Raw genomic sequence first — 71,656 nt, forward strand, 5'->3', positions numbered from 1 at the left:
GTGCAATCCGCCAGCCCTGTTCTGCTCTGGCTTTCGGATGGGACCAGAGCCTCACAGGCTGTTTCTCCTCTTGGAAGAAACAGCCTCCCTCCCTCCCTCTAAACACATACTCCAGGTTCATGAGCTCCCTCCCTCCTCCCTTAATGTAACTGGGCATGTAATTAATCGTTGAAAGACTATGGTTTCTCTTGGGGAACAGTCCTGTGTGGGAATGTGGCATTACCATCTTAATTAGAATAAAGCTTTAGATTAGTCAATGTAATGTAGAACTACTACTGTAATTCACTTCTTGGCACACTGGAGAACATCATCAGGACTTTACTTGTAAAAAGGAAATTATAATTTTAACTCCTGATAACTTAGGACATTGCCAGATAGCTACTAGTGCAAGTTCTTGGATGTTCAGAATTGGCATGATTTGGTCCATTTGGACATTCAGCCACTATCTTAATTGCCGGTTGCACTGAAGGCAGAATTGGTGGACCGAGTCAATGATTGCTTTCATTTGCCTCTCCTTATGTGGCAGGCCAAGTATCATCCAAATTCCTCATGTGTAAGTTTATCCAAAGCGGCATTTCATGTTTTAATTCAACTGTTTTTATAAGTGTTGCAGTATATATTTGGTGTTGCCCTACACCTTTGATTCTGAAAGTTTCTGATTAGCCATCAGTTTTCTTCAGTGCACACATGGTCTAATGCTGGATCATGACATTCTGGCATGCAAAAAATTTTTAAAAAGAAAGAAACAGTGCCCAACCCACCCAAAATGATGAGGTGGGTGGAGCACTGTGGAACAGCACAGGTATTTCAGAGTCTGCCCAAAACCTGAAATCAAACCATTTCAGGGAAAAAAAATTGAGGAAAACGGCTGTCAGAAAAATCTGGAGTGAGTGAAATGCTAAGAAATTGGAACAGCAAGGGATTCCTAACAAAGTCGTGTGGTGGCAGGGTGGGGTGGGGAGAACAATAACAAAGGGGAATGCAACTGGAACATTAAGACTGTCTGGAAAACAACTGTGAGCTTCATAGTCTCTCGTGCTGTTTTCATATCTGTCGATGCTTTATGTGTAAATTAAGTATACACATATACAACTGAATAAGTATTTGCAAAATCATGTTTTTACTGAAGGATTGGGGCTGTGACTGCCTCTGTGGGCTTCTTGCTGTACTCCACGGACCTGCAGGGCCAAGATAAAACAGATTCACAACCCTCTTAAATGTCAGTGGCCTTGGACCTGTGACAAAGCAAAACTAGTGCCCGTAAGCATGTGTCCTTTTTTGTTCTTTTAATCTGACAACTCTAGAAATAAAGTCTGAGAAAGCTGTAGTTGCAGGAAATTCCAAAATGCTAACGCTGTGAATTGCCAAAAGGTCACATAGTAAATCTATGCCAAGGGCCAGTTTGAACCCAGACCACAAAAGATCCTCCTATCTGCTGGACAGAACCAGGTCCTCTTTGCTATCAGTCACTAGCAGAGACCTGCCAAAACAATCAGCTTCTATGAAGTGTCTTCAGAGGCATTTCTGACTCCTGATGGGGACTGATCTGCTTTTTTCAAGAACAAAAAAAATGCCATTGGGGTGGATCACAGTGGCAATCCTGCTGCCGTGTATAGCTTCACTGTTTGATCTGATTCTGTTCAGTAATCTCCTGTTTGCATTTTGCAGCACTGGCTGATAAATATTGATATCTGTTCTGGTTGACAGCTCTCTGCCTGGACTATAACAGAGCCTTCTGTGCTGCTGATTCTATCAGTAATACCAGAGAGTCCCCAAGCCTAAATGTCTTTCTCCAATGGTTAACACAGTGGCAACTTTTTGCTGCTCATCCAGATGTCTTCGCTATCATGTTATTTGCCTTCCCTGTGGTTTGAATGGCAATTGATATAAGCTGTACTTGAGACCTGAAACAGAAAGATGGACAAGCAACTTGCTCACGTCACACAAGATATCTATGACAACATGCCCAGTCAAAATCAGGACTGTGACCTATCAAGCCAGTCCTTGATGCCATGATTAGAGATATCAAATGCCACTCTTGTTCTGAAGGGCTTAAGTTCTGGATCCTCTTGCCCATATTTTCTGCCCCTTTCTGTAACAAGTGACTCATAATATGGTGAATAACATTTGGTGGGAGATCTAAATCCCATTTACATAACCTTCTGGAGCTTTCATAACACTTCATATTCTTTATTTCAATACTCCTCACAACATCCCTGTAAAGTGGGACAGTGTTTTTATTCCTGCACTGCTGATGGGAGAGTAGCTGAGGCTGAAAAATTGTGCCTTTCCTAAGGCCACCGGATGACTTCATGCTAAAGATCATACTGCATGAGAGTCTTCCTGGTTTAGTACTCAACCATCTTGGGACTAACTAAGGAGAACCTCCACATTTAGGGAGAGTAAATTTACGAATACCAGAGCTCAGAGCCAGCAGCACCAAGGGAAAAACTGTTCTATGTTCTGTTTGCTAGCCTGCAGTGGCACTTGGTTTGCATAACAACACACCGGGCTAGATGGAACAATGGTCTGACCCAACAGTACTCTTCTTATGCTCTCCTTGCCTTTCCTTCAATGAATTCAGGACAGGTTACACGATTTGCCTCTTCTCTATTTCATTCACACAAAAATCCTGGGAGGTAAATTAGCCTGAAAAAGAATGATTGTAGGCTACAGCTACAGCCCACAGATGCACTTGTTCAGGTCCTGTTACTAAAACTGAATCAATAACACTGTCTAAATCCTTTTGGGACATGATACTCAAAGAGATACAAAAGATATTGAAAATAACAAGGGTAAAAAAGCCTGAAGTTTTTCTATGGGATTACTGGGAGATGACTTCCCAAATCAACACTGCTTTTCATCTATCCGTCGACTGCTGAATGGACACTGTATGCGCAGAAATGAAGAGATGAAAAAATTCCAACAAAGGAAGACTGGACACAGAAAGTCACAGAATATTCAGAAACAGCAAAATTAACAACTTTATTAAAGGATAGTAATACAAAGTTTGCAGAAAACTGGAAGCCTTTTACAGATTATCTATTGAAAAAATATGGTAGAAGAGAAATAATTGCAGGATTTGAGAATTACGTAAAATAAAACAGCAGATAGAATTAGAATATTAGTAATGACACAGTGTGTAATTGATACATTGTTTCATTTTAAATAGATGCATGAACATAGAAGATTTGATTTCAACAATAAGATAGCTGGAAGTCATTAGATGGTGTTTTGGTGTATAGCTTTGTTGGTTATGATAGGTTGAGTCTAGTTATAGAGTTATGTTTTAAGTGTGTGTTTTCTTTTTATTTCATGGTTTAATTTTGTATTAATGTAATAGTAGTGTGAAAGTATATGTGCTTCTTTTGTATGATGAGAGCATTTTAAAAATCTATTAAAAATAACACTATCTTAACTGAGTGATTTTCAAACTTACTACCCCTGTTTCTACATCATCTTGTCTGTGAAGGGCCTCCTGTGTACCTCTCAGAGAGCCACAATCAAATCTACCTTAAGTCTCAGTAAGAGAAGTGGATTATAAATGAAATACATTTTATAACATTCTGAACAAGGTTTGCTGCAAACATACAATTCACTTGGGGGTTCTAGGGAAATCTGTTCGGGTTTCACTGTTGCATCATCTTGACTCACTTCTTAGAGGAGACATTGGAGATCAGTGATTGGAACTTCTTGTGTATTTTTAAAACTTCTAAGTAACTTGACCTGGGGAGGTATGGGGCATAAACAGATTTCTTGCTAGGCAAATAACAGCTGGGAAAAGGGAATGATTAGAATCAGACTGTTGCCAAGTAAGGGGTTGAATGTGTGCATCCCCACACATGCCCACCACTTTCTAGATCCATTTCCCTGCTTGGCTATTTCGGTCTTAAAAAAAAAAAAAGACATGGAAGATCCTAATCACAAATCTCTTGTACTGCATATCCCCTGCAACATTGCATGGTAAGATTAGTAGTTGTGGTTAAACTGTCTTTTATGAGAGTTTGTCTTTAATTGCAATCTTTATTGTGGATGTTTTTTAAACACCATTCTGCCAACTTAGGGCTCCCACAGCAGTGAACAATCAAAATATTAAAACAGGGTTTAAACTACAGATGAATACATATGAAATATTTAAAACAATTACATAAAACATATGAACGCTAAGGAAGCCCAATGCTTCCCCGAATTAACGAGAACATGTTTATAGCCACCTTGTTCCTCAGAATTAAGGCAGTTCACTTAACTTGCTAACTAGAGACAATTTGAAAACTAAAACACAGGTCATTTCACACAAGGTGAAATTTCCTAAGGATATCATGTCCATGTAACAGCTGCTTGACCCACCCCCCCACCCCCCCCAAAAAACCCCATGCACACAACACATGCAGCTTGTTGTTTATTTCAGCACAAATACAATTTCTGTGTAGGAAATTCAGCCTGCATGATGCATCTAGCAGAAAACTGGATGGTGTCTTCCCAGTAAATACCAGTGTGGGTAGGAGTGTCAGACTAGGATCTGGGAGACTCAGGTTCAAATTCCCCACTCTGCCATGGAAGCTTGCTGGGTGACCTTGAGCCAGTTACCAACTCTCAGGTGAGGTGCAAACTACCTCAAGAAGTTGTGAGGATAACATGGAGGAGAGGAGAGTGATCTCAGCTATTTTGGATCTAAGCCAATTTAGGGGAATTGTGGGGTATTTCCCTCTAATGTAGGATATAAAACATACATATATAAATGTGAGGAATAAATAAATAAATTTTGAAAAGAAGTAGACAGATCATTGCTGAGTGGCCTGCCTCTTACTAAAGGCTGCTCAGCATCACCTTTCAAGTGCAATTCAAGATGGTTATGTTGATGCAGGAAGCAGGAAGTGGGAGAGATCTTCATACTTTAGACTACCGTCTCTGTTATATTTTCCTGTGGTCCTGAGAGCCAAAAGGAGTTTTATATTCTGGACATTCCCAATAAACTCAGTAATTCCCCACAGGCCTTAGGCTCATCCTCTGAACTGCACACACAGATATATGTCTGGGCATGTTTCAGGAATACTGGAGTATGAAGAGCTAGGCAGGTGCTAACAATCCCATCCTGTCTTTAAAGAGTTTTAAGATGTGTCATAATTCTGTCTGACACTTGAGGTGTTCAAGGGGATGCAGAAGGATAGAAACTGACTTCTGTTCTTGCATCAGCAACAAGATTATTTTAATCAGATCTAGAAAAAGAGTGTCTTTCACCTCTAAATTGCTCATTTAAGTTTGCAGTGAACAAGCCATACAACAAGTTAGAAGAATAACTGGATCATGTACTGGTGTTAAAATTACAGAAATCCCATGACATAGTAACATTATACACATTGTGTACATTCCTTCTGAATCTCTTTTGGTTTCTATGCTTTCATTGTTACTACAACACCAACAACTCAGTGTTTTTATTTCAACCTCAGTAAGAAAGCTGAGAATTTAGGATTATAGAGTTATTTTATTTATTTATTTTTATGTTATTGGATTTAATATCCTGCTCTTTCCTAACCTAATGGCCAGGCTCAGAAGGGCTAACAAAATTTAAGAAATACATCAGCATCAACATACAACAAGTTTAAAATGGCAGCATTAAATTCCTATTTCAGATGGCATTTAAACAATTGTTTAAAACATTTTAATTTTAAAGTACCAATAAGGGAATCCCATTCACAACCAGATTAATGCCCTCTTGTCCCACTCTGTTTTACATTTATATCAAATAGGGAGGGGGAGGGGCAGATGGGGGGCCATAAAAGTTTGATCATCTCTGTCTTGCAGGCTCTGCAGACTTGATCTAAGTCCCACAGGGCTTTGGTCTCAACTGACAGAGTCCCACCAAGCTGGGGCCAGAGCCAAAAAGCCCCTGGCCCTGGTTGAAGCCAGCCAGATATTCTTGGAGCCAGGAACCACTAGGAGGTTACTTCTGGCAGAACGTAATGCTCTCCAGGGGCAATACAGGGAGAGGTGGTCCTGTAGATAATACAGTCCCAAATTGTTCAAGGTCTTAAAGGTTAACACCAAAACCTTGAACATGACCCAAAAATCAACCAGTAACCAGTGCACAGGGTACCCAGTGCACTGGATAAGCACAGGTCCAATATGTGCTCTTACTGGGGTCCCTGAAAGGATTCTCGCTGCTGCGTCCTCAAACAGTTGTAGCTTCCAGAGCAGTTCCAAGGGCAGGCCAGCATAGAGTGAGTTACAGAAGTTCAACCTGCAAGTGATTGTTACATAGATCACTGTAGCCAAGTCTGAGCATGAAGTGTCTAGCCTGGTGAAGATGGAAAAAGCCACCTTGGTTGTATGTGTGACCAGGGCCTCCATAGACAGGGAGGGCTCCAAGATCAAACCCAGGCTGGAGCAGGTGTTCATGTTGTTCCGTCTAATTTTGGCAGTTGGATACTTCACCTTAATAATTCTTACATCAGTCCTGAGTGTAAGACAGCCGAAGGGACTAGATAGTTGTACCACTTAACTCAGTGGACAAACTGAATGTTCATGAGAAAGAAAGATAGATATAACTGAATGTTCATGAGAAAGAAAGATAGATATAAGAAGGAGGAGACTCTATCTGGAGTGGAATTTGTTCAGATGTGCCTTCAGCAGTAGTTCCCAACCTAGGGTATGCTTACCTCCAGGGATCCATGCTAGAGCATTTGAGGGTATGCAAAAAAAGAATTACAAAATGGGTTTGCTAATATGGGGATACAATTTTAGGGAAATGGGTTGCCAAGGGGTATGCAAGTGAAAAAAGGTTGGGAACCACTGGCCTATGGTGTAAGGAGCCCCTGTTGAAGAGGAACATCACTGATTCAGCAAAGAGAAGATACCACCTAAGTCCCCCCGGCATCACACAGAAGAAAGGCACTGGGCTGAGAAATATATGACAAACAGAAAGGAGAAAAAACAGTGCTGGTTAAAGGAAACAGAAAATTGCTGTATGTAAAAAAATATGGGGGGGGGGAAGGGAAATTGCTGAATGGTGGGCATGTTCTCATTTAGGCATGTAATCCTTTGGACACAGAAGTGCAGAAAAACTGTCAGGATCACAGTGTAAAGATTTAGTTATCAATTTGCTCTCAGTTTCGGTCACTTTTTACTGAGCGGTGCAAGTGTGTCTGATGTAGGAAAAGATGCCTGAGAGAGATTGTCCAAGGGAAGGAAATAGAGCAGAGACAGGAAAGGAAGGCAGGAAAGGAAGAAATTAGAGCTAGGCCCACCTTACAGTAAGCAAAATATTTATAGCTTGTCTCACTGTAACAATGAAGGGATGTGAGCATCAGAGCAGTGCTGGTTGAATGGGGAGCTATTCAAGCTATTCAAGAAGGAAGTAAGGAAGAGTACACACATTATACTGTCTCTCTCTAATCAGAGTTTAGGGTTGGCACAAGAAAGCATTTCAGTCCAAGCACAGTATGCCTCAAAACACATTATCCTTTGTGGGATTCTCCTCAAGAAGAACTGGATTGGGAGGGGAATTGCAGATTTGAATTCAGAGATCAAAAAGATCAAAACAGATATACCATCAAGGGTCTTCTTGCCCAGACTTGTGGCTTGATTGGGCGCCTTTTGGAAGTGGAGTAAACAATTTTAACAATGTTCTTTCTTCATGTCAGATCACTCTCGTGTTATTTTCAGGGGTACAGAAATGCTTCAGCAGCCTCCTTGTTAGCAATGACAATATGACTTTAGGATTGTCAGTTCTGAATTTGAAAATCTGTAGGAAATTGGGGAGTCTGGGGAGGGCAGGAATGGAAGAAGGAGGAAATCAGCAGGGTATAATGCCTTAGAGCCCACCCTCTCAGGCAGCCATTTTCTCCTTGGATTGCAATCCCTTACAAATGTAAGGAAGGCTGATGGGACACAGCTTGTCATAATAATTTTTTAAAAAATACAGCCTCATCTACTTACTGGAAGTTGATACACAGGATAGCTCTAGGAAGCACCAAAAACTCTATGGTAAGACCAACTCAATTTTAGAACCACTCTTTTGGCTAAATAGTATAATGGGAGAGTGTCTGATGTTTGGGTTGTGCAACAGACTCACCCACACAGACTCATCCACAGAGCTGAAGAGTCATTTGCTGTTGTGGGGGAAGGTCAAATTGATTTCCCATTATTTCTCACAGCTCTTATCTAATTCATATTTCATAATTCATATTTGTTTATTTTACAAATTTTATACTCTCCTAAGGGCCACTAAACACACATGACAAAATCACATCTTTAAAAAAAGACTGAAACAATCAACATATAATTCCAGAGTTTTGGTACCATGACCAAGAAACCCTTCTCCTAGGTTACCACCCATCTAATCTCAGAAGGTGGAGGCACCAAAAGCAGGCCCTCAGAAGACCATATAGCGTTTTAAAAGTTACCCCCATCACCTTGAATTGCACCCAGAAACAGATTGGGAGACAGTGTAGAAAAGCCAAAGCTGAAGTGGTGGGTGGTCCCTGTGATGCACTCCAGCATTCTGCACCAATTAAAGTTTCCAAACATTTTTCAAGGGCAGCCCAGAGAGCTGGACTGGAAGCTCTGCTGTGTAAGCTAGATGTTACTATTTCAGCATACCTTTTAAAAATAAAATGGGATAGCTGTCCTAGTGTCATAAGTGGCCAAATAGTAGTACAGATGTAACAAGACGCATAGATACTGGGGTCTGTAGCCATAGGAGTTTGACAGTCAGAAGCTTGGCTACAGTACAGAGGGAGGCCTACATTCTCAGCTTCTTTTCCAGCATGGCGCCCAGCAGCAACAGCAAAACCCTCTCATGAGCAATTACAAGATGTGTAGATTTCCAAACCATAAGTGCCATTTTGCAGCTCAAAAGGAGGATTTTTGATTGAACCAGCTTTAATTTTTTTTTCTAGAGCAAGGCCATTCCATAATTCTTACATGGGGTAGAGCAGGGGTGTTGAACTTATTTGTTATGAGGAGGGCTGAGTGTGTAATTAATGTGACTTGTTTGAGCTGGACCCTGGGGGGGAGGGGAGGCTGCCTGATGATGAGCCCTCAACAGACTCGCTAGCCCAGATCAGTACTGGGGCGGGGACAGTGGCTCTCTCAGCTAGTGAGCGCGCAGCGGACTCGTCAGCCTACGATGGCAATAGTGGGGGGGGGGGGGCTTTTCAGGTCAGATTGGGAGTGGGGGAAGGGTGGCTGCCTGGGCTGGCAAGCCTGCAGTGGGCTTGTCATCCCAGAGAGCCAGCACTGGGAAAGGTGGCCTCACTGGAGTGGATGACTGCAACAGTTCAATATGGGTAGAGTTGGTTATTTAAGCTGGCGAGCCCACTGCAGGCTCAATTGCCAGGGTCCAAGGGTGGTGGCTTGCCAGGCCAGATTGGGAGTGAAGGGGGTGGCCGCCTAGACTGGCAAGCTTGCAGAGGGCTCACCATCCCAGAACGACACTGGGGGATGTGGGCAGGACTGGAGGAGGTGGCTGCTGCAGCTGGTGAGCCCACAGGGGGTTTGTCAGGCCCAGTTGGGAGCAGGGGCTTGGTGCATGGACTGGCCAGCCTACAGCAGGCTCACCAGGCCAGATCGGGAGCAAGGGAGTGGGGTTTCCTTAGCTAGATCATGGGCCTGACAAGCCCTCTCAAGGGGCCTGATCCAGCCCCCAGGCAGCATGTTTGACATTCCTGGTGTAGAGGTCTGGGGCTGGAATAATGTTTAATTGTGACCCTGGAACCTATTCAAAAAATTATTTTTAAAAAGAACTTTAGTTTTGCCTCATAGTACTCGTGCGGCTTTAGCACAGGCTGAACTTGGAATACCCACAATTGGAGCCCATGCTCATATCACTCCATTCAGGGTAAAACATTGTACTGCTGTGCTCAGTTGTTACTTGTACAGACAGCTTCAACAATATTATTTACTGTTATTCCTTAGTGGATGATTGTTGGGGTATGTCCTTGCCTGGCCTCAATATACAAGGGTGGATCTTTAAGAACAGTGCAACATTAGACTGAAATACAGCTGCTCACTGTAGATTTTCTGCCTGTTTAAAAAGGACCATGGCAGAGCTCTTAACATGTATGTAATTTCAAACTATGTCTTCTACCATTTTAGAAGGTCACTATACAAAAACACTGACTGCTTGGTACTTTGCAAAGCCTTGTGGTCCCAGAATGTCTTTCACATTGTTTTGTTTTGCCTTTTGTGTACAGAACCCCCAAACAAATTTCTTGCTAAATTTCTTGCTAACAAGGATATAAAATTTCTTGCTAACAAGGATATAAATTTTTCTTCTGTGGAGGAGAAACTAATTTTCCTTCTTTCCGATCTGGATCCATATGTTTCTTATAGAGTGACACAATTTGCCTTGACAGCCAAGAAACTAAGAGTGCAGCTATGTCTAAAGGCTAAACTACTTTCATTGTATAGTATGAAGATGTCTGTGTGTTTTTAATTTTTAAAGAGTTTTTGTCATTATATCCTCGCTTTTGCTGTAGTTGTGTGTGCTCCTCTGGTGTCCTAACTGTAATGGCCTTTGTCCTTATACAGTAAATGCTTCCCTTGTTTGCTATATTTTTCATGTTTGAAATGTGACAAAGTGATGGCAATTGGTGAGAGGATTAAAGATTCTGTTTATGTCACTGATTGAGGCTACCATATTACACAAATCAAGGCTTTATACTCCCTCCCCTTTTTTGGTCTCTGTTTACATCCTTAAGTAGAACTGCCGAAAAACTTACTACAAACAAATTTGAGCTAGAGTCCCTTGAGATGATGCCTCCCACCCGTAAGTTTCCATTTTAATAACAAGATGTCAATTTTGAAGGAACCCAACATACTTTCTTTAAACCTTTGATTCCGCAGGGCCCAAGGAATACAAAACTGGCACTTTAATACTCATAACCAGTTTCTTTGGGTTTCACCATAAAGATTAATTGTGGGCAAGGGCAGCGAAGCCTTTTTGAATCCAGAGAGGGTCATCTGCCAGATCACATAATCTGCACAAGGAGGAGTAACTAACAAAGCTTGCTTTGCCGCTAGCTTTACTAAGTGCTACAGTGTCCTCTTGTGGCTACAAGGCTTACCTTAAGGCACATTCTGACAGAGTGGCACGTTTAAGGGGCTAACGAAACATTGCAGCACAGCTTTTGACAAATGCGATCATGGGGGCATTTAAGGCTGCTACACAGTGGAAATATCTCTCTCTACTACGTCTGTGTATTTGAGAATGAATAAATCCTTTGCCCAACCCAGGGAATAGATAATTAAACTGAACACCTACAACTCAACAGGCCCAAGTTTAATGCTGTTTCAGTTCATTTGTTTGAATGATTTTGAGTCACAGCAGAACTCAGTGCCACTGGCAGACTAAGAGAAAGCTGCAGCCCCCTTGCTTCCATGGGCAGTAGAACGTGTCATCACAGCCAATTTATGGTGACAAGGCAAGGGAAATTCAGAGGTGATTTGCCACTGCCTGCCTCTGAATAGAGACCCTGGACTACCTTTGTGGTCTCCCATCCAAGGACTAACCAGGACTGACCCTGCTTACCTTTTGAGATCTGACAAGATCAGGCTAGCTTGAGCCATACAGATCAGCCTGTTTTTATTAACTTATGTTAATAACTGGGTTTACATTCTGTCCCTATTAACCCTCTGCCTTCTGCTCCGGTTGCCTGAGGCAGAAGGGCTATGAGAAGTGCTCAAGCATGGTTTGTGTGTGTACAACTGCACTCTTAAGAACAAAACAGGAGTTAGATATTGGCTGGTTGTGGTCATGAACAAATAAATAAAGAGTAACTGACAGGCACATCAATGAAATATTCTGCTTTGCCTCTTCAGACCCAAGATGCACAGGAAACACTGATTTTTTTTAAAAAAAACCAAGATATAAAGTAGAGCAGATTTGTGGGGGCAGGGGAAACAGTCTGTGAGCAATCTGTGCACAAATAGAGGATGTCATGTGGAAACATTAAAAAAAATTCCCATATCAGCTGAGTAGTTAAAACGTGAGAAAACTTTGGTGTAGAAGCAGCCATGGTTGAAATCAAGCAAGAAGCCCCAGCTACAATTATACTCCAGAACAGGGATCCAGCAGACAGGAAAAAGGTCAAGTGGCTAGTCCACTCCTGGCCCACAAAAGCTGCGTGAAGTGTGTGCATCGGTGACTGGGAATGTGGTGCCACAGGATGAAATAAACAGAAAAGTTGGGAGATGCTATAGACCAGTGATGGCGAACCTTTTCGAGACCGAGCGCCCAAACTGCAACCCAAAACTCATTTATTTATCGCAAAGTGCCAACACGGCAGTTTAACCTGAATACTGAGGATTTAATTTAGAAAAAAATGGTTGGCTCCAAGGTGCGTGTTACTCAGGAGTAAGCTTGGTGGTAGTCGGTGGCTTTGCTTTGAAATAAACTATGCACGCTTTGGAGGGAATGTGGTGAATCATAACCCTAGGAGGGTTTATTTGTAGAAGCAAAACCCAGAGCACAGCAAACTGCTTACTCCCGGGTAAAGGATCACACTCAAGTTCTTCCCATGAAAATCAGTGGGGTTTAACATCACATAACAGGGTTACCTACACTGCTTCCCCAAAACCAGGTCTTTAGGTTGCACGCTACACCTCCCTTGGAAATAATTACACTATTATCACTACACTGGGGCCCAAGCAGGGGGAAGGAGGAGGGGTGTGGGGGGAGAAGGCAGTAAAACTTTTGCTTTCCCAAAACCCACAAACCCTTCAACACAAAATAGAAGCAAAAAGGCAACATGGAAGGCAATCCTAAGCAAGAATGTTGCATGCGAAGGGTGGGATAACTTCAGAAAAGCCATATTTCCAGGAGCAGCCATCTGATTCAAGGTTTTTCCTTCAACTGGCATCAAAGCACTTGACTTCCCACAAAAATGTAACAGGAAATAGAAAAATAAAAGCATGGATAATATTTTGAAATGGACCTCTCTGTCCCACATTTGCTCTCATGCCAGAATGTGGCCTTAATTCTGACACGCGGGGTGGCTGGATGCCCAGGGTGGTAAGGGATGCTCCTCTCCCTTTCCTGTCAGTTGATCAGGGCCTGGTTTAGCTCAATGCTTTATCGGTGTGAAGTGCCTTTTGTCTTTTGTACTTTGCTTTGATCCTGTGGGAACGGGATTGGTGTCACGAGCCTAGGGACCTTGCAAGATCTCTTCTCCCCGCCCTGGGCTCCCAGGCACAAAACCCCCGTCACTCTTTCTCCCAGGGAAGGGGGACCCTTAACAAACAGTTCACTCCAATCAGGGTGGACTGTGCCTGCCCTGCTCTTGGCAGACACACTCCTCCCAATGGAAGCCCCTCACCCGGACTGCTGTTTTTTAATCCTACCCCCAAAGTTTTAGTTTGGTCCCAAAAGTTACACACCAAGAAAAGCGTGCCAGTCTCCAGTCTCCCAAGCTTTGTGGGGAAGGGTGGGTATTTGTGAGGCGGTAGATGGTACTTACAGCAAATCAGGTCAACTCAAGAGGACCTCCCTGAAGCTCAGCCCCAGCCGGCAGAGCACCTTGTGCACGGCCAGCCTATGCAGCGTGACTCCCAATGTGTTTGCTGGCAGCCACCTCTGGCTGGGCGAGGGGAGAGGAGGAGATGATGGCACGTGTGCCCACAGAGAGGGCTCTGAGTGCCGCCTCTGGCACCCGTGCCATAGGCTCGCCATCACGGCTATAGACCAAAACTGTTCCAGTACAGATGCATATCTGTTCTTATCAGAACAAATACAAGCTGCCAACCTCAAGTACAGTAAACATCTTATGTGAAGTGGTATTAGGAAGTATCTCAGATGCTTCTGGACTATTATTAAATTTAGCAGCTATACGGAACCAATATTTAAATTAGATGGGAAAGAGTCTTGAAAAATCTCTAGAGTTTAATGGAGAGGGATATGGGAAAATTAATTTCCGATAATATTTTTTAAAATCCTTTACAAAAATATTATTTAGTTTGTTTTATGAGGTACCAGATATCAAGTACACATAAAATCCCAATACGTATCCAGTTCAGTAGCAATGTCATTCTTCAGTAGCTGACCTGTTTCATTAATTTGGTAAGGTCTGGAGGTTTAAAAATGTTGGACTTTGATACCAAAGGTGATCTAGGAAACTAGTGAATACATAATCCCACAAGCCACAAGGATAATATTGGTATGATACTTACCCATGAATCACATTTGAAACACAGATTTAGAAGTCATACTCAATCTATACACATTGCAGCCTATTGGAATGAGCAGGACCTGCTACTACCTCAGAATAGCTATATAACATTGCTTTCTTAGCTAAATTAACATATTTTAAATGACATTTGTTTGGGATTAAGTGATGGACATTCTCATGTTTTGAAGCAATAAACTCCAGGATGCCCCTGTGTTGCGTGCTATTCTATCATTGGCATGCCCGATATAACATCTAGTTAGCACTGCTGTCCCCTCCGGGCCTTGGGATCAGGCACCACACTTTTTGCAATATTGTTGTACTTTATTGTACTATATTAATGCTGCTATGTTTTTATAGAGTCTGTAAATTGTTTTTATTGTGTATCAATTTCATTCATTTATTGTGTATCAATTTCATTCATTAATTAAAATATTATGATGAGACAGCCAGTTTGATGCAGGGGCTAGCAGGACCTGGGAAACCTGGACTGAAATCTCCACTCAGCCATGAAGCTTGCTGGGTGACCTTGTACCAGTGTCACTCTTCCTGCTTAACCCCCCCCCCCCCTTCCCCTCTCTCCCAAACCTACCATATCATCAAGATTGCTATGAGGAGTACATTAGATGAAAGAACTATATATGCCACTTTGAGCTCCATGGAGGAAAAGCAAAACAAAGTTTTCCTCAATAGGTAAGGCATACATACACTACACAGACATACACCACACACACACACGAACTGAGGCAGCTTTATGTATTTTGTCTCTGCAAGATTAGCCTAGATTTCTCTGGCCTGCAGAATGCTACCAACACATTTACCTGAACTCCACTGCTGATTCTACCGCTACTCTTCTCCCTGCTTCCTATGTTTCAGGCAGCCTGTTTGTGGTTTAAAATCATCTGTCAAAGTTTTACTTTGTAAAATAAAGTATTTGTTTACCACGTTTTATTTTGGGGGAAAAATAATGGAAGCAAGTTTTAAACCACCACAAAAGTGCTCAGTGGAGGGAGTATTCATGATATCACAAAGCAGCAACCAGTCAGCAAGTTTCTGCTGCCAACTAGCAGCACTGGTTTTCCCTAATCTTGGCCCCACTGGGCTACATAAAAATGCCAAGAGCATGGTGAATATACTAATAGGAAGCAACAATGCCTCTTTTCATAGACGTTTGTGTGTATTAATAGAATACCTGTGATGGAATACCCTCTTCCTAGAATTTTCTGCCCATTCATTCCTATTGAAAGGAAGCGAATACAACTAGGTCTATGTGTTCTAGGATATACTTGCATTCAAAAATTCTAAGAGTGTTGCTTTACACAAGTAGAGGAAAATAGGAGTAAATTTTAAAAAAACATACAGAATCATTCTGCCTGGGAAAAAGCACTATACATTTCTTCACTGATCTGCATTTCATTTTAACTCATCTTCAAAATCTGTTGCCAAGTAACAAGGCATATAGCTCCGGATGTAGGTCAGAGGATCTCTCTCTGTGTCTCTCTTACACTTACACACACACACACACACAAAGAACCATAGCGCCTCTGTTGCCATAAAACCTTTATTTGTTTCAAGTGGTCAAAGACAAAAACAATCCATTCCTCTTTTGTCTGAAATGCATTATATGGCAGCAGAGAGAACAGAAGCCTCACTGCATTGTCTTCCCTCCCCATTGTGGGGTAAAAGGAAAGAAGTCAGCGCCAAAGCTACTAGACCGATTACAAAAAATAAGAATTTATATAAGAAGGAAAAAAGGAGGAGGAAACAAGACAAGACAGTGACAGAGAGAATCTAGCCGCCATATGCATGAGTGAGTGAATGTGATACAAAGTGCATAAATGTGCCTCATCCACCCTCTTCCCCCCCACCCACCCCCACCCCCAGCTCCTCATAGATGTTAGATGGGAAACAAGACTCCAACACCACCATGCCACCTTTCACCCATGACAATCTCATTAGAACGGCTGCTGTCAAGGCTCCAGCGGATGGAAAACAACATCTATAACGAAAAGAACATGACATGAATTACAAAGGTTGCCAGAGCTGTAGGATACACTGCAGGGAAATCTACCTGCAGAACTGAGCATCACTGCTGGGCTCTGGGTGAAGGACTTGAGCGTTAAGTCTCCCCCACCACCCACCCCCCGCTTTGCAGCAACACATTTGAATTCAGATATGCCTCAGGCCGTTTCACTTTGAAGTCTGATGCCCTGGCAATAAACCCCTTTTCTTTCTTAACCCAAACCATCCAACTAGATAGACTGTATAGCTAGCATGAAATCCTGGCTCTGGAAAAGGCCAAGCACATTCAACGCATTCCCCTGTACTTATCTCAAGGAAATGGCTTGTCATACACAGTCACAGCCCCTAGGTGGCATCATTTTTCAAATAATTACAACAACCTAGCCAACTGCAGACTAACAGGAGATATTTCTCACCATACTTTCCCAGTTCTCCACTACAATTCCTGTATAACCTAGTAGCGTACTTGCTGGAACCAGCTCTGTGCCAGGCACCTATGTTCGGCCTGGCCCCTTGCTGATAAGACAAGTTCCCTTGCCGGACCCCATTCACATGGGAATGGCCCAGTAACTCTAGTGCAGCGGTTCTCAACCTGTGGGTCGCGACCTCTTTGAGGTCACAGGGGTCGCCTAAGACCATCGGAAAACACATATTTCCTATGGTCTTAGGAACCAAGACACAAATAATTTTATAGTTGGGGGTCACCACAACATGAGGAACTGTATTAAAGGATTGCGGAATTAGGAAGGTTGAGAACGACTGCTCTAGTGCCACAGTATATGGTGACCTAGGGCCCACAGAAAAAGAACCGGTCTCCTTCATTACGCCTTCTAGCCAGTGTAGCTGCCTGTGGAGATTCAGTCTACCAAGAAAAAGCACTCTGAATCTGAAGAATAACCTACATCTGAAAGTCACCAAAGCTTAGTTTTTCAGCAGAGAAACCAAAAGGTGCTTCTTCTTGCACTTTTCATTATAACTTTATCCAGAGCTACAATTAATCCCCCCCCTCCAGCTGCCATAAGTTTATACTGTTGCAGAACAAAGAACATACATAAATACTTGCCTAATCCCTAATTTCAGCAGAACCTAAGAGGAAGTGGTGGGATTCAGCAGGTTCAAACCACTTTGCCAGAACCAGTTAAAATGCTGCTTGTAAACAACCAGTTGTAAAATTATTTGAATCTCACCACTGGAACCAGTTGTTAAGTTATTTGAATCCCACCACTGCTAAGAGGGGAGCAGGGACGCCTTAACAGCTAAATTTCTCTATTAATTTAGTAATGTCTGGAGTTCAACATTTTTGAACCTTTAGAACAAAGCATATATGCACTAGAAAGCATCTCATCTGTGCAAGTATTATTTCAGCGCAAACAAAGAATAGTATCTGGGAGACTCAAGTTCAAATCCCCATTCAGCCATGAAAGCTTGTTGGTTGATCTTCAGCCAGTCACTCACAAACCCCTAAGACAGCCTGTCCTGGGGCACATGATGGATAGGATTTGGGACAGAGGAATACTAACAGTTAAGAGACAAAGTAACTGGTCTTATATCTTCTTTCAGCCTCAGTGAGCTATTAAGTACCAGGAGGCCAAAGATCCTCCACTCTTCAAGAGCAGTTTGAGAACATTCTTTCTTGATAGCCACAGGTACTTTTCTATGAGAATTCTGGACCAAGTACCAAAATCCACAACCCCATCTAGCAGCTGCAGATGCCAAACACCAAATGTACTGCATGTAACACACTACAGTGATCCCACAAAACAAACAGGGATGGGAAGAGACCCGCATTCAAGCCCTCTAAAGAGACACTTGCCTCAATGCTTCCATTTCAAGATTTCTTTTTTCTCAGCTTCAGAACCTGCAGCCAATTGGGTGACGATGCTTCTGACCTAGGGAGGGTTAGGAAAAAGTTAAAATAGTAAGTTCAAACCCCCATTCAGCCATGAACACTTGTGGGGTGACCCTGAGCCAGTAGCTTAACCTACATCATAGGGTTGCTATCATGAGAAACAAATGGAAGGAAGAAGGATGGTGTCAAGCACTTAGGTCTCTGTTGGGGAGAAGGAGGATGCCAACCCTTATGTACAACAGACATGGACACAAAATGCTTCCAATTACCTTGAGAAAAGAAGTAACTTCTAAAAACAATGTTGACCCAGGAAACCAAAAAGAAATGACAGCAGGGGAGGAATCTAATGTGAAAGGCCAGTATTTGAACCTCATTGTCATATCACCACATATGCCACTTCCCATCTCTTCCACCATCACACACCTACCCTGAGGTTTTCTCTGGCTTGGGTGGCAGCACCAAAGGCTTCCCACTGGCAATCTTGCAAGACTTAGAGCGCTGTACATGGGCCTCCTTGGCAGGACTCTGCTTAGCCTCACTGTGGGAATCCCCTTCCTCAGCAGAACGGTTTCGGCCTCGTAGCTTGGCCTGGAAAAAGGGACAATTGAATTATAAGCAACCCTTAACGTTTGTCTACAGCAGCCCTGTATTTCCACTTTCTGGTGCTTATTGGCCACCTTCTGCTTTCCTATATACACCTGGCCCCTATTAACTCCCCATCATCAACAACTTTGAACATTACCATTTCCAACCAACAAGCGTGAAATCTGCCCTATCACATTCCTCATCCTACTTCCAACTGTGTTCCATCAGATACTACCTTCAATGCTGAGGGGCTGAGGCCTGGGAAAAGCGGCACCTTCACCCCCTTGGACAATGGGGAATTTCGAGGTCTTCTGCTCCTTGGCTCCTCGGCAGCTTCTTCATCAGAGACTACTGGAGCTACTCGAGGCTCTAAAATGAGGACAAAGAGACAGTATCATAACACAGGAGAACCTATACTAATGTTGTGCAGTACCTCACAATTCATGCCAATTCCCCAGCACAGGGAAACTAAAGAAATGGCCTGAAGTACAGTACCTAGAACACACTGGCAACAGGCCACTTGGGAAAATCCTGCCAAAAATCTTAGCCACAACCAACCATGACCAATGACAGGCAGAAGACTGTGACAAAAAAGAAGGTATAAACAAACAAGTCTGCCTCAAATGCATATGTAACTGGCACAGACCACACAATGCAAGTAACAGAAACCAGTAATGCACCAGAGGATGTCACATGTAAACCCAGCTTGCAGCATTCAATCCCACCTGTGGAATCTTTGAACATCCAGCTGTCCCTATCATTGTCCAAAAGACCACTTCCAGATCGAGTGACTGGTGCCCGATGACCTCGCTTACGGCCCAAGTTAGCCCGATCACGATAGGCAGTGCTGTCAAGGACCTCTGTATCCTGAAGGAAGCAAGGATAGAAGGGTTCAGAGCAACAAAAGAAAGGCTTCCACAAAAGCACAAGCGTTCCCCACATAGATCTTCCTTAGTTTCTGCTCTTTCAGGAACTGAATTGAAATTCACACCACAAAGAAATTCAGCCTGCAGAGCCATATCCCATAAACATCAACACCAATAAATCCAAATTATTTGAGCCCACCCAGATGATACAACAAATGACATCCTAAAATATAGTTTGTACTTGTCACTTTGCTTTTGATAGCTTCTGTCCATCCCTAAATATTTTTGTTTAGTATGATTATCAGAAAATTACATAAACCAGGCAAGGAAAAAGAAACACAAACCCAATCACCTCAAAATTAAGGAGAAGATCTTTGAGAACTACAAAACAACAAGGAAGCATTTAGGAACCTTTCAACCAGACTGTTCCTTGCCAGCCTCCCTGCATTGCCCTGTTATGTCCCCTCACCCTGAAATGTGGGAGGGGTTTCCTATATTTGGGATGTACTTGTCCTGCTTGCACATCAGTACAACAGGATTGTGTGGGTGGGCCTCTGGGCTGACTGGCATGTCTGGCTACAACTCTCCCCATTGTGCAGCTAGAGTGAGGGACAAAAATGTGAAGCTGGGAAAATGGGGGGGCAGCGGTGGAAGAGTCCATGTGAATTATTAAGAAACAATATTGGTTCAACAGGAATATCAGAAAGACTAACATTTGTTTTCCCAAACCACCCCTCCATATTTGCCACCTTGGGACCACTTTAATAAGAAAGCAGGAGCTCAACTGTCCATTGGCTTTATTTTGTCTGTTTGAGAGCAATTGCGTGCTAAATTACAAAGCTTGTGATAACATCTATAGATCGGGTTAGGAAATTCCTAGAGATCTGAGGGGAGACTATGACGAGAGAAATGACCTCATCAGGGTATAATGCCATAGAATCCATCTTCCAAAGCACCCTTTTCTCCAGGGGGGGCAATCAGTTGTCAACTGGAGATCAGATGTAATTCCAGAACTCTGGACCCCACCTAACAAACCTATGTGCAAACAACGGCCAAAGTTCAGCAGTGAGGGAAGGAGGACAGAAGAGTTTGCTCTGCACATAGTGAAGTATTTTGTCAAGAATGCTCTAGTTCAGAAAAAGGCAATTAACAATGATGCATTTCAAGTGCAAAGCAAAGGTCCATCAGGTCTCAAGCTCTCATACTAGGTCATGGGCAGAGGCAGAGGTGGGATCCAACCAGTTCTTACCACTTCTCTAGAAGTGGTTACTAATTTTTTCTGAGTGCCGAGAAGGGGTTACTAAAGCAACCTCCCTGCCCAATAGGGACTGCAGGTGCGTGTGTGCGGCGGCACCACTGTTTGAATCCCACCACCATTGGAACCTGTTATTAAAATTTTGGATCCCACCACTGGGCAGAGGAGATGTGTCTCAGCTCCTCAGGATGTCCTAGTCAAGTGCTTACCACTAAGAAGGTGAAGGTTTCTCCAGAAGATGCTCCAGACCCATCCGTAGCATGGCCTTCCAGGGATATGGGATGTTCCACCTGGTTCCCATTTTGCTCTGGATGATTCAGGCACCTCACTTCCAGAGCTGGTTGACTACAGTTTCTACCATCCAACTGGCTGACATCACCATCCTCACTGGACCGAATCATTTCATCCTCCTTTGCCTCCATTGAGACTGCAGTCATCTGTTCATCAGTCAAGTTGCTGGGTGCTCCCTCTTCTCCTGAATGGCAGCTATAGGAGGAAATAGGTCTCTCCTGTTCAGCCTCCTTGACAGCACTGTTGGTAACCATCTCTTCCAGCAGGCGGCTGGTGCTGGACAAATGTTCACTATGGGCCTCTCTGGTCATGAGATGATGAAAAACAGAGGGAGATGCTTATTACCCTTTTCAGCATGGCCTCACCATCTTGCCACCATTCTTTCCTCCCCAATGAATCCCCAAATTAATTGGTCTTCCTTTAGAAATATTTTGCTATAACGGCAAGACTAATAAAGGGGTGTGAAGGAGGAAACAGGTGAGTCAAAAAATGAAGCAATACCTCCCACATGCAACTCAGTTATGGAGACAACAGAGCAGATAATACCAGGCAGGAGTATTCAATCCTGCGGTCCAAGAGGGGAGTTGGTGGGAGTTAACATAATCCTCAAGCATCATCAGGCCACTTCAAGTGAAACAGGAAGGAAATGAATTCTATCTAGTGTCCATAGTGCCAAGACCAGTGAATTCTCCACATCATGACAGGGTACAACATAAAGACTGGGGTACATGCAGCTCCAGCTGCTACTTGAGGCCAAAGGCTACAACTATGATAGTCCTGCACAATTTATGACTCACAACAAATCAGCCTGCAAGCTCAAAATAGCCTTGTGCAGGCAACACAAACAAGAGATCTGATGAATCTGCCTTCAGCTGAATTGGTTTCAAGATATGCAGACTACTCTAGGTCTACATTCAACCACAAGCTAGGCAGCCATCGGGAACACAGTCTGTAGTCAGGGACTCAAGAACGCAACCCTAAAATGACATCTAGGATACGCCCACGTTCTTAGGATTCTACGGACTGAGAGTTTAGCATAGCATCTAGAATGCTGAGCTCAGTTTTGGCAGACCCAGGTTCAAATCCTCCTCAGCCTCAAACTTGAGTTTGCAGGGCACTTAGGAGCTGACATGCTGAAGGGAACCTGTAGGCAGAAAGACGTGTAGGTCAGGAAAAAAAGTTCTCCCTCCCCCATCACATGGCAGCAACTAAGATAGATGTACTAAAACAACATAGGGTTCAGAAGACTCTAATTGATCTTTTAATCTGTTTGGTCCTTTTGTCAACTATCCCCAGATTTTGAGTGTTTGGGACAAAAATAATTATTAGTATCAAGCCATTCATTCCTGTACTGTCTAGATGGGGGGGGGGGGGGGGGGAAGACAGATAGATACTCTATGAAGGGAACAGTCAGATCCTGCAACTGACACCAGATGATCACCAGAAAGATGGGAGGGAAGCAGCAGAGTAGAAGTTAATCCAAATTCAAAAGTTGGTGATCCTCTTTTGACTCAAGTTCATGGGGAAACAGACAACTCAAACAAGAAATCGGGAACTTAAATAATCCTGAATCTATGAGCTGTCTGGGCCTATTCAGTGTTCAGCCTTAATTTATCTCACAAGGGACTTACACAACCAGACACTCATTTAAACAAAGCATAAAAATAAAAGGTCAGCAAATAAATCAGCCTAATTAAAAGAACTGCTGTTCATGGAATAACTGACCCAAGATGATCATAGTGGCTCTCCAGAGAAAATATTCCATGACCCTCAAACATCTTGGGAGTTATAGCAGTGAGATGCCAGGGTTTGCTATGAATGGCACATCTTCTGCATGATACCAGGTCTCCTTGGGTGGAACTTGTATGTTAAAATGGATCTTCCTTGTGGCCCTATATGACTATAGTTAAGTCCTTCCTGTGGGCCTCTCCAAAGACATTAGAGAACAAGCAGAGGCACCCTCACCCAGCCACCATACCAATTGTTTGTACCGTTAAAAGAACCACTGAAGTCTGCATTCCCAAAAAAAGGACAGTTGTTATCATTAAGGTTGTCTCCTTTTAAAAGGAGTTCTGGTTAGAATTTGCCAAGCTTCCCTTATTGTTTTCTGCTGGTCCAAAAAGAGTGCATCATAAGATGACCTGAAGAAGTCCTGCCCCAAATTTATAACTTCACTTTAGCAAACTTCCACATCCCTTCTGCCTCCTGGATTGTAGAAAGACCTAAGAATCCAAGAGCCTCACTCCAAGCAGCGACTGAAACATTTCTTATTCTAGCGCGCTAGCTGTGCCAGTTGATAGATACAAAAGGGTGTCTTATGGCTCCTCAAAGTGTAACAGATTCACTGAAACAGAAGTTTCCATAGACTACGGCCCCCTTCATCAGAAGTATATTGTACATTTGAATGGAGGAGAAACAGGTTACATAGAGTATAGAGTTTATACACTGTATGTAAAAAAGAGTAGTTTTCAGCTTGAAAGGGACAGAGAGGACGGAACAGGTGCGTTCATAACGTGCTTTTCTTACTTGGTTGTATGCCAGAAGCCAGCTGCTCCCCACTTTTATCTCCTTCGCACTACAGGTGTAGTTCTAGGTTTGAAGATACTTCTCTTCCACTTGCTCTGGCAATATACCAGTTATCTACCTACCCACCTGAATAGGAAATCTGAGCAAGAGTGTGCCACTTCTACTTCAACACAACCCTTAACTCACCCTACCTGCTCCTCTTCAAGAGCCTAGAGAGCAGCCAAGAAGTTGGATAAGTACTGGCAAAGGGGAAATATGAACAGCAGGCTCTCAAGGGAGGAGTCTACTGCCTCAGAGCAATGCTACTTTGCATTTCCATAGAGAAAACTCTTTGAGGATCCCAGTTGTATCACATCTATGCCGATGAGATGCTTATGCCACCCTCCCCGCTGCTCACAGACCAAAGCTTTGAGAGGGTCCACAGCAAAAGCAGTTTTTATCTGACATGTTGGGATTTGGTAAACTCCCCCAGCCCCAGCAAATTAAGCACTTTGTATGGTGTTGGTGCCAGCCCTGCAATTTGGAGTTTGATGAGTCTGACTGGAAACTATACTTTGACTGATGCTCAGTGTGATAATGGAACAGGGAGAAGTGCGTGCCTCCTTATTGTTTCATCCTATGCAAGCCAGTGTGTTGGCAAGACAAAACTGATAATTATCAAGAAAGTCAAGTCAAGGCTGCTAGAAGAGCAAAGGTTAGAAATGCTCAAAACTCAGTGTATGGAAATAAGGAGTCCTTCTGGAATGAACCTCCCAATTTCCAGCCCAGTTGACTGGATTCTGAAGGACCAATAAGATTGCAGGTGACAATATAAACTTCTTCAAGAAACCCAAGTCAGCCAGCAGTGGAAGAAACAGAAATGTGCAGGAGGCACAACAATATTACCATACATTGTCGACATGTCTCCACTTCCAACAGAGGCAAATGCTGCACCTCAAAACAAAGTATCTAGCTGGGTCCACCTGAAAATGATATCATTATCTCACTGAATTTTTGTTAATTTCGTATAGTTCTTCCTTTTCTTAAGAATATGGTGTGGTACTTCCTTCATAATCTTCAGCGTGACCCCTTCCAAGATAATTCTCTGCTTTGAGTGTACTCTTAGTATTTGATCACGCATTGATTTACGGGTGCACACCAACATAATGTCTCTTGGCACTTTCGCTTTTCAAATCATATCTACAAAGCAACAGTAGTCATCAAACTGAAGGCTTAAGTGAGAAGAAATATATATCCCAATGTAGAAGATTAGCATAATATGCTACAGGAAAGAGCACTTGAGTAACTGTGAATCCTCCCACACTCACCACAAAAAAAGATACAAAAGCAGGACTGGTAGAAGCAACTTCACAGCAAACTGAATGAGCGGGCAGATGCTTTGGACAAGACATGGGCCCTGCTGGTACAGCATGTTGCTGAAGCAAGTCCCCCCACCCACCCATAAAGGGATGCAACTCAAAAGAAAATCAGTCTCCCTGTTCTCCAATTCACTGAATATGGCAGGTAGCCAAACAAAAACACTGATGTGGATGGGAAACTAACCATATTATAGAAAAAGGGGACCAAGATGAAAGGCAGCTTGGTGATTAGGCACTAGTTTGGTCACATCGTATTTTTATCCTACTCTTCCTTCAACTTTGATGGGACTTTTTTCCAGAAAATGACAGTGGTGCATGACTGTGTTTGCATGCTCTCTATGGACCAGACTGGACTAGCACTGGGTTTTCTGAATAGGGAACACAACAACTAAAAGTGTGATTTCTGCCTCTGTCCCTCTTAGCAGAAAGGAGCATCCCCGTTTATCCTGGCTACCTCCATTTCCCTTGCTTTAATGCAAAAGTTAGGAAGAAAGGCAGAAGACCTGCTGCCATAGTCCTGGGCTGTCTCTACAAAGCAGCTCTGTGGCTGCTGCCGATCCTGATTCCCTCCAAGCTTTCAGACTTTTAAGGAGGAGCTGCAAGACCAGCTTCATCAGCTGCGTTCCACAGGCATACAGAACATACAGTACAGGTTCAGATGTCACAGCAAACAAACTAAATGGTGGCTTGTCAGCCTCAAGCCCAAACAGATTGTCTGCACTACTTAAGTGCTCTCCTCATCTCCTCTTGAACACAGAGCTTGACAGAACACTTCTCACTTAAGCTCCTCTTTGACATCTAAATGCAGGCACTTCGGCAAATGGGAGCTAGCTTCTTCACCCACAAGCAAGGATCCAAAACTGGAATTGAACAGAGATTTAGGACCCAGATTGTCGGAGGAGGGGAGGAGAAACAAAGTTCTGTTTGCCAAGGTGACTGCAAGTGGAAGTCATAGCAAACAGGAGCACTGTCTAACTGGGATGTGTTTGAACAAGCTCTACGCACAAGAGGAGGTAGACAAATGGGGCTCATACACAATGCCAACAATTTTTTGTTTAATTAGAGCTTGTTCTAGCATCATATTGCAGCAGAATGCTATTATATTAACTGCCAGTACAGGTAACAGGTAACTCGCAGTGACTGGGTCAGGGGTGGGCAGTTACCCAGTGACTAATTACTTACAAAACTTTATTAATAACACAGAAGCACAACCAACATATACTTTGATTCATTTGTCAAGTTACTGAGCCTTATTCTGCTCCTTTCCCAGCTTTATTAGAGGGTCACTATGATCTTACCTCTCTCCAGGTTCTTTACTTGTTTCTGGTTTCTGCATCTCACCACCATCCAAATAAGAAGCTGCAAAGTGAAAACTTCGGTCCTGATATTCTTTCTGACTTTCACTGGTCCAGTCCATCTCCATTGGACCTGCTTCCTCAGCCGCATCCAAAGCTTTGGATCGTTCATCAGATACATCCGCGCTGTCAATGGGAGGTCTGTAGGCCAAATCTGCATGCCCCACACCAGGTTCTCTTGGCAACTCTGGATGCACAAGCCCTGCATCTGAGGATGCAGACAGCCTTGACAAGCCCAGGGCAGAGGGCGAATCAGGCTGCTTCTCTGTAGGCTTTCTAGATTCATCTGGGCTCTCAGTCTCGGAGAGGCTCGTGCCTCTGAGGCTGAGATCTTGCCCCTCTCTAACTTCTCTGGGCTCAACCATGGCGACAGTTCTTAAATCTCGAGTCTGGTCTATCAGGCTATCAGATGTTTCCACCAAATCTATTGCCATTCTTAGACCTGTCATATCCAGCAGGTCAAAGCTTCCTCCTTGGTTCTTCTCTGCTGTGCCGCATTCTTTTTTTTGTTCAGTTCCTGAGACATCAGTACCTTTGGCCCAGTCTCCTGTGCCAGCTGAGAAATTACCACCTTGCAGATGAGATCCACCAAGGATGTAGTCATCAGTCCAGACTGTCTTTTGGGCACGAAACTCCACATCACCAGCCCCAAACCCAGGGGAGCTAACTCCACTTACGACACCCACTTCTCTTTCCCAGCCTGTTTGGCTATTATTGAATTCATCAATGCCATCTGGCTTCCCAACACTGAATTCACTGTTTTGGCACTGGGCAACCCCCAAATCAAATCTAGTGGGCCAATCAGACTGCTTGGCACTTAGTTCAGAATCTGGACAACTGGCATCACTAAAGCCATATGCATCTGGCTGGGGCTGCTGCTGGATGTTAACCTGAGATGCAGGATGGCTGGCACTACATTTACCAGGCTTCTCCATCTGCTGGTTGCTGAATCCCACTTGCAGTTCACTGGCCCTGCTGTTAGCCCCGCTTTCGTTAGGCCACCCTGACTGGCAGGCATTGAATGCAGCCTCTTGAGAGGAACCATCAGTATCTTCATCAGCTCCCTTGGAATGCCTGACACTTAGCTGAGTATCCTGGTGGTGGTCAGGGCTGCATTTGTTAGCTATATCTGAAGACTCAGTGTTCACTTCTGATTCCATACAACTGGCATTTTCAGCACTGCTGGGCCAGTCAGTCCTGTCAGCAGCACTTACAATATACTGGCTGCTCCAGTCTGTGTTGCCCTCAGCAAACTCCCTGCTCCCCTGATCAGCATCAGTGCAGAGCTTTGGCCAACCTGGCTTCCTCACATAAGGCTCTGAATTTTGACATTCAGCAGAGTCAATGTCGTATGTGCTGCTCCAATCAGACTCCTCAATCTGTCGGTCAGCACAGCTGCTGCCATAGGCAGTGAGCCAATCTTCTTGGCCTTGGCTAGAACTACCCAGCAATGGAGTCCCTGTGGCCCAGTCTTGTGGGCTAGCAGCAAATTCCATACCCTGCCTGTCAGCATCATCAGCACTGTATGAGCTCAGCCAATCCCGTTTGCTAGTACCAAACTCACGATCCTGTTCAGTCTCGTCAGGCCATTGTGTCTTGCTGCCAACAGCCTCTTCGGCCCATCCTACGCCAAAGGCTGTGGATCGGCCACTGTCTCCAATGCCAAACTCACTGCAAAGGTCTTTCCGGGACCATCCAAGGAGATCCTATAAAAGGAAAGCAAAACAAAGAGGAGACCCCATGGAGGCGGAGAGATTTGGTGGGGGGCAAACTTAAGAAGGAAGCTCTCTTCCACCCACATATCTCAATGTGACTAAGATGACAAGCAAACAGAAATGGACCCTTGACTTCAGGCGTCACCAGGGTCTCCCCAATTCGTGAGTCTACCAAGGCATACCCCAGGGGTAGGGAACCTGCGGCTCTCCAGATGTTCAGGAACTACAATTCCCATCAGCCCCTACCAGCATGGCCAATTGGCCATGCTGACAGAGGCTGATGGGAATTGTAGTTCCTGAACATCTGGAGAGCCGCAGGTTCCCTACCCCTGGCATACCCAAAAGAAAAATCTGAATACATTCATCTCCTAAGAGCCAAATTCTACAGAAAGCAAATCATCATAGAAAAATGTGTCCAACTCATGTGCAAGTATCCTGCACAAGTGTAATTACCCTAGAAAGCATGTGTGATGCAGCAAGTTATATGTCTTGTAGGATAGCACTGATTATGTGCCTCCTCACAGAACTTACTTTTCTACACAGAAGTGCTTTTAGTATAAGAAAACCATAGCATGAAATGGATTCCAAAATATTCAGGTATAAGAAATGATTTAGAAACTTTGATAGGAATTAATCAGCAAAATGTAAGAAGCACGAGAAGTGCCTAAATAAAACATGCCTATGTAGAGTTAACAGGGGAAAGAAATGGTTGTTTAGCAGAACACAGAACTTAAGCTTCCCAAACTTTACTTGTCCCATCAGTTTTCTCAACCTTCAGCAGCATGGCTCAAATAACAATTCATAAACCACTCATGGTTGTTTCAACTAAGTTTCTCTTGGCATGTACAAATGTTACAGTTAACGTGGCCAGCCAACAAAAGATCCCACCATTCATTCTTAGATGAGTGGGCTGGAAATGAAGCTCAGCTTCTCGCTAGTTGAGAGGTCCAACAGAACATGCAAAACTATATTTGATGTAGATGGGCAGGTAAGGTTTGATGAGAAAAGTAGTTGACCTGGGAAAAGCAGAAGAGTTATCCCATACAGCAACACCTTTTGGCTCAGCCTCGTCTCTTGCATGCTCTGCAGTCATCCAACCTGTTTAACCACATCGCGGCTCACTTAAAACGAAGGCCTGCCCCTCACAAAGGCAAGCCCAGTCTGTTACCCAACCAGGCAGGAATGCACACCCATCTAGCCACCTTTTTAATCCTCTTAACCCATTCCATACTAGTCTTAAAAATCACAGAATGAAAAGACCAGTGGCATCTTCTACATGCAACCCATTTCGTTGGTCTCAGCCAACTTCCCATACATTCCTTTACCTCTGGTCCTGTGGGGTCATCCAACTTGGGTGTACTTCTCCTCTTAGTGTCATCCGCACTGGGTGGAGGTGATGCCAGCAATTTGTCCAGCCAGCCTGAGCTAGGATCATGCTCAACCTCCCTCAGGGGGTCGACGTCACTAGTCCTGCTCTCCTGAACCAGATCCAGAGCATACTCATTCTCCCAACTGGACACAATGGTCTGCATCTGAGCATCCTCAGAGAATGAGATGCAAGGCTGTGCAGGGGGGGCAGACTGTCCTACACTTGGCAAGGGCTCCATTGCCTGCAAAGCCTCCTCCTCTTGGGTTGCAGCAAAAGGCAATAAGCCCCCATCCTCCTCTTGAAAACCACCCACTGTTGCCACCAAAGGACCCTTTAGTTCATGGCTGCTAGGCTCTCTCCCACCAGAGGGTCCTCCAGGTGCAGACATATGCAGGAGAGCAGAAGGGGGCTCTGGTTGCCCCACAGCCTGGCTCCAGGAATCCTTACACCCAGGGGAGCTTCCATGAGCCTCAGCCTCATCTTCTCTCCTGCTCAACCCTTCTGAACGTCTCTCCTCATAAGAACTTCTGGGACTGGAGATGTTTCCACCCAATTCTGTCTCCAAGAGGCCTGTGTCCTCTGCCTCTGCAATGGGAGACCTGGGTGGAGACCCCAACCTCCTCCCACCACACTGAAGAGTCCGGTTAGGAAATGACCATTCAAAAGACTGTGACAGGCTCCAATTGGACTCCCCAGCTGCGGCCTGCTCTAAAGGAGGACCCCCTCTTGGCAGAGCAGCCAAAGATCCCCCTAACTCTTCCTTGCCTTTTTTGCCTTGGGGCTGCACCACTCCCTCAGAGGCACGCCGCAAGGGCAGCTGAGAAAGGTTGGGGGGGTTATCCTCCAGAGGGAACACCTGATTATGGTTCGTGGGGGCAACTTGACTCCTGGAGAGCAGAAGGGACTCTTGAGCATGAGAGGGGGAGCCAGGAGGCTGATCAGAATCAAGACAGTAATCAGAAAGAGGGTTTGGGGAACCAGGAGACTCAGAGGTGCCCAAGAGACAACTGGGAGTTTCTGGGCTGTGATCAATATGTGGAGTAACAGCCTCACTGAGAGAGGGCCCAGGGAGAAGTAAGCCCTCAAGATGCCTTGCAGAAGGGCTGGGGGGACATGGAGACAAGGAAGCCTCAACAGAAGCACTGGGGGGTTCCAGTGAACAGGGGTCAGCAAGGGCCAGAGGAGAACCTGGAGCCTGGGTAAGGCCATAGGACACCTCAACAGGAGATGTGAGAGGTTTGATAAAATCTGGTGAGCCTGGGGGAAGCTCAGCTTGGGTGCTCTGATTATCTGCTGGAAGATATGGGGCACCTGGGGGCTGGGCTGGTTCAGCAGGGGTCTCAGGGGACCCAGGTGTGATTCCAGAAGAGAGCTTGGCAAGGGGTTGATAGGTCTGTGGGACAGAGACCTGCAGAAACAAGGGAAGAACAGGTTAAAAGTTATCATCCCTCCCTGCAACCTTTCTATGAGTCCCAACTAAATCTAGATATGGAACCTCTCTGCCCCAAAGGTTCTCCCCACCAGAATATAAGAGGTATTCCCCCAATCCTAACCCTCTACTCCAAACCACTGTGGGGTATTTCCCCCTTTCTTGAACAGCTCTTCCAGTAGAAACTGCTCCTCTTAAAAGACCATCCCTTACCCAAGTTGCAGACCTTCCCCCAAATCAAAGCCAGAAGGTGATGAAATGCAAAGAGAGGAAGAGAAAGGAAAAAAGAAAAGCTGAAGAAGTCAGTCCACATGCTGTAATCACAGAGATTTTGTGCTCCACCCATGGTTTTCCTTTCTCCAGCCTGGAAATAAAGCCAAGATGGGCGGGTTACGCCTAGTGGGCCAATGGCCTTGCTCACCTCCTTCTCCCCAGGGAGAGGCAAAGAGAGTTAATCATTACCATCTTGATCTCTGTGAAGGAAGAGGGTAATGTGCCTTCTCTGGCAGCAGATTTGGCCAGCAGCCCAGCACAGTTAGGTACTGCCTCACGCATACCTGCCAGGTCACTGGGCTGTATGTACTGAGTCATGGCTGCTCCCTCCCCTCCAGGAAAAGTCCAAGGCGCTGCCAAGCCTTGCATAGGTTCCCTCTACCTTCTTTGTCTGAACCAGTTTTTGTCCATTGCCAAGTTATATTTTCTAGCTCCCAAAAGCAAGACAATACTGGGATCATCACGGGGATGTTATGAGCCAAGAGTACTTAATGAACTGCAATGCCCTGCACTGTAAAGTTTGCAGCATGCACCGCTAACTGTGCCTGGCCACACCCACTGTATGCTGCCAGTTTTTCCACTGTTGATTGTAGCAAGGCAGGCCCTACCCAGCAGGCAGAGATTGATGGATTTCTCGTATCAAACTGGAAACGAAGGGTCATGTGCCATTCTGGCATTTCTATGTTTGTTTTCTCACACTGCATCCAAACCCCAATCTGGGCTGCAAAGCTGTCTCTCTTGAGAGGTAACCAAGTCACAAGGTTTGGACATCACCTTTTCCTAAGTACCCAAACTTATCCCAAATATTTTTATGTCACAATGAAGAAAAAATGTTTCCTAGGCATACTCAAATCCACTTCACACAGAATCATAGGAGCTGGAAGAGAGACCACAAGGGGTTATTGAGACCAACTCCCCTGCCTCCATGCAGGGATACTCCAGTCAAGCACTTCTGGAGCTAGATGGGCTGGGTCCAGTCTCTCTTGTTTAAAAACCTCCAAAGGGAGGAGACTCCCACTACTCTCTGAGGCAGTAGAATTTTACTGTCAAACAGCCTCTTGGAGGGCTCAGGGAAGTTCCCTTTTTCCTAATGTTTAGGTGGAATCCTCTTTCTCCTCTGCACTCTTTGAATCCATTATTCTGTGTCTTAGTCTCTGAGACAGCAGAAAACAGAAGCTTGCTCCACCTCTTCAACATATGGCATCCCTTCAACATATTTAAGCATAGCTATCAATGTCCCCTCTTAACTTTTGAAGTTTCTCCAGACTAAAACATTCCCAGCTCCCTAAGCCGGCTGCGCTCCTTCATAGGCATGGACTTCCAGCTCCTCCTTTCTACCTTTATTTTTGTTGGGTTCTCTCTGGGCCCTAATCCAGCCCTGTCAATAATATCCTTCTTTTGAATTGCTGTGCCCTTTAGAACTGTACACACAACATTCCAGATGAGGCTCTAACTTAATGCAGAAAATAGAGAGGTATAATTAAAACCCCTCGATCTTGACACTCATAGTACTCCTATTGATATACAACCCTAAAAATTGCACTGGCTTTCTTGGCCATTTACGTCAGATCACACTACTGATTAGTTGATAGTCTACTAAGACTCCTGTGATCCCTTTTTTTGCAAGTAGTGTTGTTCAAGCCAAGGTGCTCAAATGATCCTGTATCCTGTGACATCCCTCCTCAAAATATTAAAGGACACAGCCTATTACGTGGCCACCCCTGAACTCCTTCTCTCTTCTACAGACTAAACATACCTAGCTCCCTAAGCCCACTCCCTCCCATAGGGCATGGAATCCAGACTCCTTTTACTATTTTTTGGCTGCCCTTATCTTGGTCCTTTCTGCCTCCAACTCTGTCAATATCCTTTTCCTTGAATTCACAGGGGACCTCAGGAACTGTACACAATATTCCCAGGCTTCAAGAGTCTAACTAATGCCAGAATAGAGAGGTATAATTACACCCTCTCTCGATCTTTGGACACTCATACTCCTCATTGATACAACCCAAAAAATTGCATTGGCTTTTTTCTTGGCTGCCGTGATCACACTTCTTGACTCATATGTTTAGTTGATGGCTCCATACTTTAAAGACTCCCAGATCCCTTTCGCAAGTAGTGTTGTCAAGCCAGGTGTCACCCATCCTGTATCTGTGACATCCCTCCAAATATTAAGGCATAGCTATTACGTCACCCCTGAACCTTCTCTTCTACAGACTAAACATACCTAGCTCCCTAAGCCACTCCCCATAGGGCATGGAATCCAGACCTTTTACTATTTTGGTTGCCCTTATCTGGTCTTGTTCCAACTTGTCAATATCCTTCTTGAATTGCGGGGACCAGAACTGTACACAATATTCCAGGTCAGGTCTAACCAATGCAGAATAGAGAGGTATAATTACACCCCTCGATCTTGACACTATACTCCTATTGATACAACCCAAAATTGCATTGGCTTTCTTGGCTGCCGCATCACACTTCTGACTCATGTTTAGTTGATGGTCTACTAAGACTCCCAGATCCCTTTCGCAAGTAGTGTTGTCAAGCCAGGTGTCACCCATCCTGTATCTGTGACATCCCTCCAAATATTAAGGCATAGCTATTACGTCACCCCGAACCTTCTCTTCTACAGACTAAACATACCTAGCTCCCTAAGCCACTCCCCATAGGGCATGGAATCCAGACCTTTTACTATTTTGGTTGCCCTTATCTGGTCTCATTCCAACTTGTCAATATCCTTCTTGAATTGCGGGGACCAGAACTGTACACAATATTCCAGGTCAGGTCTAACCAATGCAGAATAGTGAGGTATAATTACACCCCTCGATCTTGACACTATACTCCTATTGATACAGCCCAAAATTGCATAGGTTTTCTTGGCTGCTGCATCACACTGCTGACATGTTCAGTCTGTTAATTTGTTCAGTTTGTTAAATATACTTTCAGCATCCATGACCAACTAGAGATGCTGCACAATGTACAGCTGGGGGAAAAATTAACTCCCTAAAAGCCACCATGAAAGTATCAGGTGCTCCTGCATAGGCTTGAATATTTCAAATTCCCAAGGACTACAGCCAGTTGTCTGGGTAAGCCACCGCCTCCCATTTTTATGAGTCTGATGCTATACCCTGTACCAGAAAAAGGGGCAACAAGTTTGACCTGAGAAACCCAATCGTGGTGCATGATGGTCCATTGACTATTTTGATTATCACCTCTCGTGGAGAAGCATTAGCTGGGAAAGAAAAAGAGACACGCACCCTACAGAAAGGGAGCCTGGAAGGAGAGAGGTGGCAGCTACCCCTGAGACAGAGGAAAGCCAGGAAGGAGAGAACCCAGCGGAGGAATTGCCGTGCTGCAGATAACTCACGCCAGGAGACGGTGGACTGCGAAGTCCAGGCTGGCCTCCATCGCAGCTCATGCTAGGTGGGCTGGAGCTGCTGAGAGAAAGAAAGAGACAACATCAGGAGACAGAACTGGCTATTACTGAAGACAACCGAAAGGAAATGTAGGTAGAAGTCATGAAGGTTTCATTCCACTGAATGTTCATCTTGCCCTTCTCACTGCAAGTTCTATTTACCACTGCAATCCTATCAAAGGCCATTTTCCTTGACAGGCAAACCACTTTCCTGCAGTGAAGACTTGAGGCTGGCCAGAACTCATAACAGTATCTTAGCATTTAAAACTACTAGAGTTTCTCCTGACTTACAATTGCCAAGACCAAACCTCAGCATGTTCATTTCAGAAGCAAGTCCCACTAAGTACGATGGAAATTATTCTAAGTAGCCATGAGCTTGTAGCCTTAACCTGTTGCAGCTGTCATTCTTTCTTAACCATAGACATAATTCTAGGACCAATGAAAAACAGACCAAGAAACTGCTGGCAGGCCATTCTATAGAAATGTTAATGACTTTTATTTCCCATGGTACCCAAGAGCTAAAAGATCTGCTGTTCTGTGTCCCGTTTCAGTAACATACATTAGAAGAACTTTGCACTATGTCAGAAAATGAATCTTCCAAAATTATTTATAATGTCCTACCATGAAAATCTGAACTTTACCTGTCTCTAGAGTGGAAACGTGATTCTTTTTTCGTTGCAGGCTGCTCAGATTCAGGCACATGCTGACCATTGGAACTTGTTATTTCCTCCTTGTCCCTTGATAATCCGCTCTCTTCATGAGAAGCCCCGTATGCAGGACCCTTCAATTCCATTTCTTCCCCTTCCCCTCCACTGGAACATCTCCGAAATGCAGCATAACCCTTAGGCCCCAAGTGAACAGCTGTGCCACCCTCTTGGCTAAAGAAGGTGCGTCTCAGTCGAGGCCTGTCAGGGCTCTCTAGCCCTTCCTTGCTGGGCTTCTCCATCTTGGCCAAGATCTCCTCCACTGTGGTCCCAGGAAAACGTTCTGGCTTAGCTGCTACTGGCACTGGCTTCACTTTGAAAGGAATAGCACACTTGCGTACATTGGACAAGTCTCCACACTCCTCCACAGAAATTCCTTCCGCAACACTGGATTGCTTTGGAGACCCAGCTCCTTCTCCATCTGCAGGTGGTTTGGTAGCAGAAGAGAATGGAGGGGAAACCTCTTTTCCATTTGCAGCTTCTTTTGGGGGACCCTTGAGGCTAAAGGAAAGGCGTTTAACAGAATTACCAGCCCCACTGCTATATGGCTTGGGTCCAGCCAGCAAATTGATCTTTTCTGCAGAGGGCACTTCAGAAAGGGCTTGGCGCAGTACAGGGGTGGGTTTTGCTGGCATGGCTGGCTTTGGCAGCACACATGGCTTGGGTTTCACTGGGGGCTTTGGGCGGGCATCCCCTGAGGAAAAGAGAAGATACAAAATGGTAATCTGCCACCTAAGACTATTAGTTTTGCAATAGACCTATCCCCCACCCTCCATACCAAAACCACTTTAAAGGGATAGATGGCAACCAATGCCTTACACAGAGTTACCTCTCTAATGCCTTACAAACATACCTGTCCCATTTTTATCTTACCCTTCCTCTACAAAGCTCAGAATAGCACACATTTTACCCTCACAGCAACCTTGTGAGGTGAGTTAGGCTGAGTGCATGTAGCTGGTTCAACGTCACCCAGCGAACATCATAGCTGACTAGTGATTTGAACCCGGGTCCCTTAAGTCCTAGTCTAACCATTAAACCATATTGATTCTGGTTGTACAAAGTCCTGCATGCTATTTCCAAGGAATCCCCCTGTATTGTGTGATTCTGTCGAACATAGAGTTTGGCTTTTATTCTCTGGTGGATCATCCCTCTTAATGTAAGCAGGAAGATCAGGACCTCTAGAAGCTTGGCATATCACCCCAACCTATAAATCACTTTGCAGCTCTTCACTTTGTGCCAGTAAAAAAGAAGATCTCAAGCTGTACCTGTTTCAGGGCTGCTTGACAATGGTTTGGGCCCCCTACGGCCATTAGCAGCTGTACAAAGGAATGGGGAGCACAGTGACTGGGGCGTAGAGTCCATCACATCACCAGGCTGGGATTCCAAATGCAGTACATACATCAGTTCCTACGACACAGGAGGGAAAAAAAGAATTTAGGCAGCTTGAAGATACCAATGAAAGACTGTCAAATGATCACCCTGCTCCTCTCACAGAATGCAAGTTTTCCCCCAGCATCTTCTCTTGCTTTCTGCAGCTGAAGGAAACAGCCTAAAGACAGACAGCCATTTGTCTCTCACATACACACACCAAAAAAGTTTCATGTTAAACCACTCCCAGGGCAGGCTGGGACAAAGATGAAGGGAGCGGGTCTCCCACAAGCATCCAGGCCATGACTCAGACTCAGGATCAGAAACAAACCTATAAACCTGGGCTTTTCTAGCCTTTGTTATCATCCTATGCTGCACGGAACTGCCTCTGGTTCAACCTTGGTAAAAAAAAAAAACCCTGTCCTTTCCTGCCAATATGCTCTTCCTTCTTACACCAAATCTGCCTCTTGTGCTGCTTCATTTCTTTTGTCAGCTTCTTTCACTTTGCCATAACACTCCCATTTTGCCTTTTTTGGTCAGAATCTCCCCTTTCTTTCCAAGTTCCTCCCTCCCTTCTTCCCCACTTGCTTCAGCGCAGGACAGTTTGTGTTCTGCCCAGTCCCAGCTGCGTAGGCTCCCACCCAAATATATTGGGAGTAAACATCTGGACTACTCCCCCCCTCCCGGTTTCTCAATCGCTTGGCACAGCCACTGGAATTCAATGAGGTAAAGCTGGGGCCTGCTCCCATCACTACGGCAACGGCCTCCCACTAGATTTCAAGAGAGGGCCAAACCCTTGCTAAGAAGAGAAACAGTTAGGAGTGTAGTTACACAGAATACATGTCCCAGAGATTGTTCCAACTGGCAGCTATAATTCAGGAAGAGAAAAGAACCCTAACAGGAGATAGGAAGGTCTACTAATAATCCCCACTCTTTACAATAGAAAGCTTTGACACAACAAGCAAAAGGCTCAGATTAAGGTGCTGCCCACAAGGTTGTAAATAGACCCCATCTCCAGGCTGCATTAAACAGTCATCTGAATTAGCAAGCCTCTCCCTCTAGACCCATGTTGAAGGAGAGTCAAAAGTAGGCAAACAGTCTCTGAGGCCAAAGACACAGTACTACTCTCAGTTTCTGCTGCTCAGGCCACTCAAATAATATTATCTTTACTCCTACAAGCCACAGAATAAGTCTATCTCCAGTTCCTAGGCCAGTAACGACAAGCCCAGTTTATGCTGATTACACCAGTACCTGAGACCTGATTTTGGCCTTGCCTACTTGCTCACATACTGCTGCCTACTGTCAAGGCACTATTTGCCTTGCTCCACACCCTCTATATCTAAGGCACTATCCTACCTCCTCAATGGCCCAACCTAGAAGAATTCTACGGGCAAGCACATTATGAGTCAAAACTTTTTGCAACATACAGACCCTATATTTTATTTATATATATATATATAAATGCATATATAAATGCATATATAAATGCATATATATATATATATATACAAATATATATCTATATATATATATATAAATGAATATATAAATGCATATATAAATGCATATATATATATATATATATATATATATATATATATATATATATATATATTTTTTTTTTGTTGGTTTCATTGTGTGTAGATGTGGTAAAAGAGACAAGTGTGTATTTGCCACATTGTTCGATGAATACATTTCCTGCATTAAAGTAGTGTAGGTACAGAAAACTTGTTAAGTGTGAAGCAAGTTGCCTGATATGAAAAAAGAAATGTTATCATATAATGACAAAAATGTAGTCTGAAATTGACTGAATTTTTACAAGTTTACTCCAAAAGAACTTTCCTCTTGGGGAAATCATACTTAGTTTTGCGAGAGGCCCCTGAGGGAAACATTCTTTGCATGCAATCAAAACTTTAGTTTGCAAGGCCCACAAAGCATTAAGCTAACATCCTTCTAATGATCTGCACTGCCTCAGATGCAAAATCCAGTTGGGTCATTGTTACAAAAGGTCATTTTCCGCCAAATCATGCTGTTCCTAACAGAAAGGGGCATGCATACCAAGGTGGTATGTGATGTTTACTAATGATGCACTGAAGCACATGTGGAAAGGGGTGGGCAGAATTAGAAATTGTTAGGCAAAAGGAAGCACATTTTTTAAAAGAATAGCCTCAGGCTACAATGATGCGATATGTGGAAAGGGAGTTCCAAAAGATGGTGAGGCAAGGGGAGATAAAGACAGGCAGGTTCAGAGAGTCGAGAACAGAAAAAAACACATAAAGCAGAAAAGATGTTGTCATTTGTCACTTCTATAGCAATGCACATTTTTCAGTTTCCAGCTTGCAAGGTAAAAGCAACACAGTATTGTTTCCACACTCCAGAAGGGGAATTGAGGCTGAGAGATAATGACCACCAAGGCCACCAAGTGAATTCATAACTAAATCACTATTTGAAACTGGATTCCACAGAGCTAAATCCACCACTCTCCCCAATGATCCTCATATAACAGGAAACTGCACCGAAGGGAGTTTTTGGTGCATGAGAAAAGATTCGTTTTAAAGTCTGACCTTATTGAGATCTGGAAAGTCATGCCTTAGTAAGCCTCAGGAGAGAAGCTACTCAAAGGAGCTGTAATAAACATCTGCTAAGGAAAGATCAGGACCTGAACAGATGGAAGGAAAAGAAGTGGGAGGAAGAAACCTCAAAGACGCCAAAAGGTACATGCAGAAGGCTGCGAGGGTAAAGGCTGAGCCAAGAAAGCAGCGAGATGGCAGAAAGCCCAAAGGGGCATAGCTAGATAATTTGCAGGGACTCCTCTGGCCAAGCAGCTCTGTCTCCTCCAAGACATTCAGCAATGTTTCATATGCAAAGAGCATGACAGGGGAAGAGGAAGCGTCATATGTCATCCAGACGTTGCTGATACCATTGCTAAACATCAGCTATCAGCTTCCCAACGTGCACGTACAGGAAGCTGCCATCACCTAAATAAGATGGGCACTAACTCTATTCAAATCCCTTTAGCATTGGGAGGAAAAAGAACTCCTCAAATAGCACACAAGTGATGCTTCCACACTAGGATTTTCATTTGTATTACTCCCATTTATTCCTGGAAATACAAACATCGTTTCTCCCAAACAAGTGCATTCTCATGTTACCAGGGGTCATGTCTTATCATTGTTTTTCTTTTTTGAAAACGCTAGTTTGTAGCCATTTTCAGATAGTCTATAAAAACTGTAGCACAATTCTCCCAGGTATAAACTGAAGTAGAAGTACTGCCTCACCTAGCTGGAATATATAACCCCAAATCCACATCTCTCAATTCTCTGCCTACCTTTCCATGATATCCATTCTAAAATGCCAACTCTGTTATAATTCCTAGAGTAGATACAGGCAATAAGCAGGGATGACTATATCAGTATCATTTTCACTTTATTTTTGCCTTGAAATTGTAAGAAACTACAGAGGTGACTTTTTTCTATTTCACTGCTATGTAAAGAAAAAAATTAATCAAAAGGCATTCATGCCCTCCCAGCACTAGTATAAACAAACTACTTGTGATAAAACTCAAAAAATTAATAAGTCTTTCCTGTCTTCATCTCTGCAGTCAGTTCCACCATATGAATGTAAAAAAATAGAGGAAATGGCAATTTCACCTCATTATTTTGCTTGTAAGGTGGAGTGGGATACACCACAGCAGTGAAATGAGAAAATCTTTGGCAGTTTCTGCATTGCACAATTATACAGGGTTACAATCAGTATCTTATAATCCAAGTCTATTTTATCCCAGTTTCTCCCTTTCTGTGAAGGAATCAAGTGAAGACCAGGAGGAAATACTCCAGTTTGTTTCGCATGAGCCCAGGTCTTTTGTATTTACACCGCAAGCATATCTGCGCATGCGCAAACATCCCCGGTGTCCCATGTTCTGATTGGCTGCTGTTTTTGGCAGCAGCTGGAATGAACGTCTATACCCTGCCTTTTGAATTGTTGTCCTCCCTTTTTTCCAGTTTTGGATAGGGCCCAGCACAGGCCTCAACATGGCAAGCGACAGCAAAAAACAGTGGGGCACAGCATCACATCCCATTCCCACTCACGTTCTCATATTTTTGTGGAAAATATTTTGTGGAAAATATGAGAATATGACTCCCCCCCGCCCCATGATATGCCCACTAACATTCGGCCCAAAGTGCACATCTCCCTAGCTATGCACACTGAGCAACCAGCACATGTACAGAAAAGAAAACAGGGACACGTTGGGACTCCACTCCTGATTAACCCAGGCGAATTGGCACCTTGGTGGATACCATGAGCTGAACACGTGCTCAGGGGAACGTTTTGGAAAGGGTGGCCTGCAACGGTCGGCAGCTCAGCACAGTTGAAAACTGATATGACATCAGGTGTGGAGATCAGGGGGGCGGGCGGCAGGGCAATCAGGTGGCTGGGAAGGAAAAATAAACTGGTTCTGCTCCCGTGGTCTTTGCGCGGTAGCGGGTTCTACCTGGGATTTTTGAAAAGAATTGCCAAATTGGCGATTTTTAAAAATCCCAGGATGAGGGAAATATCGTGGGACAAACCCGCTTTAGGACCAGGAACCATGTGAACTTCTTTACCAAACCTGGATATTTCCCTTGCCCAACTCAGGATATTTGGACCTTGCAGAAATGACATTTGTTAACTGACAATCCCCTTGTCAACTGCACCTCATTTTTGCCTACTTCCTTAGGGAAACACCAGCAGCATTGACCACACTGGAGCTCTTATGTAGGCAGGTGAAATTCCCTCTGCAATAGCAGCCACTCTTCGTTAACAGGGAAGTGGTTCTATTCTTTCAGAAGAAGGTGATTCATTATATGGGGAACATGCTACACAATTAGTATTGAATCATATAGTGTTCATTTCAGCATTTTTTAAAAATATGTTATTTCTGTCCTTGCAATTTGTCTCACAGCTAAAGGGACATATCAACATGGAGGACTGAAGCACAAAACTAAAAAATCTAAGATGATAGTAGACATATAACCTAGGACAAACAAGTTACCACTAGCCGTGATACTGAATAACGGCACACCTCCAGGCCAGTTCGTAGCCATCTTAAGGCCTTTGCCTTGCAGCAGTAACTCTTTTCTTCTGTACACATTCTAAGGGAATCTTTATTTCAGATGGAACACCCCCCCCTTTGTTATAACAAAAAGGGAGGAAGGAACAAATCAAGAAACCGCATGGAATGATTTAAAATCAGGGGCTTCCTAAGAGAAAATGCTGAAATAGAAAAGAGCAGCCTATGGACAGCTGGGCTATGGACAGCACACAAGAACACCACCATATCTCAGGTGAGGGGACAATGGCTTGTTACAAACCCAGAAGCATAGATTTATCAATACCACTTATCGATCCTTCCTTTGATTACCCAAGCAAGAAATTCAAATAACAAATTCCATGCACGGAGCAGAGATAGGAAAGAATATATTCTGATAAGCCACAGGTAGATTAATTGTAGCCAACGAATTCTTCTATTTGGCGGTGAATGATATAGGGATATTACAAAGAGAATTGGGAAACATGTAGAAGTATGTTGGCATATGACTCAAGAATATAAGGAGTACTGTGTTTTTCCTATCCAAAAAAGAGAAATACATTGTATGGAAGGAATATCCACCAGTCCTTCAGAAAAAGCAGAAACGTTGTTGAATGAAGCCATGTAGAGAATTCCTGACATAGATCATGGTCTCCAGAAGCAAGAAAGGAAGACTTCAAAAGAGAAAAAAATTGCTTTGGTGCTGGAACAGAAGAATAGTTATAAGGGTAGGGCAGGGGCAGTATTTCGGCCTACAGAAACTACTATTTAGCAAGATAAAGGGAGATAAGTATTTTCAAGTTGGGTGTAGATGGAATCACAGCCAAGAAAGAGAGGGAGTGGTAAGAGGCAGTGCAGAGGGAACTCCAACCAGAAAGGGGTGGAAATCAGAGCCGTAAATGTTGTTAGTTTACTAAGGGGGCCCTGATGCTAGCAGAGGGAAAGAAGAAAGTAAGGAGGTATTATGAGAAGGGCCAGAATTCCAGCAAACAATCAGACCAAATGTCAGCCCCTCAATACATGGCCACTCAATCTCTATTTTTAGCCATTTATGTGTGACCCATATGTTTGTTATTGGCCTTCCCACAGGGACCATTCCCTCACCCTTGCCCTCTACCGACTGATCCCCAGGCTAGGCCGAATACATTTTTTGCAACGATTTTGGGTTACAAACCACAAATCCACCCCTCCCCCCAATTCCGTTCAGTGCAAATGGCCTTCCTCGTATTTCCTCACCTTTCCAAAGCTCCCAAATATAATGGTTTTGGGGTGCGCAGCCTCACTCACACACCCAGAACTCCTTTCCCAGGATCCCTAAAATTCCTCCTCGGTACCCACATAGCCAGCCCCCCCCCGCCCCCCCGCCCGCTCCTTGGACAGCCACTTCCCAACCCCGCACAATCTCTCCTCCCCTAAACCGCCACACGGTCCCCCCACCCACCGCCCCTCAAGAGGCCCCAAGATTTATATCTGTGCTCTATACCCTTCTTTCTCTCTGGACAAAGGGGGGAGGCGACCGACAGCGCACGAGTGCCCCCACCCTCCCGCCCACCGCGAAGGCGCCTTACCCGAGCCAGAAATCCACGGCCCGATCGAGGCGCGGCCGAGCCTCGCTCTGTGCATATTCAAATCAAGGCCCAGCTGGCCCCGCCCACTGTGATGCATATTCATTAGCCATGCAAATATGGAGCCATCCAATCCCACGTGTCACATTCGGAAGGTCCGCTGCCAGGGAAAAAGATCTAGCGGCGTTCAGTGGAGCCGAAGAAAACGGGCTTGTAGGGAAGGAGAAACTGGGAGTCAGGCAGGCAGCGATCCCTCCGGCTGTCTCAAAAACTGGTTTCCAGTCGCCCCGGGGGAGAGGAGGGGAAAAAGGGCCCGCCTCTCATCCCGCATCCAGAAATAATTTGCATTGTTAATTCCACCACCACATAATCGCAAGTGGCTTGAAATCGTATAATTTTTTTTAAGGGGGACATAATATTATGTTCTCGTGTCTGTTGGTTTTTATTTGCGATTGCTAAGGAGGAGTTTAAACTTTAAAGCAATCACGGAGTCCCACGCACCAGCCAGCAGAGTTGGCATTGATTCCAGCCTAACTAGTTCCCCAGGTGCTCTCGGGACGCACAGTGACTTGAAAGCCCCGGGCTCTCACCTGGAAGTCTTCCCCTCAAGCCAGATATTAGGGTCGGAACTGCTACCAAGCACTTGTTTTATTACGCCAGGGATCCCGAACGTGAAGCCCCTGATCGTCATGGGCCCGGCTGACCCCTGGATAAGCCAGGTGTTTTTAGGAAGTAGGTGGGGCCAAGTAGGGCTTAACCCACCAAGGTCTCTGATTGACTATTGGAGATTGGAATGTTGTGCAGATTTTTCTAAATGTTGTTGAAGTAGCAGCTGCTCTGCAGCACAGGTATCTTCTCCTTGTTACTGAAATTAAACCGTGGCAATTATTTTGCCGCTGGCTCTGCCTCCTTTGGCAACCATTTTGTTGTTGTGCCCACCATGCTATGTCAGAATGCCGAATGTGCTTACCTGTATCCTGCTATATTTGTAAGAACATAAGAAAGAGCCTACTGGATCAGACCAGAGTCCATCTAGTCAGAGGCGGAGCAAGGGAAAACTGTGCCCAGGGTGCATGCGCAACCTGCACCCCTGCTGCAGCGTCGCCTGCCCCGGAATGCCCCCTCCACAGCCTGGCCATGCCTCTGGCCGTTGTACCCCCCCCCCCCCATCCTGTGGGCGCTGCACCACTGCATCTAGTCCAGCACTCTGCTACTCACAGTGGCCCACCAGGTGCCTTTGGGAGCTCACATGCAGGATGTGAAAACAATGGCCTGCTGCTGCTGCTGCTCCCAAGCACCTGGTCTGCTAAGGCATTTGCAATCTCAGATCAAGGAGGATCAAGATTGGTAGCCATAGATTGACTTTTGTCCAAGCCCCTTTTATTCAGGTTACTGGCCATCACTACCCCCTGTGGCAGAATATTCCAAACACCAATCACATGTTGCGAGAAGAAATGTTTCCTTTTATTAGCCCTAATTCTTCCCCCCAGCATTTTCAATGAATGCCCCCTAGTTTTAGCATTGTGAGAAAGAGAGAAAAATTTCTCTGTGAACTTTTTCTACCCCATGCATAATTTTATAGACTTCAATCATATCCCCCTCAGACATCTCCTCTCCAAACTAAACAGTCCCAAATGCTGCAGTCTCTCCTCATAGGGAAGGTGCTCCAGTCCCTCAATCATCTTCGTTGCCCTTCTCTGCACTTTTTCTATCTCTTCAATATCCTTTTTGACATGTGGCGACCAGAACTGAACACAATACTCCAAATGTGGTTGCACCACTGCTTTATACAAGGGCTTGACAATATTTTTAGTTTTATTATCAATTCCTTTCCTAATTATCCCCAGCATAGAGTTTGCCTTTTTCACAGCTGCCATGCATTGAGTTGACATTCCCATGGAACTATCAACTAAGACACCCAAATCACTTTCCTGGTCTGTGACTGATAACACTGACCCCTGTAGGGTGTATGTGAAGTTTGGATTTGTTGCCCCTATGTGCATCACTTTACATTTTGCTACATTGAACTGCATTTGCCATTTCTTAGCCCACTCACCTAATTCATCAAGGTCCGCTTGGAGCTCTTTGCAATCCTCACCACCCTACATAATTTGGTATCATCCACAAACTTGGCCACCACGCTACCCACCCCTACTTCCAGGTCATTTATGAATAGGTTAAAGAGCACCGGTCCCAAAACGGATCTTTGGGAGACACCACTCCCTACATCTCTCCATTGTGAGAACTTCCCATTTACACCCATCCTTTGCTTCCTGTTTCTCAACCAGTTTTTAATCCATAGGAGGACTTCCCATCTTATTCCTTCATTGCTGAGTTTTCTCAATAGTCTCTGAGGAGGAACTTTGTCAAAAGCCTTTTGGAAATCCAAGTAGACAATGTCCACTGGTTCCCCCTTATCCACATGCCTGTTTACACCCTCAAAGACCTCTAGTAAGTTTGTAAGGCAGGACTTGCCTCAGCAAAAGCCATGCTGACTCTTCCTCAGCAGGTCCTGCTTTTCTACATGTTTTATAATTTTATCTTTAATGATAGATTCTACTCATTTACCAGGACAGATGTCAAACTGACTGGCCTGTAATTTCCTGGGTTCCCCTAGATCCTTTCTTAAGTATTGGTGTGACATTGGCCATCTTCCACTCTTCAGGGGTGGAGGCTGATCTCAGGGATAAGTTGCATATTAAAGTGAGAAGACCAGCAATTTCATGCTTGAGCTCTTTAAGAACTCTTGGGTGAATGCAATCTGGGCCAGGGGATTTGGTAGCATTTAGTTTATCAATGGCTGCCAGAACTTCTTCCTTTTCTACCACTATCTTTGCTAGTTCCTTGGATTCACCTCCTAAGAAGCTTGGTTCAGGTGCAGGAATTTTACTCACCTCTTGGGTGAAGACAGATGCAACACATTCATTCAGCTTCTCTGCAATCTCCCTATCATCCTCTAGCACACCTTTTGTTCATCATCTAACCGTCCTACCACTTCCTTTGCTGGCTTCCTACATTTGATGCACTTGAAGAACTGTTTGTTGCTGGTTTTGATGTTCGCAGCCATGCGTTCCTCATAATCCTTTTTTGCCTCCCTTACAGCAAACTTGCTTCTCTTTTGCCACCATTTGTGTTCCTTCTCGTATTCTTCATCAGTCGAGCTGGACTTCCATTTTCTAAAAGGCATCTTTTTTCTGATAGTTTCCTCAACCTCCCTTGTTAACCATGGTGGCTTTCTTTTGAACTGGGTGCTGCCTTTCCTAACCTGCGGAACACATTCCAGCTGAGCTTTTATTACTGTGTTTTTAAATAACCTCCAAGCATCTTGGACAGTTTTGACTCCCTTGATTTTCCCTTTCAGCTTCCTGCACACTATCCCCCTCATCTTTGATAAATTTCCCTTTCTGAAGGCAAATGTAACTACATTAGTTGCTCACATGCTGAGATAATGACTCTGACAGCATTATGGTCACTGTTCCCTATCGGTTCAACAACACTGACTTCCCATACCAGGTCCTGGGTTCCACATAGAATTAGATCTAGGATCACCTCTCCCCTGGTTGGTTCCACAACCATCTGCTCTAAGCCACAGTCATTTAGCATATCCAAGAGTGCTCTCTCCTTACTATGACCTGAACATGCATTTTTCCAGTTTATGTGGGGATAGTTGAAATCACCCATTGCTGCTACATTTTTGCTTTTGTTGGCCTCTCTAATTTCTTTTTCAATCTCAGAATTCTCTTGTGCACTTTGGTCAGGGGGACGATAATATATTCCTAATATTAGACTATCCTTCACACCTGGTAATGATATCCACAGTGCTTCTGTAAAGGAATCAGCTCCCCTTGCATTGTCTATTTTATATGACACTATGCCCTCTTTGATGTAGAGGGCAGCACCACCCCTGATACGCCCTGTCCTGTCCTTCCTGTAGAACCTGTAACCTGGGTTAACAGCATCCCACTGGTTCTCCTCATTCCACCATGTCTCTGTGATGCCCACTATATCAATGTCCTCCTTCAAAACAGTGGTGGGATTTAGCCAATTCGCACCACTTCGACAGAACCGGTTGTTAAAATGATGCTTGTAAACAACCACTTGTTAAATTATTTGAATCCCACCACCGGAACCGGTTGTTAAATTATTTGAACCCCACCACTGCTTCAAAAGCCTGTACTCCAGCTCCCCCATTTTAAGTTGAAGGCTTCTACTATTAGCATAGAGACACCTGTATACCCTGTCTCTGTCCCTAACCTGGGATTTATGTGTTTTGCTCTCTAGCCCTTTGTAGACATTATCACTTATCACATGCACATTGCTATGTTCCACGCTTGTATGTGGTTGATTTAGAAAAACCTCCCACTCTGTCAGCGTCCCCATACTGTATTCCGAACCAAAGTCACCTCAATTCCTGTCGGCCTTCCTCCAGGGATCAGTTTAAAAGCTGTTCTTCTACCTTCTTTATGTAGAGCCCCAGCAGCCTGGTTCCTTTTTGATTAAGATGAAGTCCATCCCTTTTGTACAGACCTGCCTTGTCCCAAAAGGCTCCTCAGTTCCTAACAAATTTGAAACCCTCTACCTTACACTACCTTCTCATCTACACATTGAGACCCTGTTTCTCCACTTATCCTAGCTGGCCCTGCATGTGGAACAGGTAGCATTTCTGAGAATGCCACCTTGGGGGTCCTGGACTTCAACCTGTTACCTAGCAGCCTAAACTTAGCCTCCAGAACCTCCCGGCTATATTTCTCAATGTTGTTGGTGCCAATGTGGACCACAACTGCTGATTCCACACCAACACTCACAGCCTATCTAGACAAAGTATGACATCCGCACCTTCGCACCAGGCAGGCAAGTCACCATGTGGTCATCACGCCTCTCACAAACCCAACTCTCTACATTCCTAATGATCAAATTGCCTACTATGAAGAGCCCCCCATCTCCCCGAGGGTATCCTCGGTTCGAGAGGATTACCAGTCAAGCTGATTACCAGTCAAGGAAGGGGTCCCATCTAAGGGAGCATCTTCTACTACCTCAGACTGGTATCCTCCGTCCCACAGACCCTCATTCTCCATGACATCTGAAGAGATGTCACCCTTGGAATGTGACCTGGCTGTAGGTCCCTGAAAGCCTCGCCTGTCACCCTCTCTGCCTCTTTCAGCTTCTCCAGGTCTGCCACCTTGGCTTCAAGAGAGCTTACACGTTCCCTGAGTGCCAGGAGCTCATTGCAGCGAGGGCACACCCTTGACTTCTGCCCTAGTGGTAGATAGTTGTACATGTGACACTCAGTTCAAAACACTGGAAAGCCCCCACACCCCTGCTGGCTTCCTGCCATCATATCTAACTTTGTTTAGATATTCAAATATTAAATTTTTAATGAGTGCCTCCCCTTTGTGCTTTCCGTACCTTCTACTATCCCTCAAGATATGTCCTTATTCAGTAAAACACCTGTGCACTTCTTCCAGAGGATGAGCAACAGAGACCCACCTCTCAGAAGCCTGGAGCAAGCATACGGCCAAAACAAAGAAAACAAGAAAAAAGCCCCTGTTAAAAACACACTGTTAAAATATTTGGCTTTGAGAAAAGCCCCCCAAAAAGAAAAACCAGAGCTCACCTAGTGCTATCTGTCCCACTTTTCCTCTCCCTGCTACTCCCCTCCTCTCCTCCTCCCCTCCGCTGCTTCCAGAGAGTGAGCAACAGAGCTAATAGCAAGCCCCACCTCTCAGCAAGCCCCACCTCTCAGAAGCCTAGTGCTGTCTGTCCCACTTCTCTCCTCTGCTACTCCCCTCCTCTGCTCCTCTCCTCTGCTACTTCTCTCCGCTGCTTCCAGAGAGTATAACAGCTTGCCATCCCCTTTGCCCTAAGCACCCGTAATATCAACTGGTTGTTGTGGGCTTTCCAGGCTGTGTGGCTGGATCTACCAGACCACGGTCACACAGCCCAGAAAACCCAACACAACCAATTGAATCTGGCTATGAAAGCCTTCGACAATACACTTGTAATACCAGTTTATAGTGCTGCCCCATGAGCGATGCTGTGTTCAGGTCTTCTTGTTTCTACCACAAAGGAAATTACAAAACCAGATAAGATGAAAAGGGCACCTCAAATGACCAAAGAGATGGACATTTAAAGTGTCTTAGGTTTTTTAAAATTACTGTTTAGGCGTGGTAGGGATCTAAAACTGCACGACTAATATGGAAAGCGTATTTCCATCTTAATAGTAGCATTTTTTAACCGTGTTTACAAGTTGCAGTGAATGCATACACAATCCAAGTGTTAGTACAGCATACACTTGATTTTTGTTTATGGGTGTGGAGAGTAGTTCTCATCATACATTCAACACATGTCCAGTTCAGAAGCAATCTGAATTCCACATTTATCTAGGACTGATCCCTGCTTTCATGGGTAATGTGATGGCATGTTGGCTCTGGCAAACAGATGAACACACGTGCGTATGGGGCTAAGGTCTCATGAAATTGTAAAAGCAGATTCAGACTTGGCATATGGATATAAAGTTCAGGGGAATGGTGGAACTCAAAAGCCGACACACAGACTGGCAGACTCACCATGTCTACCTCTGCTTCTCCCTGGCTTGAACTTCCTGCAACCAGTACAACCAGGGTCCCTGGGATGGGTAGGCAGTCCAACTCCTTGTAGACATGACAGCCTCTGTTAAAATAATTTGTTAGGTTTTTCCTGTGATATGCCAAGAGGGTGTTATCTAATAATGTGTCTATTTCATTCTACCAAGTACAGAAGCTTTGCTCAGTGCAATATGTACTAAGAGAAGGAACTAGTTCCTTAATAGTATGCTGGGAATTCCCCTTTTAATCCAGCAAGGCAAACAATACTGTTAAGGGTAGAATTTCTTTTCTATTGCATTCTTCTAGTACTGATTGTCCCTTTGTGCCTGATAAATTCAGTTCCTTCCAGATTGAAGTACGACATGGCCCTTACACTGAACTACAGCATAGTCTACAAAGTTATCTAATAGCCAGACATCTACCCATTTTTTTATGAAGGTCAGCTCCTGTTATTGAAGATCACAGTCATCTTAATGAAGTTTGTCACAAACTATTCAGAGGTCATCTTCATTTATTTACACAGGCAACTCCCCCTGTTGCACATTAGAATTATATTTTCTGCTCACTAGGCAGAAGTAGAACATCAACACCCCAGAGCTGAAAGGATGCCTAGAAAGCCCAGTTGTCATTTATTTATATTCAAGCCTTTCTTGATGACATTATTAGATAAACTATAGTTCTTTGAAATGCCTATCCTAAGCACCTGCAGGCATTTTAGGAGTATGTTTTCCCCCACATAAGTTTTTTCATGTTACTGCCACATAGATGGATATGCAGATTACATAGCAGCTACACACATGCACTCAATACCTGCATCAAATAAACAGCAGTAAGAGGACATGCTTGCAAGTTATCTGTATAAATGTACTTGAAAACAGATTCAAAATAGAAAGTAAAGAGATATTTGTTTCAAGTTTTATATACACATAATCCATATGGCACCAAATAAGCTGTGAACCCTAAGAATTTGAGATGGCCAGCCTAAGCAATTAATTATGGGACAAGTTTTAACAATTACTAGGTAGAGTAATTGGTGGAGTAATTTGTTTTGTTTTTGGCCACTAGATGGGGACTTAATACAGGCAATAATTATAGTAAAGATTAGGAGCTGGCCTTTCATTACTGTTCCTGCCAAGTTTCTTGTGGTTATTGCTGATTTGCAATCAAGTCACAGCTGACTTATGGTAACCCTTTGGGGTTTTCAAGGCAAAATATGTTCAGAGGTGTTTCAACCCTGGACTTCCTTGGTGGTCTCCCATCTAAGTGCTAGCCAGAACTGACCCTGCTTAATTTCTGAAGTCTGACAAGATCAGGCTATCCCGGGACATTAAGAAATAGTAAGAACTTTGACGTAATTTTTAATTGTTGGGGGTTTTTTGCACTTATATCCCACCAATTCCCCCGGAGGGCCTGAGGCGGCTGTCTTGTCTTCTCAACACTGATAGCAATTCTGGATCAGTAGTAGTCAAGAGCTTTCTTAGGAAGACTACAAGATGAAGGGAAAAAATAATTAGGAGTGATAAGAATTCAAATGTCTACAAGAGGCTTCTCCAGCTATGAGGGAAAGAAATACAGAGAAAAATATAAAATATTTTGTGTCACCCAGCACAGATGTTTGAATTGTCATGAAAGTATAAACGTAAGATCAGTAAACATACTTTATGGCTGTCTGAAAGTTGTCTGCAGCTATAAAACGTTGTCTTACTGGAATAAGAATTAGACAGAGATGGGGCTAATCAAGCTACAAATCTTTAAACATTGCCCCCACTATAACGGTGGATTAAGACCAGACTGGAAGCCTGAGAAGGTCAAGTTGTTATCTAGTGACTTCAAGCAGATGTTTTATACAAACAATTAGGAAAAATAATTAGGAGACAGAAGTCATCCATACCAGTTCTTTTTCTGTTGGACCTAGTACAAGCAAAATCAAATGTGAACAAATCTTCAATCGTGAACAATCTTACAGCACCCCTCAGAGGAAATCCCACTGAACTAAGGACATGCTTTTCAGTATCCATAGGGCAAGACAGTTGGATGGTTAAACTGATTATCGCACACCATTTCTTAAGTTTGGAACTGCTCCCTCTTCAGTTGTCTTTATTCACCAGAGAAAGCAAGCAATGGTCTATGCCAGGGGTAGGGAACCTGCGGCTCTCCAGATGTTCAGGAACTACAATTCCCATCAGCCCCTACCAGCATGGCCAATTGGCCATGCTGACAAGGAGGACTTGATAAGTGCTCAGATTCCTAATTTTATCCTGGAAAAAACCAAATTCCACCCCCAGTCTACTACTAGAATAGGACAGCTCATTTTCAGTTATTGTGCCATAGGGGCTTCCTTGTCTCTGCACAAGGAAGTACAAACTGCAGCACAAAGAATAACAGGTAAAAGGGAGGGTCATAACTTTACCTAAACAGATTCAAATTAGCATGTAACAGATGAATTTTTTAGCATTAAATCTTTTTTTAAAACAATTAAAAATATATCACCAGTCTCAAACCACTCACATGCAAGAATGGAATACAGGTTGGTGTAACAGGACAGGGCAAACAGTGTTCAAATACCTTCCCAGGGTGAGGGCTCTCAGCAGGTGGCTTTAGGTTTATCGCCATTTCTCACCCTAATTTACCTTCCAGGATTCTTGTGGGATTAAAATGGGGGAGCAGGAATCCCAACCATTGGTGAAACTGCACTCTTCCATGGAATCAGTTCTCTCCCTCTCTTGCGAACGAGAAAAATAAGGCTGTCTTCTGTTGTATCTGGCCACTGTACCCAATAATTGCTTTAGTGGAATTTAGAACAATTTCACAAATGTACACCAACAAACAGGGTAACACCATGTGTGCAGTAGCAAAATGAAAAGTAGTCCAATCCAATCCAATCCAAAAACCTTTATTGGGCATAAATGAAAAGTAGTCCAGTAACTATTTCTTCCAGCATCTGATACACTTAGCTATTTTATGAAAAGTTCACTGGAATTAAACTATTTGCTCAGTTCTATTATGATACCCTTGGACTCCCCCTTTATTTGGTCAAAATACATTCCTGCAGCAGGAGAGTTGCTGAAGTTGTAGACTACGCTGCAGAAAGATGCATCCCATTTACTTTTGGCGACAGATATGTACATTTCCAGTAAGTAGCCGGTGGGAGCTTGGCTGTAGGAAATACAGGATCCTTGGGAATTTTACATTTTGTGTGGCTTCCAAATGCACAAATTGGAATTGCTGGCTCCAACTGCTAATTTCTTCACAGGCTCTTTAGAGCACTCCAGAAGCACCCAGCTCCATGCCCTACAGAACCATACAGTAAAAGGCGATTGGTTCTTCCCTGCCAGGCCAGAACAAAACCATTCAGTGTTGATTAAATTAGCCTAAGGCAGAGAATGCTATCTGACTCACAGGTGATTGGAAAGATGAGTCTCAAAGGTTCCTTATAGCCACATTAATGGATAGCAGAGGACCGGTAATCCACACTAATTGGATCATGTCTCAGTCCCTAGGCTCCAATTAGTTGTCCTAGCAGGAAAGGCTTTAAGGCTGCTTTAACAGTAATGGAGCTAGATAGAAAACCCACCTTCATATGAATTACCACATAGACTTTATATTTGTTAAAGGTGAGTAGCCATGAAGCAAAGGGGAAAGGACAGTAAAGCATATTTGGTCAGTTTGCAGTGAAAAAAGGGATTGACCCCCCACCCCCCACCCCCACCCCCGAAAGAGCACGTGCTTAAAGTGTCAACTTAGCCAACAATATTAAATACAACAGTAGCAGGTCCATGCACTGCATCAAAAGGAACTGCATCAAAAACAAGAGCTCTGATGTCAGCAGGACCCATTCAAGTGAGAGGAGCTAAAATGTTGCAGCACCTCTATTCAAAAGCAATTTACCCAGTCAAGATTTGTTCCAGTACAGGTGCTGCTCACTTGAAGGGGGGTGGGGGAATCATTCAGGCAGCTCTTGGCTCTTCACCCATTTTTTTTCCTTGCTAAAATCTGTAGTCACACACAGACTTGCCACTGTGCAACCTAAGTTGGCCTTGGCTACAAACCAGGTCATGAACAAATGTGATTCTTGGCTAACTGGGGGGAAGGGGCAATTTTTATTTCACTGGTGAGGATAACAGTTCTGAATTTGATGCTCAGTTATCTAGAAGGGTTAAAAGCCAGAGTGCAATGTGTACGAAAAAACAATGGCAGTATTTTTGAGATCTGGAAAGACAAGCCTTACTGAGGACTCCAGCTGCTGCTAAATCAATGTTGTATCCTAGCAGAGAATCAAAAGAGCTATGAGTTTGGTGGTGACTAACATTATTCACGCTTGGTATAGTTCCACATAAAAATGTCAAGTCAGGTCAGTTCTGGCTCATGGCAGAAATTTTCAAAACTCAAAATACACCAATGCCGCTCAAACTTTGTGATAAGGTGAGCTATATAGTTACTATGAGGGGCCTGAGAGATAGAAAGCCTGTACTGTGTATAGCACTGAAAATTAAGATTAATAATGCCTTTTTAAAAACTTATGTTGCAATATGCATTAAGGAAATTGATTGTAATAACAAACTGGCTTTTCTTACAAGGCTGCTAAAAGAATTACTGGAACTATGTGGAACGCTCTGAACACTTATTTTAAAAGTATTATATACATATTACTTATCCTGTGTGAATCACAATAGTCTCAAATACACGAATGCAAACTGAAGTCTAAATTATTTGAATTGGCTAATCAGGAAAGACTGATGGAAGAATACACCTATATAGTATGAAGAGACACTGAAAAAGACAAAAAGCACAGAATTATTTTAAATCTCTCCTAGAACAGAAACAGCAAATATTACAACAGCTTCACTAGTAACTGTTAGTATAACATGCAGTTCTAGTCATTCCAGTTCCAAACGCAGAAGAAACAGCATAAAGGATAAAACAAAACATCATCAGCCAGGACAATTTAACTAGGGTGTGACTGCAAGTAGACAACTGATGGGGCAGAGGACTAAAACTTAAACCGTGGGTGATGTGAGAAAAAATAGAAAGTTATTTGCCCTAGAAATGTAGCAGAATGTATTAGTAACAAGTGCAAAGATAAATGAAATTGAATGCTTAAAAGTATACTTAGATTATGGAATCTACTACTGGAAGAGTTTATAAAGCCTAACAGTCAAAATTGCTTTAGAAAATGCAGTAAACGTTAACAAGAACAACCCCCATGATTAATAACATATCTCCAACAATACAAGATAGGGAAGATTATCTTGAGATGGATACAGCCATCATGCTCAGCTTGTGAGTTTCCCTGTGGTCTGTCTGGCCACTGTTAGTGGACCAAATGCCAAAACAGAGATGGTTGAGCCTTTGTCTTGGTGTAGCATGGCAGTTATATTAGTTCTTTGACAAATGGTTGGTAAATTCTATGACCTGGGTCATGAGGCCCAACAAGATGTTCTTAGCTCCTTCCAACTATAAAACTACTGACTCTCCAAACAAGAAGTTGCAGAATACATCCCTACCAAGAAACAAGCTATCATCATTCAAGGCCTGCCCACAGAGGCATTCCTCCCATTGGGCAAAGTGAGCAGCTGCCCAGGGCGCCATCTTGTGGTGAGCGACAAAATTGCAGGTTGATTTATGGGGGATTTTGTATTTTCAGTGTTTTTTCCGTTCGTGGCCTGCAGGGGGGACAGATTTTAGGCTAGCAGCACCAAAATTTCAGGGATTTTTTGGGAGACTCTCCTGATGATATGACCCAGGTTTGGTTAGGTTTGGTTTAGGGAGTCCAAAGTTATGGATTCCCAAAGGGAGTGCCCCCATCCCCCATTGTTTCCAATGGGGGCTAATAGGAGATGGGGGCTACACCTTTGAGGGTCCATAACTTTGGATCCCGGAATCAAACTTCACTCAAAAAAAAACCTGGAGTGATATCATCAGTAAGAATCCTCAACGAAGATACTCTGACATTTTGGTGCTGCTATCTTAATAATTGCACCCCTGACAACAGGCAACCCAGATTCTCCCCAGATTCTCTTTTTAAATCCACTCCCTTCCTGCCAAGGCTTGTTTTCTTTCTTTTATTCTCTCAATGCCTAATAAAGATTATTATTATTATTAAATCCACCCCCTTCGGCATGGATTTAAAGGGAGAATCTGAGGTCCCCAGTTTTAACATTGAAAGGGATGCTGTTTCAGGGTTGGGTAGAATCCACCCCAAAATAGCATCATTTTCAATGTTGTTTAAACTGGGGAGCCCAGATTCTCCCTTTAAAGTGGATTTAAAAGGAGAATCTGGGCTCCCTAGTTTAAACACCATTGAAAATGATGCTGTTTAGGGGTGGATTCCAGCATCACTTGTTTAAACTAGGGAGCCCAGATTCTCCTTTTAAATCCACCTTAAAGAGAGAATCTGAGGTCCCCAGTTTAAATAACATTGAAAGTGATGCTGTTTCCTCCAATTGGGGGGACTGGATACAACACCATAAAATGTTTTCATAGCAATAATAAAACATTTTGAAAGCATTTTGAAAATGTTTTCCAAAAATTATTTCTGCTGTGTGGCATGGCCCACTGCTGTGTTCAGATTTGTGAGTTGGGGCATGTTCTATAATGTGATGGTGATTTTGAAAAGACCTGGTGAAAAAAAATCAGTTTGGTCACGATGGGGGAGGGTGGCTGCCCATGCGGGGGGGGGGGGGGGCATCAAACTCAGGTTTTTCCCAGACCTCCAGTTTGCCTAGGTACACCTCTGCCTGCCCAAGTCAGTACCATTCTCTCTGTGAGCATATACAGAGATATACTGTTTCCCCAAAAATAAGACAGGGTCTTATATTAATTTTTGCTGCAAAAGATGCATTAGGGCTTATTTTCAGGGGATGTCTTATTTTTTGCGCCCCAGGGGCATAGCACCTGGGGGGGCAGGGGTGTTCTGGGGCGTGGCGGGGGTGCAGGGCGGGATGTGTGCCGGGAAATCTGTAACTAGGGTTTATTTTTTGAGTAGTTTGGAGTAGTTATACCGTGTTTCCCCGAATATAAGACAGTGTCTTATATTAATTTTTGCTCCCAAAGATGCACTAAGTCTTATTTTCAGGGGATGTCTTATATTTCTGTATTCTGTTCGTCAGGCATGCTTCCAAACAAAAACTTTGCTACATCTTACTTTTGGGGGATGCCTTATATTTCGCACTTCAGCAAAACGTCTACTACGTCTTATTTTCCAGGGATGTCTTATATTCGGGGAAACAGGGTATTTCAAGTATCGTCCAAAAATACCAAAAAATCATGCTAGGGTTTATTTTCAGGGTAGGTCTTTTTTTCAGGGAAACACGGTATTGTCGAGTTGGCTTGAGTACTGGGGGATGGGAACTCTGGTGTGAATTTGTTGTGTGAAAGTATTATTCTGCTGCTTCCTGACTTCTCATCTCTCCACTGCTAGTTAGTGAAGGCCAGATATTTTGGTCTGTAGAACAGCTGTGGAATTGTACGGTGGGTAAGGGGATGGGTACGCTGGTTACTTTAAAATAGCGACGTCTTGGCTGGGGCAGCAGAGACATCTTGGCACTGTTCGGGACTTATCTTTTCCTGCAATAAAGAAATCTTTGTTCATCAAGAACTGTTTCAATTGTCTGGTTCAAGGAGGTTCTGACAGGTATGCACCTATATTGATTGATAGCTGTTGGGGTACTGTATTGTGTCAAGAAAGAGGAAGCCAGTCACGCATTTCTTTCTTCGAGTAATATTGTCCTGACTCTGTAGAGCCAAAGCACGGAAGAAACTCCCCACGCTTTTCAGGGTACCAGTGGCTGCTATGGGAAAGCTCAGGAACAAACAGTCCCATGTGTCAATGTTAGCAATGCTTAAAGAAGCTATTATTGCTCTTGGAGCCTCCTGCACTGCCAGACCTCATCACTATTGACTGCTTGCCTGCATTAGCCAAATCCCAGCAGGGCACAACAGTCCTTTAAACACAATTAGTGCAGCTGCTAATGGAAGGTAGTACAATGTTAAAAAGATGTGGCTCCCATACAAGTTCTCAGGAGGGAAAAGTCTTGTCTGGGAGGAGAAAGGGTGAGAAAAAAGGGTCTTTCCCTGCTATAGAAAAAAACAAGCTGCTCTCTCTATCCTGTGTATCCTGATGCTGGAAGAGCAGGCTCATTTATACAGCCATGTGTTGAGTCACACAAGAACAAATCCTGTCCAAAGTAATTTGATTTTTATTAAATCAGTTAGCCACAATAAAACAGAAATACAAAGAGAAACGTCTTAGAAAAAGAAACCCCACAAACTGAAACTGACAAGGAGGCTGCATAGCATCTCAGCTTCCAGTTTTTTTTTTCAAGGCCATCAACCTGCCCTGACAGGATGAAGCAGACCTATGAACAACAGTATCTTCTTATCTCTTCGGATGGAATAACTGGTCCAGACTGCAACTTGTGGAAAGAAGAACATCCTGGATAGGCCTATGAAGCACAGCAGTTCTCCAGTCTAAATACCTGGATGAAAGTGTCCAGTCAGCCTCATTTTGGCGACATAGCAATCACACCACCTATAGAAGGGATAAGAGGAAGAGCGTGCACATTTCTTGCTAATCTGAGCCTGATGCAGACTCTGCTGAACTGGGTGGGGTGCTAGCAATCTCCTCTTCATCAGAATCCTGGAAAGGAAAAAAAAACAGGGATTGTTAAGGTAAAGAAACAAGTTTAAGATTAACTACAAGCCTTAAAGGGTCTATGCTAATAGAATCAGCTCAGGAAACGGGAGATAGATACCACTGGGACTAGATCAATTAAATTCTGGCTCAGCAGCCAACAGGATGTTTAAGCTGCAAGATGAGTGCAAGATCTGTTTTACTGTACTAGGACCGTGCCCTATTATCAGGGACAACATGATTCAGCAAGGGACAAAGAAAAATGAACCAGGACTCTCTTTAAGTAAGCATCTTTGGCGGAAAAAACCCTCAAGAAAGGTTTTTTTAAAAAATGTTGCCAGAATAAAATGATGCCAAACGACAAAGGCGGACAAGAGATCCTGACCTTATTCTGAATTGTAACATTTTATTTTGATCAATACTGATGGTTGGTTTTCATTCTTCTAATTTTATAGCACATTGCTATATTATGTATTCAATATATTTCTAATTGTACAAATAAAAACAAAAGAAGTTACAGAAATGGAAAGAAGCTAAACTGTTGCTACAGTGTATGATTTGAATGCTAAGATTAAATTCGTATGCACAAGAAGTTACCAAAGCATAAACATTGCCTCCAGGTGATTCTCAGCTCTGATTTTAAAAATACCAAGTTCTTAGCCTTCATAACTGCAGAACACACCAAGTTCATGGAGATACAATACAATTATCTTGGCTTAGAAAGCCACAGGGGCTTTAGGCAGGTTTTCCAGTTATCAGTGGGAGCCTTCTGTATATTATAGAATTCCTTTCACAATTCCCTATCCTGGTATTTGCCTCCATACAATATTACACATCTCTCTGTGGAATCCCAAATACTATTAAATATTGAATACCCTGGAACACATAGAAATGGTTTCTCTCAAATGTGCACTGCAGCCAAAACAGAAGGGCTAGGGAACTTAGCAGCTGCAGAACGGAAGGCCAGAGATTACAGAAAGACCACCACATTCCTGATGAATGAAATAACAGTTCCCTATCAGGGTAACTCCTCTATAGTAAGGAGAGTAGTTCAAACTAATTCTGATCTGAATGGAACCCACTCTTCTCTCCTTCCAGTTCACTACCCCCCAGAGAACCCACCTCCTTCTTGTCCTCCCCTGAAGAGCTCTCATCACTGGACACAAACTCCTTGCTCTTGAAGCTCTCGCCTAGTTGCTTGGGGGCGCTCTTGCTAGCAGAAGATTTCGCAGGAATACTTTTCTTCTCTGGTTTGCCTTTCCCCGGCTTCTCAGGCTTCTTCTTCTTTTTGGATTTCTCCCTGCAAATGAGCAAGTATACAAGACCTCAATCTGGCAGAGATAGACCACAGAGATAAAAAAAGAAAGCATTTGCTTTCCATACACAGGAGTGTTTATTATCCTGTGAAGACCCTGCTACTTACTTTTGGAAACTGTCTGATTTGCCCCCCTCGCTGTAGTCCTTCATGGCCTTCTCATAGTCCTTCTTCGCATTTTCAGCTTTGTGCTCCCATTCCTACAAGCAGTAATTTTCACTCACTATTCAATATATCTTTAAAAAGGTTAACTTGTGTGCTTCCTACTAACACCAGGGCCAGGACCACTTGGATCCAATTTTCCAGGCATCCCCATGGAGACCTGGAAAATTCTAGGTACACTAACAGAGATCTTTTAAACCAATTTAGTCCGTATATCCATGGTGAGAGATTTAATCTAGATCTGTTATATCTGTTTGTGACATGATGGATTTGGTGACATAGAAGAATTCTTAATGTTCAGTGGTAGGGTTATGAATCTTCATGAAACCATAGCAGCACACCCACAGAAAGGCCTCTTAGTTTATTGGTGGGACGTAGATGTCTTAAGCAAAGATAGAATCATGAGAACTGCTTTACACCAGACTAAAGGTTCATTTGTTTCTATTTCCTATAAGAGCCACCCTAATACTTCCACCAGCCTGGCATGAAGGCAGCAGCAGCAACTGGTACTTAAAACTGATTCTAAACCAGGGAATGTGAATTGGCTGCATGCAGTTCTTCTGACTTCACTAGTATTGAGAGAGAAAAGTGTATCTTGGCCTGTTTGTCTCCAGTCATACACTGACATTTTTATTGTTTGTCCTCTAACCAAACTGCCTCAAATGCTTTAGCCTTTTCTCTGCCATTCCTCCTTTCTCCCATCCCAGTCCCTACTAAAATATTTTCAATTCTGAACTTTTGTATTACCGCAAACAATTTATTCAGCAAATCGGAAGTTGTGGCACAGTTATACAATGCCTTCACCAAAGAACTTCTCAGGGAACAAATCCAATCACCACTCTCATTGCAAAGGTGACCACCACCACCTCCACACCCACCTCCTTCTTCTCCTTTGACATCCCTTTCCACAATTCTCCAGCCTTCTTGGACACATCAGTGACACTCATGCCTGGACAGTCGGACCTGATCTTCTCACGGTTGGCATTGAGCCACAACATGTATGCAGACAAAGGTCTCTTTGGGGCATTGGGGTCTTTCCCTTTCTTGCCCTATTGAGAAGGGGAAGAGAAAAAATTATAAAGAAGCCACTGCTCAATAAAAAAGGAGCTTTTACTATCAATACCCGATTACACACACAGACTTAGTTGTGTTGGCCTTTTTCCCCCTAAATCAGCTCCTCACACTATTTTGGAGTTGCTTCTGGGCCTGATTCAAATCCTGAGATGGCTTCCTTAACGGCTTTGAGAGAGGATGAAAGCTCAGAAAGCTTTCTGAGTACTTAAGAGCCAGACCACCACACGGCCCTTTATTGCCATTTCTGAGTGCAGAGGGGCCAGGGAGACAGGGAAAACACACAGGAGCAAATAAGGATACATGAATGCAAGTAGACAGAGCTGTGGTAGATGAAACCCACTAGCCAACTTAGAACTGGCATTTAGCTCTCAAAGAGGAGGGGTTCCACCCCTATGCCACAGCATCTCTTATGATAATTCATAATTATCTTTAAAGCTCCAGGGTAGTAGAATACACCCTGCCTCACAGCAGTATGTCATAAAAGTTTATCACCCTTCCAAAAAGAATTTTGTGCCAAGTTTCACTGGAATTACTCCAGCTATAATTTCTACACATTACTTTTGATTATGGAGCATCTCTCTTCAAAGTAAGTGTTGATACTATCTAAACACTACATACTATTTTAAAAAATCGTCTAGGGAGACCATGCTAATGCCACATAAACTCGAACAACTGACTTAGAATGTAAGACTACTAGGGAGCAGCAGTGGCATAGTAGTTAAGAGCAGGTGCACTCTAATCTGGAGAACCGGGTTTGATTCCCCGCTCTGCCACTTGAGCTGTGGGGGCTTATCTGGGGAACTAGATTAGCCTGTGTACTCCAACACATGCTACCCCTAAACCTTCTCTTCTCCAAACTAAACAAACCCAGCTCTCTAAGCCTCTTCTCATAGGGGACTGAATCCAGACCTTTTATCATTTTGGTTGTCCTCCTCTGGACCTGTCCGAGCTTGTCAATGTCCTTTTTGAATTGTGATGTCCAAAACTGGACACAGTATTCCGGGTGTCTGACCAATGCAAAATAGAGTGGTCCTTTGATCTAGACACTGTGCTCCTATTGATGTAGCCCAGAAGTGCATTGGTTTTCTTGGTTGCCACATCACACTGCTGATTCATGTTCAGTTTGTGATTGGATAAAACTCAAATCCCATTCACATGTACTGTTGTCAAGCCAGGTGCCACCTATCTTAGATCTCTGTATTTCATTTTTTTCGGCCTAAGCGTAGTATCCTATGTTTATCTCTGTTGAAATTCATTTTGTTAGTGTTGGCCTAGCTCTTTAATCTGTCCAGATCATTTTGAATTCTGACCGCCTTCTGGAGTATTAGCTACCTCTCCTAATTTGGTGTCATCTGCAAATTTGATTACCATGCCCTCTATTCCATCATCCAAGTCACTGATAAAAACATTGAATAGCACTGGGCCTAGGACAGAACCCTATGGCACCCCACTAGTCACTTCTCTCAAGGATGAAAATGAGCCACTGGTGAGCACCCCTTGGGTTCGGTCAGTCAACCAATTACAAATCCATCTAACAGTAGCATTGTCTAGCCCACATTTTACTAGCTTGCTTGCAAAAATGTCATGTGGGACCTTGTCAAGGCCCTTACTGAAATCAAGGTACTTTTAGTGATCACATCATTCCCTTCCAAGTGCTTATAGTCTGTTTAATAATGCGCTTTAGAATCTTTCTTGGTATTGATGTCAGGCTGACTGGCAGTAATTGTTTGGGTCCTCTTTTTCCCCTTTTTGAAGATGGGGACATTAGCCTCCCTCCAGTCTGCTGGGACTTCTCCTGTTTTCCAGGAACTCTCAAAGATCTAAGTGGTTCCAACTTCTGCCAGTTGACTCCAAAACAATACTAACACTGAACACAAAAATGATCTTATGCAGAAGGAACACAAATGACCGGTTGGATTTACCATGAGGCTGTTTAGTCCTCAGTGGGACAAAGTCATCCAGGCGGGGTTAGGTCATCCCTCAGGCAGGCTATGCAATTTTTTCTACTCTGGCCCTTCCAGAATTCCAACAGCCATGCTCAACTAGACTCATTATACTTAATTCTTTTCCCTTTTTATGTCCCATTTTTCCCTTCATGATTTATTTAACCTTTGGGCGGGAAATAGATGACTTCACCCCACTGAAGAGAAGAAAGATTCTCAGTCCAACCTGTCATTCTCCTTCAGTGGGGCTCTGTCATCCAGGCAGGTTATATGCCTAAGTCCTTCCTGGCTGAAGCTTGCTGGTCCAATCTATAATGACGTAAGAACACAGAAAAGGAAGACTACATCACTGCACAACATCTCTCTGCCATCAGGGAAGCAAAGGGTAATGATGTCGCTGCTGCCTTGGTTGAGTGCATGGTGATATGCCACAGCACCAGTGGACCTTGACTTTCATAGGCTACCTGTATGCACTGTTTCACCTATCTAGCTATCGTTGCCTCGGAAACCTTTCCCTTATTCCTTCTCCTGTGCAGCACAAACTTTGCATTCATGAGTCTAAAGGGCTGTGTTCTCTCAATGTAGAATTCTACTGCCCTCCTTACATCGACAGCATGCCATTCTTTTTTTTAGGGTGAACGGGTGTAGGACAAAGACATGGTAGGACCACCAGTTGATTCAAGTGGATGTCCGAATTTACTTTAAGTACAAAAGAAGGGTCTGTCCTCAGTGTCACTGACTCCTCGTCAAAAGAACAGAGTTCATTTCTTATGGAGAAGGCTCCCTAGCCAATGTAATTGCTATAAGAAAAGCTATCTTCCAGGTTAACAAGGATGTATCAATCCTTCCCAAGGGTTCAAATGATCTTCTGATAAAGCCTTTCAGTACTTTCCTCAGGCTCCACAAAAGAAACCAGTGTATTACCAGGGGGGACAACTGAGACACAACCCTGAGAAATCTTTTTACCATGTCCTTTCTAGCTAACTCTCTGAATCCTCTCTCCCCCAAGATAGACTTGTTGGCATAGGGTGTTGGGCCGTAGCCCCATTTTCCACCGGGCATAGAGAAAAGTGAGAATGTCTTTGGGGGAAGGCCCTAAGGGAAAATGATTTTGCTCTTTGTCCACTTTTGAAAGGTTGTCCTTGTGAAATTGTATATTTGATTTATGGGCTCCCTTCTCACTCTCAGCCAAATACTGACCACCTCCTTGGGCAATCCCATAGTCTCTAGGTCCACCCCCTCACTGTAAATTGCATCCATACAGGATCCAGGTGAACTATGGATCCCTGAATTAGAAGATTGTCGAATACTGGAATTCTCCATGGTTCTATCACCAATAACAAGGTCCAAGAACCACAGCCTTTGTGGCCAAAAACCACTAGGATCAAGGTGGTGCCCTCTTCCCTCACTTTCCTTAATACCTTCCCCAGTAAAGGGAGTGGAAAGAAAATGTACAGAAGACCCTTGGGCCATAGAAGTCTTACGGCACTCATCCCTACTGTCTGAGGGTCCCAGAACCAGGCAAAAATATGTGAGCCTGTTCTGTCTTGGATTGGCTGAACCTTTTTATGATCTCCTAGAAATTGTCATGTAGGCACCATTCACTGGGCTGATCTAATCAACCTATGTGTTTGCTACCCACGTTAGGTGTTTGACTAGAAAGCTTTTAGATTTTTCTCTGCCCACATCAGAATACTGCCTCCTGGTGTAACAATAAGGCCTTTGTGCTCCATGTTTGTTTATGTAGGTCTTGGCCATTGTTGATTTTTTAACCTGTCACTCAATGCTAGTTGATCTAAATCAGGGGTAGGGAACCTGCGGATCTCCAGATGTTCAGGAACTACAATTCCCATCAGCCCCTACCAGCATGGCCAATTGGCCATGCTGACAGAGGCTGATGGGAATTGTAGTTCCTGAACATCTGGAGAGCCGCAGGTTCTCTACCCCTGATCTAAATGAATGGCTCCTAGCGCCAGGCAGTTTATGCTGACTTTCCGCTTCACTGTGAACCAATGTCCTGGAGACGCAGTTTCTGGCAGTAGGCATCCAAGTCCCTTTTGTTGGCATCTGTAGTTAGAACCAGCTGTTGGGGTGGAAGACAGCAACAGCTGCTTGGGAGAAAATGCCAGAATTTTGTTGCCATGATTGAAAAGGCACTCTCCTGGGTTGTCAACCATGTAATTTCAAAAACTGGGGGCACACAAAGCAGGCCTCAGAAGATCACCATAGCACTCAGGAAGGCTCAGCACCTTGAACTGTGCCAAAAAACAGACTGGGAGCCAGTGTAGATGGGCTAAGATTGGTGTAATAAGGTCCATATGACCACTCTAGTCAACATCCTGGCAGCAGCATTCTGTACTAATTGAAATGCACCATGTAGAGTACACTGCAGTAATCTATTCTACCTTTCCTAGTTGTACTAAGAATTGGACAACTCCATATCCTGGCTATTCTCACCTCAGACTGCTTCTTGCGGGGCTTGCGTTCTTTGACAATTTTGGCCTTTTTGGCAGGTTTCTTCTTCTCATCACTGTCTCCTTCATTGCTTGATGAGCTGGCTGAGGCATTGCTGTCAAACCTGTTCCAAAGAAAGGTTATATAGGAAAGGTAGGTTCACAGCTTGGCATCTCCACCAACCAACCGTACATACACTCTTGTAGGAGCAGCATTCTCAGATGTAGTCCCAGTATCTGATCTATAGGTCCCATCAGTTCCATGAGAATGTTATATGATTAACTGAAATCAAACTGTGAACAGACAAGTCCTCATAGACCAGCCAGAAGGAGTGAAATAACATTAATTCATCAGCACCAGATAAGTCATTACTGCTCAGACATTTTCATGCAGAAATGCTGCAAAGATGTACACAGCAGGGTGCACTCTGATGAACTATTAACCATTTACATCACGATGATAATGACTGGTTTTTATCCTTCCACTATCTTGTATACACATTCGAGTCAGTGACCAGACTCTCAAATAGGCTAGGGATTATACATATTCTAAACTAGATAGAATAGGTTCACTGTCATTATTGTTCCCCCTTCCCCATATTATTCTCTAGAGGTTTAAGTGAAAGATGGATTAAAATGTAAAAGATGCAGTATTTTCCTAAAGAAAACGTGTGGATCCTACCATTTCAATCCATCAGTGCCAGTGCATTCATCCAATGCCTTGTAAGGGAGCTATGTGGGTACTAATGGAACAATGTAGGAATCCAAACCTTAATCCTCACCATACAATACTGACCTAAATGCAAGTGTATTTTACAAATAAGAACAAGACACACCAAAACCAGGCTCAGTCTAGTACCTTTTCTACAAGATCGGCTCTTCCACAATTATTTTGGTCGTCAGTGTTCCAAATTCATGGTTTCCCGCACTTAATTATCCCAGAACTCTTGTAGTTGAGTTTAATTATATTCCTACCTATTATTGTATTCATTGTGACACATATATATATTGAACAGCCTCATAATCACATGATTTGCTTGCTCCACACTCTTCAACCAGTTTCAGACAAACCCAAAGGCTCCAGGTAGAATACTCCAGACTTCACTGCAAACAGAGGTACCATCAGTCCTAGGCCTTGCCCATAAAACTGTTATGTCCAATAGCATCCCCTGGTACTACTAAAAGAGCAATCTGAACATTGGAAGGAGTGGCACTACTTCTTTCATACACAGCTGTCATTACATTTCTACTCAACAGCCAGACTTTAGGCAGCCCAAATCAAACATCCTACTTACTCTTCAGCCACATCCTCTTCCTCTTCCACAGGATTGAATGATTCATCTGGAAAAAAAAGGTTCTTGTTTCTAACTTAGCATGATGAAACAGCAGAGACAGCAACGGGGAATGATCTCGTCCCTTTGCAGTCAAGGACAGCATCTATACCCCAAAGACGGGAGAAAATGGCTCACCAGTTTCTTCTCCAGAATCCTCGCTGCTGTCATTTGCATTCTCCTCACGGATCTTGCCTTCCTCCTTCATACGTTCCAAGTAGGCATCATGCGAGTCATCATCAGAGCCAGCATACTCATCATAGTTCTTATTCATGCCCTAGAAACACATGTAAGGGATGCCATGGGAGCTGGTGCAAGACTCCTCTATTCCACAAGCAGACAAAATCTTGCAATATTTTCCATATCTAGAGCATGCCAATATTCTAAAACTACAACTCCCAGCATAACTCTGGGAACACAGACTACATAGGAGGAGGTTCTCGTGTATGCGCATACACACACACCAAGAATAGATTCCCCCCAAAATGAAGCACATTACATGCTACCTCCATAGTCTACTTGAATACACCTTACCACCACCCCCCGCCCCCACCACCAGAGGATGAGAAAGAACCATGCTAGTGACTTAAAAGTGGATTAGGTGGAAGCCACTCCTTGAGCAAAGCAGGCTACTGCCTCTTCTCCGTGGTTCATGCAAGGTTATACTATGGTGTTTAGGAATGTTCACCACAGCCATGCAGAGGAGGAGACCTGAACCAAGAGGAGGAAGGGACAATCGCACAGACCTTTTTCTTCTACAAGGAGAGAACAGAAATTGAGAAGGGAGAAAATTCTGGAGAGAAAGAGAGACTCCCATCCCACCCGAGCAGATCAAGGACAGGAATGGACAGCAGTTGTCTTGCCCAGTCCTCTGTTTTGCCCAACCCCCTGAAACAGATACCTCCTTGAGTCCTCGGTTCTTGATGTTCAGCTTCTTGGCATTCACAAAATCAAATAGTTTGCCATATTCCTCTCTGCAAGAAAGGAGATGATGCTAAATTTACTAGTCTATGGCAAGTTCTACAGACTCTGTAAGCAGGAGTTGTGGAGTGACAAGTCTAAACAACTCAGCAAAGATTTATTGGCTTTGGTGGTCTCAAGAAAAACAGATTCTGTTTGCCCCCAAGCCCACAAAAAGGTTGTGATGTTTTAGATCAGAAGACAGGAACCTTACATTTTAAAAAAATCTAGGCATTGTGGGTCACAAGTAGCAGACAAGCAGTAAAGAGTTGTCTTTTGGAATGAGAGAGCCTTAAGGGTAGCAAGTAGTTCTATATCCACCCATGATGGAAGACATACTCCATCCTCAAAGTGACCGGGGAGAAGAGGCTTATGGATGCATTAGTTTCATGATGTGTTGGGATATTTTCACTCACCTTTCTATGCTGCTGAAAGTGTACTGCGTTCCCTGCTTCGTTTCTATCTCAAAATCAAAGGAGCGTGTAGTAGTCGTCCCACGGGCAAAGTTTACAAAAGAGATCTCATCAAAGCGGATGTGAACAGGTGGCTTGTGTACATAGATGAAGCCACGCTCCAAAGGGTACAGTAGCCCTGAACTGGCTTTGTAAGAACAAGTGATGCACTGTGCTCCAGAATGCCTGTACAGGAAAAGAGTGATCATGCTAACATCTAGTGTGGCCACAAAACAGCAATTGCACTCACAGCCTTCCACCACAAATCACACTGTCCTATAATCCAGAACTAATGTTGCTAGCCATTAACTCCAGTTCTTTGAAACTGGGATAGTAAACTGTCTAGGAGACACAAACATTCAATCTTACCACCTCACAGGCCACTCTAACAACCATCTTTGAGTATTGACAACATACTTTTGGTTGTTATTCTCAGTGACAAAATAAATTTCATTCAGTCCTTCTTGCTCTTCTCATACCCCCCCCCCCACCCCCAATTACAGGCAGCAAAAGAGGAAGGTTTATCAGCTTTTTTCCAGAATACAGGCATTCCTTACCCCTGGAAGTTGCCAGGTACTGTGATCTTGCGGTTTACAAGAGCTTTCATGACACGACTAACCATCTCATACAGTGAGCCCGACATATTCTTGGTAAGCCGTCCCTCAAAACGCTTCTCAACTTCATCCCTACAGCAAAGAAAATAGAAGGCAAGACATAGCCAGACTCCAAAATACTAAGTGAGGTGAAAACTGGAAGCAGTCCCAAGAAGATGTCCTTGCTGTGATGAAGAGACAGATGGATGATGGATACTCACTCATTCATGTTGAGGGTCAAGGAAATGTCCTCATCTTTGGAGAAAAGGAGTATAAGAAAGTGATAGCGAGTTTGACCTTGCTTTATAGGGGGGTCTAAGCTGATCTGGAAGGAAGCAGAGATAATTATAATTACTATATCCACAAGGGCCATCTTGAGAACCACTTCTAGATTCTCCCCCGGCCTACCCTGTCCTATCCAGCCACCATGAATATTGTATGACATGGATAAATCACTATTTCTGTTTTTCAAATTGGTTTATGTAAAACAAAAGCAACTGGCCTTTTTCATAAAGCAACTGGAAAAGGAAGAGGACCTCTGAATGGAATATACTGAGAAAGAGAATGATAGCTATTAACCCGAACAGGAAAATCATTGCCAAAATTTCATTTCTCACCACAAAGAACATCTGGCGCTGATCTTTATGAGGAAGCAGGAAGAGCCTCAGAACAGTTGTATAGGGAATCTTGTAGTCAAATGTCTTGCCGTGAAGATGCAAGAAGGTGGGGTAAATACGGATATCGTAGCGCCCACGTGGTGTCAAGCACTGCAGTTCTCGGAATATGCAGATGGCATCCCCAGTAGCCTGGATGACATCTGCCTTTGACAGCACGTTTTGAGCAAATGCCTAAGAAATGAATTCGACAATATGAGCAAATATTTCTTTTCTTCACTCTAATCTGTCACTTTGACTCAGACTGTGCTCACCTCAACAGGGTCCACGCCATCCTCTTGAGTGGGAGGCACGTAGAAGCGCACTTCCATAAGTGACACTTCAGCATCATCATTCTGATGGAACTCCAAAGTCACCTCATTCTTGCCCGTTGTGCACTGTGACACATTGCTGAGGGGGATTTCAAACACTGGCTGCTCCCCAATGTCAAAGGAAAGAAGCTGCCCTGCAAAACACCAACAGCCTTTTTCAAGGAAAACAAATACTGTCACAATTCACAGCCATTCTTCCACAAGGTGGAGAGAAAACTATACTCTACTCTTACCTATGTCCTCTAGATTTCAGTTCCATTGACAAACATCCCACAGGATACCATTAATTCTAATATTAGCTTACCTCCAAACTTCACTGTCCCCCAATTCCATCCTTTCACACACAAATCTTTTTCAGCCAGCTCCAGATGGTAGTGAGTCTTGAAAAAATCTGAGAGCTTGTCAAATTCCTATAGGAGAGGAAGGGTTAATCAGGAAACATTGAACTAATGCACTAATAAGCCTATGGCACACAGAACAAGGTGCCACTATACCTCAGTTATGAAAAAGGACACCCGCTACATGCAGAAGGGAAGTAAAAGCACTACTAAAAAAAATCCTTAGCACTACTAAGAAAAAAGTTAGTCAGACAAATCAAAGCTAAGAAAAGAATGGCATACATTATGCACAAGAGGCAATTATCTAGATATAACCTGACACTGAATTAGAAACCTATTCCACAGGATTCTGAAACTAATAAAAGCCATGAGTGCCAGGTCAGAGGAAAAAGTTTTTGTACATGAGGAAATTGGATATGCATCTGTTGAATAGACTGACTACACAGCATATAGCAATTTCCAAATGAACCCACCTTGACCAAAACTTGCTCCCACTATCCCCACCAAGTCTAGAAGTCCAACAGACAATGCTTATTACAGTTAAGAATCCTAAGAACACTTTCAGGGTAGTAAGCCTTCCCTAGACCCAGCTTGAAAACCAAGTGACACTAAAACAGATCTTACCGTCTCTCTGAACCCATCGTACTTGTAGACATGGCCATTCTTAGTAAGCAGTTTGAGGCCATGGCCCAATGCCACTCGTCGCCAGATGCCCTCTGACAGCTCTGAGGCCTGAATGTTGTCCACTTTGCCTGTTTTGCTGTTCTTGAAAATCACGCCTTGTCGGCTCAGTCGCAGACGACCATCAATCTAACCCCAAGAGAGACAGAGATTGCTAGCAACAGTGCAATGGTAACTGACAAGAAAATCCCTTTAATTCGCTCATATCAAATACAACATACTCATTAAACCCAATTTTGCTCCTTTGCCTCATATTCAACTTCAAGGCAAATACTGCAACAGAGGAATTGGTTGGATCTCAAACACCCACAACTTTCACACTTCCAGATCTATCATTCTCAGCCATCCAATGTCTCACACACCTTCAAAAGACTCTGAACACTTCCCTTGTTCCCACACAGAAAAGCAAGGTTTGTCTCTCTTCCTTCAAATCCCCATTTTACTAAAAGCCATTGAACCATTTCAACCTTGTACCCTATTCTAAGCCTAAATCTATGTAAGTGAACTAAATACAAAGTCTTCTAGTTATCCTTGCCGCACTCCTTGTGCTCAATTCAAGACTCTAAGCTGCTCAGGCAGAAAGATATCTTATTGCTCGTTGCTCTGTATGCACCATCATAAGAGAGGGCAAATAATCACAGCATTATTCAATACATCATAACTCTAGTGGAGAGTTCTGTGCCTCAATTTACCTTCCAAACTAGTTAGTTAGAAAGTACATACATTCAAGACAACAGAGATCATAGATACTATGACAAGAACAACCATGCTTAGGATTTCTTTTTTTTTGGGGGGGGGGGGGGGGGAGAATATTGTTAGGAAAGAATCTGCCACAAGGACATCATAGTATACCTATATGATTCTGTATTAATAAAACACACACAACTCCAAAACACAAATCATCCAGCAGAACCTCCAGACATTTTAGAAGCTTGGAGTATTTTATATCTGACACCAAAAGTATGCAAAGGTCTGTGCCTG

General features: G+C 43.7%; 2 protein-coding genes across 5 annotated transcripts in view; both read right to left on the minus strand.

The window, feature by feature from the left end:
- Nucleotides 1-15,707: 15,707 nt before the first annotated feature.
- TNKS1BP1 (tankyrase 1 binding protein 1) lies at nt 15,708-43,249 on the minus strand. Of its 4 annotated transcripts, none has more exons than XM_048484432.1 (12): nt 43,176-43,249; nt 36,437-36,578; nt 35,109-35,865; nt 34,420-34,486; nt 29,310-30,761; nt 26,213-27,975; nt 20,949-21,333; nt 19,344-19,485; nt 18,854-18,987; nt 18,461-18,621; nt 17,998-18,073; nt 15,708-16,161 (listed from the first exon to the last, which is right to left on the minus strand). In XM_048484432.1, the coding sequence occupies exons 2-11, from the start codon at nt 36,570-36,572 to the stop codon at nt 18,013-18,015; spliced, it is 5,058 nt and encodes a 1,685-aa protein (XP_048340389.1). In that variant the 5' UTR covers nt 36,573-36,578; nt 43,176-43,249; the 3' UTR covers nt 15,708-16,161; nt 17,998-18,012. The 4 variants fall into 4 exon arrangements, with proteins under 4 accessions (XP_048340389.1, XP_048340384.1, XP_048340385.1 ...); XM_048484427.1 differs by having other exon boundaries at nt 34,420-34,489; XM_048484428.1 differs by lacking the exon at nt 43,176-43,249 and adding an exon at nt 43,091-43,160 and having other exon boundaries at nt 34,420-34,489.
- Nucleotides 43,250-57,936: 14,687 nt separating this feature from the next.
- SSRP1 (structure specific recognition protein 1) overlaps nt 57,937-71,656 on the minus strand; it is a 15,010-nt gene continuing 1,290 nt past the window's right edge. Inside the window, exons 3-17 of the mRNA XM_048485137.1 lie at nt 70,619-70,804; nt 69,961-70,066; nt 69,600-69,790; nt 69,289-69,519; nt 68,893-68,996; nt 68,636-68,764; nt 68,043-68,264; nt 67,568-67,640; nt 66,805-66,943; nt 66,631-66,676; nt 65,340-65,460; nt 60,744-60,914; nt 59,812-59,903; nt 59,511-59,688; nt 57,937-58,394 (exon numbers count right to left, since the gene is read on the minus strand). Of these exons, the coding sequence (XP_048341094.1) occupies nt 58,326-58,394; nt 59,511-59,688; nt 59,812-59,903; nt 60,744-60,914; nt 65,340-65,460; nt 66,631-66,676; nt 66,805-66,943; nt 67,568-67,640; nt 68,043-68,264; nt 68,636-68,764; nt 68,893-68,996; nt 69,289-69,519; nt 69,600-69,790; nt 69,961-70,066; nt 70,619-70,804 (2,058 nt within the window). The 3' untranslated portion in view covers nt 57,937-58,325. The remainder of the gene's footprint in view (nt 58,395-59,510; nt 59,689-59,811; nt 59,904-60,743; nt 60,915-65,339; nt 65,461-66,630; nt 66,677-66,804; nt 66,944-67,567; nt 67,641-68,042; nt 68,265-68,635; nt 68,765-68,892; nt 68,997-69,288; nt 69,520-69,599; nt 69,791-69,960; nt 70,067-70,618; nt 70,805-71,656) is intronic.

This window comes from Sphaerodactylus townsendi, linkage group LG02 (assembly GCF_021028975.2).
Source record: "Sphaerodactylus townsendi isolate TG3544 linkage group LG02, MPM_Stown_v2.3, whole genome shotgun sequence".
In the NCBI taxonomy this organism is placed as follows: domain Eukaryota; kingdom Metazoa; phylum Chordata; class Lepidosauria; order Squamata; family Sphaerodactylidae; genus Sphaerodactylus; species Sphaerodactylus townsendi.

Bases quoted from the DNA above. Each gene is read 5' to 3' on its own strand.
- TNKS1BP1 (XM_048484427.1), bottom strand. From the start codon at position 36,572: ATGTATGTACTGCATTTGGAATCCCAGCCTGGTGATGTGATGGACTCT. The intron at 27,976-29,309 runs GTAAAGGAATGT...TTCCTTTTATAG, and splicing joins ATGACCCCACAGGACCAGAG to GATCTCCTTGGATGGTCCCG. The intron at 21,334-26,212 runs GTAAGATCATAG...TCTCATGACCAG, and splicing joins AGTAAAGAACCTGGAGAGAG to AGAGGCCCATAGTGAACATT.